This window comes from Hemiscyllium ocellatum, chromosome 21 (assembly GCF_020745735.1).
Source record: "Hemiscyllium ocellatum isolate sHemOce1 chromosome 21, sHemOce1.pat.X.cur, whole genome shotgun sequence".
Taxonomy (NCBI): domain Eukaryota; kingdom Metazoa; phylum Chordata; class Chondrichthyes; order Orectolobiformes; family Hemiscylliidae; genus Hemiscyllium; species Hemiscyllium ocellatum.
The window spans coordinates 48,202,186-48,274,274 of NC_083421.1; positions in this window are offsets into that span (position 1 = coordinate 48,202,186).

Genomic DNA, 72,089 nt, shown 5'->3' on the forward strand with positions numbered 1-72,089 from the left:
GTTGAATTTGGGAGTATTGAAACACCACATTTCTGCCCAGGAGTGGTGTAATGTGTAAGTGTGGGGTTTTCAGGTGTGTTAAAAAGTTACTAAGGAATACCTTTTCTATGGTTGAGATGAGGAAACATTTCTTCAGCTAGAGGGTGGTTAATCTGTGGAACCCATTGCCACAGAAAGCTGTGGAGGCAGAGTCATAGAGTCATAGAGCTGTTCAGCACAGAAACAGACCCTTTTATCCAACTCGTCCATGCCGACCAGATGTGCTAGATTAATCTACTCCCAAATAGTCAGCACATGGCCCATATCTCTCCAAACCCTTCCTATTCATATCCCCATCCAGGTGCCTTTTAAATGTTGTAACTGTACCCAACACTACCACTTCCCCTGGCAGCTCATTCCATACATGTACCACCCTATGTGTGAAAACATTGTCCCTTAGGTCCCTTTTAAGATTTTCCCCTCTCATCCTAAACCTTTGCCCTCTAGTTCTGGACTCCCACACCTCAGGGAAAAAACCTTGGCTATTTAGCCTATTCATGCCCCTCATGATTTTATAAACCTTTATAAACCCCTTCAGCGTCCAATGCTCCAGAGAAAACAGACCCAGCCTTTTCAGCCTCTCCCTATAATTCAAATCCTCCAAACCTGTCAACATCCTGGTAAATCCTTTCTGAATCCTTTCAAGTTTCACAACATCATTCCTATAGGAGGGAGATCCGAATTATACACAATATTCCAGAAGTGGCCTAACCAATATCCTGTACAGCTGCAACATAACCTCCCAACTCCTACAGTCAATGTTCAAAGGAAAGCATACCAAATGCCTTCTTCACTATCCTGTCTACCTGCAACTCCACTTTCAAGGAGCTATGAACCTGCACTCCAAGGTCTCTTTGTTCAGCAACGCTCCCCAGGACCTTACCATTAATTGTATAAGTCTTGTCCTGATCTGCCTTTCCAAAATGCAGCACCTCACATTTATCTAAATTAAACTCTACCTGCCACTCTTCAGCCCATTGAGTATAAAGCAGACAGAGATGAATAGGTCCTTGATCAGTAAGGGGATCATGGGTTACGGGGAGAAGGCAGGAGAATGGGGCTGAGAAACATATTAGCCATGATCAAATGGTGGAGCAAACTCAATGGGCCAAATGGCCTCATTCTGCTTCTATATCTTATGATTTTTTTGGTTTAGCCTTTTAGTTGCCTACTAAGTAACGCTTGGTAAATGTGAGTTTTTAACAGTAAAAGTCTTAAAGCATGAAATCTTAATGTGATCCTTGAGAAACCCATATTTTTTAAAAAAGTTATCAGTCACTACAGGGACTGTGAAAAAGCAACTGGATGTTTTTGTGGTAGATTTTTGCACTAATTATCTTCCATATTTTTAAAATTTACATTTTAATATGGAATAAAAACAGTTGACCACCTCGTTAAAAGTAAAGATCTTACAGTGCAAGCAAAACAAGAAAACCCTGAGATGAACAACTTTAATAAAATAAAAGATATTCATTGCTGCATGACTGATTGTTCAGTGTAGTTATGCTCAGGTTGTAAAAACTGATATGACATTCTGTTACTTTTACCACTGATGAAAGATAAATATCTGACAGTTTTCAAATAAACCGTGCAATTTTAATTCCTCTTGTTTTATATAATGCCATCATCGTGCCGATCACAAAGTTATATGAAAATGTCAACTATGTCTCAGAGGTAGGAGTCTCTCACCTTGGACTCTGACGTTGTGGGTTCAAGCCCCAGTGCCCAGAAATCTATGTTGACACTGTCAGTGTAGTACCGAGGAAGTGCTGTGATGGTGGTAACTGCAGCCTTCTGAGTGAGTCATTAAACTGAGGTTCCATTTACCCCCTGAGACAAAGGCAAGATAATTTACAGCGTGATTTAGAAGAAGTAGGCAGTTCTCTCCAGTTCCCTTCAAACATCCTACTGGCACAGTTCCTATATATTGCCTGGTGGGAATGGCATTTAGAACAGCAGGAAGCCACATCCAGAATGCTGAAGGGTTGACCGACCCTTTTACTTCCTTTATCTCACTCTATGAATGTCTCTTGAGCTTATTCCAATCACACTTTGAGCTGTTGAGGCAAGTAGTTTGCTCAGACTAGATCCAAGCTGTGGGTCAGTGGGCTGCTGCTTGAGTAGCACTGACGTGATGAAGATAGACTACACACTCCCAATGAGGGGCTTTACTTGCTTCGACAATTGGTTTTATGCAAATACAAATTAATACTACTTTTACGAAAAAAATCAGCTCAGGTGTTTGAATGTAAGGCTGATTGCCATTGGAGCAGAATGGCAGTATGCACGCCAGGAATCTCTCCTGACTTGAGTGTTATGTAACATTTGACAATAACACCAAACAATTATCTCTACCACCACAGCTGCACCTTAAATGTTAAAGATTCAAGGATTAAATACAACTCATGAGCTTTTTTTTGTGGACAACTCCAGGCTTAATTTAATACAAAATTAAGTGTTCGGTCAAACGACTATATATGGATGTATAAACTAGGGCAATCTTTGTTTCAAAGCAAATGAGAATAATTCATTTTTCTACATTTTTTTGGTTTTCTAACACATTAATAATTCACAGGCATTAAAGGACAATATTGTAATTGGAAATGTGATGCACTGAAGAATATCAGAACATGGTAGACGACATAACGGGTTCTAACTGCTTTGATTGTACAGAAAATGAAAAGTGCAGCCTATGCTTGTATTTTACTTTCAGAAAGGAGTGTGCAGCCAGCTCACAAATCCTGGCATGTTCCCATACTTGATAAAACATTATAAGGTGGCATACATGGAAAATTTGACATGTTATTTTAATCCCCCATCATGAAGCATGTTTGTTAATGGGAGGAGGTTTGTTAGCTTTGGCTCCAGCCCTATGTGATTTACCCTCCCCCTTGCCGCACCACACACCTCCCTCAGCCCAGGCACAAACCCTGTCTCTGTTTCCACACAGTCTGAGTGATGGTCCTCTGATACGAGCAGTCACTGGAACAGTACACGAACACATGCAGACTTGCCTTTGCTAGGTTCCTGTCTTTATTTTAAACCATTGCTATCCAGTATGCTCAGCATCACTACTGCTATCTTCTTGCAAAGTTTTCAAATTGATTCTCAAGCAGGAATCCTTATCTGTCAGTCTGTCTTTGGGACAGTGTCCAAAGTCTTTATGAAACCCAGATAGAAAATCCAGATAGTCCAAAGATGTGGATTGGCCATGCTAAATTGCCCACAGTGTCCAGGGATGTACAGGTTAGGTGAATTAGCCATGGGAAATGCAAGGGTACAGGGATAGGCTAGGGGTGGGTCTGAGTGGGATGCTCTTTGAATGGTCGATGTGGATTCGATGGGCTGAATGGCCTGCCTCTATACTGTAGGGTTTCTATTATTATTCTGTGATTCGATGAAGCATCTAATGTCTTCTCTGTGGGTCTTTCCCAGATGGCCACACCTTGTGTTATTTGCCACCTCTACCAGTGTATGGTACTGGGTAAGTTGTGTTTAAGGTAATTTATTGTTGCCAATCTTCTTTCATTTGCTTAATCTTGGGTCTGTCCAATGCATACTCATAGAGTATCTGCAGAAAGGGGCACTATTTTTTGATAACAAGTGGGTTTGATGCACAGCACCAATGCATACAACTAGATACAATCAGGCAAAAGTATGAGGATGTTAGGGAGCAGGACTGGATACAACTGCTCCCTTCACTAACAAATGTACTGCCCCCCCAACCACAGATTGTGTGACACCGTATAATAGATGGAACAAATGTAACATGAACATTATCCCTTTCAGAGCCACCACCTTACACAGCATCTCTTCCCTAGCTGTTTTTCTGTGTATGCAATTGCATCAATAACCAGATGATATCTAACACTGCCCATCTTCCCCCACGTCTCTGATTTAATAAGTGCAGGAAGTTGGGGTGTTTCATCCATCCGCACTAGTTGGTCAGAATGATTTGTTCTTGCTCCAGTCTTTGGACATCTATTTGTTTATCGACCTGTGATTCTCTGGAAGGTTCTTGATCTTCTTCAAATATTCTGCTGTAGTTGAGATTGAGACGTGTTTGTCGGCTGAAAAGTGCAGTTGGTTATTTGCAAACAACATACATGTTTTCATCTCACGTACATGGATTGTGTTTTAGTACAATGTGCAACAATCCCATCTTTCTGAAAGTTATTCCAATTGTGCCATGTCCTTGTACCTTGGTGGACTGTAACTTCTGATTCTTCAGCCATGGTAACTGGTCTGGTAGGACAGTAAAACTTGCTTCTAAATCAAGCACAAAGTCAATAGGATGACTGTTGATGTGGATAAGTTCTGTCTCTTCTGGCTTCTCCAGACCAGTTAGATCCCCTTGGAATTCCACAGATATCTTTTCCAATGGACATATCAAGTGCAGGTATCTTTCCAAGAGGTGGTGTGTGTTCTGTTGTGACCAATAGTATTTCTGCTTTCTCAAACAATGCCTTCGTTCTTCACATATTCTGGACGTGACCTCCACTTTTACAAATGTAACATTCCTTACTGATAGTTGGATGTTCTCTTTGCCTGTGAGCCCGTGTTTTGCAGCACTGACTGGTTTAACACCAGGTGTTTGATTTGTTCTCTATGTAGGAGAAAGTGAGGACTGCAGATGCTGGAGATCAGAGCTGAAAATGTGTTGTTGAAAAAACGCAGCAGGTCAGGCAGCATCCAAGGAGCAGGAGAATTGACGTTTCGGGCATGAGCCTTCCTGAAGAAGGGCTCATGTCCGAAACATCGATTCTCCTGCTCCTTGGATGCTGCCTGACCTGCTGCGTTTTTCCAGCAACACATTTTCAGCTCTTATTCTTTATATAGGCTTGTCATATGTTCTCCAGTCAGTCTATTGGGATAAAATGGATAAACTTTGTTGCCTTCTTGAGATTATGTGGGTCTCCTCCTCTCAGGGTCTGTCTGTAAATCTTTCTGGTTTCTGCTTTCAATTTAATTTGAATAACTTTCTATCAGATTAAATCTACCTGGGACTGCAAGAAGGCTAATAGTGCCATGAAGAATTCCAACAATAATTCTGTCTGTAATACATTCCAATTGCAAAACTTCATATTTGGTTTCCACTAATCCGCAGAGGTTATTGATGAAATTACCTGCAGATTCACATTCAAAAATTCTATTTGTTCTTTATTTTGAGCAAACATCAAAAATTTTCCATCTTCAAAAGTGTCTGTGTTTTGATATTTTGTGTGTTAGTAACATTCTGCAATTGGACACATTGACTATAATAATGTAATCATTTGCTCAGCTTCAGCCTCAATGATTAATTATGAGGTATCTTAAAACTGTCACCTCCGTAAAGTTTAACCTTGTGTTCTGAATGGTTCTTCACTGACTTTGAACTTGCTAGGAAGTGTTATAGTTTTTTAAATATTCCTTCTCAATATGCTGACTGAACTCAGTGTCATACAGTCATAGAGATGTACAGTACAGAAACAGACCCTTCGGTCCAACCCGTCCATGCCAACCAGATATCCCACCCAATCTAGTCCCACCTGCCAGTACCCGGCTCATATCCCTCCAAACCCTTCCTATTCATATACCCATCCAAATGCCACTTAAATGTTGCAATTGTAACAGCTTCCACCACTTCCTCTGGCAGTTCATTCCATACACGTACTACCCTCTGCATGAAAAAGTTTCCTCTTAGGTCTCTTTTGTATCTTTCCCCTCTCACCCTAAACTATGCCCTCTACTTCTGGACTCCCCCACCCTAGGGAAAAGACTTTGTCTATTTATCCTATCCATTCTCCTCATAATTTTGTAAATATCTATAAGGTCACCTCTCAGCCTCCGATGCTCCAGGGAAAACAGCCCCAGCCTGTTCAGCATCGCCCTATAGCTCAAATCCTCCAACCTTGGCAATATCCTTGTAAATCTTTTCTGAACCCTTTCAAGTTTCACAACATCTGTCCAATAGGAAGGAGACCAGAATTGCAAGCAATATTCCAACAGTGGCACAACCAATATCCTGTACAGCAGTAACATGACCTCCCAACTCCTGTACTCAATACTCTGACCAATAAAGGAAAGCATACCAAACACCTTCTTCACTATCCTAACTACCTGCGACTCTACTTTCAAGGAGCTATGAACCTGCATTCCAAGGCCTCTTTGTTCAGCAACATTCCCTAGAAACTTATCATTAAGTGTATAAGACCTGCTAAGATTTGCTTTCCCAAAATGCAGCACCTCGCATTTATCTGTATTAAACTCCACCTGCCACTTCTCAGCCCATTGGCCCATCTAATCAAGATCTAATCTGAGGTAATCTTCTTCACTGTCCACTACACCTCCAATTTTGGTGTCATCTGCAAACTTACTAACTATATCTCTATGCTCACATCCAAATCATTTATATAAATGATGAAAAGTAGAGGACCCAGCACCGATCCTTGTGGCACTCCACTGGTCACAGGCCTCCAGACTGAAAAACAACCCTCCTTTACCACCACCCTCTGTCTTCAACCTTTGAGCCAGTTCTGTATCCAAATGTCTAGTTCTCCCTGTACTCCGTGAGATCTAACCTTGCTGACCAGTCTACCATGGGGAGCCTTGTCAAACGCCTTACTGCAGTCCATATAGGTCACATCTACCACTTTGCCCTCATCAATCCTCTTTGTTACTTCTTCAAAAAACTCAATCAATCAATCTGTACATTTCAATGTTGCTTTAAACTTTTTGTTCTTTAAGCTTTAACTCCAATTTTCACCAATACTATTAACATTGAATGACTGTAGATCTTGAAGGTCTCTGTATCACAGCCATATTCCAGTATTTTCTTTATTTGCCAGTTTTCTTTAATCTCCGTATGTCTGTACTACTGTATTGATTCTTTGATAAAGCTTTAAATCATACTACTGACTAGTTCGTAGTTGCTTGATGCTTTCAAACATTTTAATTTTTTTTGGAATTCCGTATGTCTGAATTGCTTTCTGGATGTTCCTGCTGTTGTCAGGGCTTTCCTATCTTTAACAGTGATGAGAATGGTGGCTACTTGTTTCTTCCAGGGTTTCCCACCTTCTGTCACCAAGATGGAGTTTCCCCCTTCGCCCTGGGTAAAAGTCAATGTGTTTCCATCTTTCATGGTTTAAAACACCTGAAGTCTCCCTGCACCTCTCTCTGAACTCAAGATTCTCCTTCTCACCTATCTTTTCGGATGGAGAATACTCACAAAATAATTATTTTCTAATTCCAATGTTCCATTGCGTTTTTCTCTCACTACAGATGTATATTTTTGTGTCCTTTCTACTGTTTATTTCAGACCCTACGTGAATGCTCGAGCAATTTTAAGTTAAAGATCCCGTAACACTTTTTCAAGGAGGAGGGCTATCTCCATGTTTTACCCAAAGTTCATCCCAAAGTCAAGGCACTATATAAATGCAAATGGTTCTTTCCCATCATGTAATGCTGATTGTGTGATTCGTAATGCACCATTCAAATTGATGATTGAAATACCTTCTTTCAAACTGGTGCTTGATCAACCGTCCCTCCCTACAGCTTTCTACCAAACCCGACCTGTGCTTTCTTCAATATTTGTACATGGAAGAAAAGCTAAGCTATAGCATCCTGCTGCCACAAGATGGCACCTTTTAAACTAAATGGAACAGCTTGTCTTAACCAGCCAGTTGTTTGATGTGTATGAGAATGTGAAGGGTGTGAGGAGTTACTGGAAATATATCTGTGCAGCATTACGAAGTGTCGTATGCCTGCTAAAATACTAGTGCTCTAAAATGATTAATTCTGTACTTACACTTGATTGTGATGATGGTTTAATGGATTTGAGAAGGATTTACACTTGTGCATTAAAAGCCACAGTCGAAACATTGGACTATTTAGCTACAATTTTCAGCATATTTTTAGCCGACAATATTTCTATGACATCAATAATATAGTGTCCCTGAAGCAGAGTTCAATCAAGAGAATCTCAGAATAATGCTTGCAATATAATCTCTGTGTCATGAATTTGGAAATGTGTGACAAGTGCACTTAGTTTCTATTTTAAGATTTGCCTCTGTCCTAGCAGAATCACCTCTGGTCAGAAAGTTCACATCCCTGGACTGAGACTTGATGCATTACCTAGACTGGCACTCAAGTGCAACATTACCATAGATACCATCGTTTAGAAGGGATGTCAAATCAAGGCTGCGTTTGTGTGTGTCTGTGTGACGGAGGGTAGATGGTGGTTTTGAAGGGGTTTTCAGAATGTGCTTTAGTGCCAGGGTTAGATTGGGGTAGGATAATAGGTGTCACTTTATAATGTATTCTGAAGCATACGGACCAACTGCCGTTCTCTCACTTGTCTTTTTCATAAGCTCCTCTAAGAGCAGGTGCCACAAAATTGAAATTAAGATTGGAGTCCACACTCTCAGCCTGCACTCAGAATACAGCAGTACAGTTACGGGACATTGCTAGACAGGCAAGGGTGACAAAACTACACCACGTACATGCACACCAAGAACAAGAAACTGGAGAAGCTTGGCATCACCACCAGCAGTAACCAAGGCAACACAGTGAAAAACATTATCACCATGGGGAAGTCAATCGTCAACTTATTGGACCACACCCTTCAACTGGAAGAGATTGAAGGTCTTAGCAGGGGTTTCAATTTCTGTCCCACTCCCCCACCACAAACACACACCCACCCACATGCACACACACACACATACATTTGTGGGGTAAATTTGTACTTGCAGAATTACACTTTATTTTGCTCAAAAATTGCATGAATCCATGTAAGATTCTGTAAATCTGTTTTTTAGATTAGAATCAGTCTGAACATTGTGGCATAGACAGTCTCACACAGGGTACCTCACACCTTCAATGCATTATCTGGGCCAACGTGGCACCAATTGTTAAAGTTCACTTGAGAATTTAACTTTAAAAAAGTTCTGTGATTTACATATAAAAAAACTAAAACCAACATGTTCATTCTAAAAGATGGGAGATTTAACAAATAATCCAGGTCTTTTTCAATATATAATTTCAGTTACATCGCACTGGAAACTTTTGCTATAAATTCTGTGTCTTTTGATCTTATACACGGCAGCGTTCCAAAAGCTAGTGCTTCCAATTAAACCTGTTGGACTATAACCTGGTGTTGTGTGATTTTTAACTAAAAAAAATACAAGCTTGATCCAAAATCAGATGAGCAGAAATTTCCTCCAATTGTCTTGTTGCCTGTTGCAGAACTATGTTTCCAGCTACTGACTTCGCCCCTCACACTGGCAGCTGTCTTAAAGCCGAGAGGTTGATACCTGATATGGGTCAGTTGGCTTATCAGGAGAGGCTGGATGGGCTGGGTTTGTTTTCACTGGAGTTTACACAAATGAAGGACAATGTGATGATGAGATCCTGAAAAGTCTTCACAAGCTGAGTATGGAAAAGATGCTTCTTCTTGTGGGACAGTCCCAGACCTGGTGCTCACTGTTTAAGAACTAGGGGTCACCCTTTATGGACAGAGGTAAAGAGAAATTTTCTCTATTGGGGAATTATGTGACTTTGAATGCAGTCTGAGAAGACAGTAAAGATAGGGTCAGTGAATATCTTAAGATAGAGATAAATACATTCTTGTTGCTAAGGGAATTGGGGGCTATTGGTGACCAACAGGGACAAGGAACTCACAATGCAAACATATCAGCCATAATTTTATTGAATGGCTGATCAAACTTGAGGGGCTGAATGGCCTTTTTCTGCTTTTATGTTAATGTGTATGTTTGTGTTTGTATTCATAACCTTTGTGTTATAAAAGACCCCACATTGAGCTTCCAGCCCCATATCAGGAATCTGACCAAGACTGCAATTTTTGACCCCCATAACATACTCCAAGTTGCTTCTGGCCAAACCCATCGCTGCTGAAACCCTTATCCCTTCCTGTGCTACCTCTGAACTTCTGCTATACTCCTGGCTGTTCAGAGGATCCAAGCTTGTAGGTAAATTGGAAACAAAGACATGAGAATTTCTCCTTGACAGAAGCCTTTGTTGAATTCTGTCTCTCAGTACCAGCTGTTTCCCCTTTGTCGAGATCCAGATGATTCATTAATCAATTAATACCCATCCTGCCTTTCCTTCTTAACCTTAAACCTGTGATGTATTAAGTCTGGCTGGCCTCCTACATAAACCTGAATTCATCCACAATTCTGCTGCTCATGCTCTAATTATATCATTTCCTGTTCCCCGGGCTCACTGACCTACACCCCTCAGTTATACAACTCTCTCTTCAAACTTCTCCATGATCTTGTTGCTCACTACATCTGCAATCTTGTCCAATGCACAACTTTTGCAGGTTTCTGCACTTGCCTAATTCTGCTCTCTGATCTTATTGCCTCATCATTAATGAATGTGCCTTTACCTGCAAGGGCTCAGTGATCTTGACAACCCTCATTCACCAAATATCTCCACTTCTCTTCCTCCATTTTCTCATTCAAGGATATTACTTGAAATATACCATTTGATGGAGCTTCAGGTCATGATTGAGTGCTAAATTTTGCATTTTAATATTTTTGTGAAATACCTTGAGACCTTTTACAGCATTAAAGATGCTTTGTAAATGCTATTTATTTTAAAGAGAAAACCTGACGTAAATGCTTCCAAATCAAGGAGTAAAGGATTATTGGATTCAGCATCATCACAAAATGTTTACATTAGCGGGACTTATTATTAGAAGTGTAAGCTTATACATAACATTATTTTGCTATTTGCCAACACTCTGCCAATGCAATACATTAATAAAAAACAATTGAATCACAGTTCCGAGATATGAGGTGTACTATTTGCCACATTTAAATTTTAAATCTCCAGTATGATTGCTGAGTCCCTTGCTGAGTTATCTGTATCATAGATAGCTATGGGAGAGAAGACAGGAGATTGGCTGACGTGGTGCCATTATTTAAGAACTGTGGTAAGGAAAAGCCAGGAAACTATAGACCAGTGAGCCTGACATCAGTGGTGGGCAAGTTGTTGGAGGGGGTTCAGAGGGGCAGGATTTGGAAAGGCCAGGACTGATTAGTAATAATCAACATGGCTTTGTGTGTGGGTAATTATGTCTCACAAACTTGATTGTGTTTTTTGAAGAAATGAGGAGGAGGATTGATGAGAGCAGTGTGATGGACGTGATCTATATGGACTTCAGTAAGGTGTTTGACAGCTTTCGCATGGTGGATTGGTTAACAAGGTTAGATCACATGGAATACAGGAAGAACCAGCCATTTGGTTACAAAAATAGCTCAAAAATAGGAGACAAGGAGTGGTGGAGGGTTGCTTTTCAGACTGGAGGCCTGTGACCAGTGGTGTGCCACAAGGATTGGTGCTTGATCCACTGTTTTTCATCATTTATATAAATGATTTGGATGTGAACACAGAAGGTATGGTTAGGAAGTTTGCAAATGATACCGAAATTGGAGATATAATGGACAATGAAGAAGGTTCCCTCAAAGTATAAAAGGATGTCAGTCAGATGGGCCAATGGCCTGAGGAGTGGCAGATGGAGTTTAATTTAGATAAATGTGAGAAGCTGTATTTTGGAAAGGCAAATCAGGGCAGGACTTATACACTGAACGGTAAGGTCCTAGTGTGTGTTGCTGAACAAAGAGACCTTGGAATGCAGGTTCAGTTCATAGCTCTTTGAAAGTGGAGTTGTAAGTAAACAGAATAGTGAAGAAGGTGTTTAGTACACTTTCCTTTATTAGTCAATGCATTGAGTATAGGTGTTAGAAGGTCATGCTGCAGCTGTACAAGACATTGGTTAGGCCACTTTTGGAATACTGTATTCTATTCCTGTCTCCCTGCTATTGGAAAGACGTTGTTAAAATTGAAAGGGTTCAGAAAAGATTTACAAGGATGTTGCCAGGGTTGGAGGATTTGAGCTAAAGGGAGAGGCTGAATAGATTGGAGCTCTTCTCCTTGGAGCATGGGAGGCTGAGGCATGACCTTACAGAGGTTTATAAAATCATGAGCAGCAAGGAGAGGGTAAATAGTCCAGGTCTTTTCCCCAGGGTAAGAGAGTCCAAAACTAGAGGGCATAGGCTTAAGACAAGAGGGGGAAAGAAATTGGTGTGGGGTTCATCTGTCTGCATATGAGAGGAAGGGGGGTCAGTTAGCTCAGTTGGTTCGATGCTGGTCGGCAATACAGAGGCTGATGTTACCATGAAGGATTCTCCTTCTTAACCTATCTCCTTACCTGAGGCATGGTGACCCTTAGATGAAACCATCACCAGGCAGCTCTCCCTCTGTCTAATGAGAGGGCAGTGCTGGGGTCTGGTAAGATTATTATGACTTCACCTTATATGAAGGGAGTAATATCCTAAGACACAAACAATGGCAATTGGGAGGAAGAGGATTAGCACATTCTAATTAAAGCATTGTCTAGTTTATAGCATTGCAGACGAGAAATTTCTTCTATTTTCTGCTGAAAGACACAGTGCTATTCATCCCTACAATCGGTGGTACAAAGCTTGCATGTTTTTATTTCTTTTAATTTTGCGCTGAGGGCTAAACAAGATGATACTATTATGAACTATTGGGGCTGTGCAAAGAGATGACTGTGGTTTTATAATCATGCTTACTGCAGCACATTGTGAATTGTATCCAACACTGCATTTTCCAAGAACAGTCGAAGTAGAAGCAGACCCTCACACAGCTGATAGTTCCTGAACTGAGGGAAAACTGTTTGACAACAGCATTCTGGTTGGCTCCTGTCCAAGTGATCTTGACTTGTGCACAGCCAATGTTGAAGGAGGAATAAAATACCTTTAAAAGCAGTAAAAGGACAAATTCTCAGCCAGTAAATGAAAGAGGGCATCAGTGTACAAACAGCTTTGTATTGACAGCAAAAAACCAGAACATTACTGATGGGAAGAGAAAGATAGCACCCCATCCAATGCTATGGCCAAGAATGGTGCTATTGAACTGCATTGCCCTGATTTTTTTATTTTCCTTTTCTACCCTTAACATCTATGTCTTGCCTGTTTTGATGTTTGTTTGTGAAGGGAAGATCTTAAGAAGGGATGGTGCTTAAGTTGTAGAATTATAAATTAGCAATTCACATTTTGTAATCGCTATTAATTAAAGTCAATTTGTTCATAACAAACTGCTATTTTCTTGTTAGGTACAGAAACTGATGAGTGTTTTGTTTCAATCTAAGTTCATCATTCAGATAAACTAGGGACAGTGGATAGTTTTACACATGTATGATAATTCTGAGAATAGTGGGGCTTGGTTTCCAGTGCACTACCCCAGTGAGTAGTTTGCGGACTCTTCATTTGTGATTTAGGACAGAGACAATGTAAGATTGGGTGAGGAACTGATCAAAGATTAAAGGCAAAGCCAAGTTTGCTACTGTCAAAAATCAGATGGCACTAGAAACTGGTAAAACCTTCCTACATGTGGAGGAGACATGCCTGACAAACTTACTAGAGACCTAAAAAGTCAGATTGAATGAATTGGCAAGTAAACTAGAAGTAGAACTGCATATCAGGATAAGAAGGGAAAAAATAACCGGAAGACTGATACAGGACTTGAACTTTGTAGAAATATAAGAGAGATCAGGTACTCAAAAGTAATGAGTCATCAGAATCAGTTCATACTGAGTTACAATTAAAGCAGTTTAAGATGAGGAAAGAATGAAGAAGCTGGAGAGGGTATTCAAAAGAATGAAAAAGGAAAGCTAAAACTTAAAAGACTTGAGCTTGAAGAGAAAGAGAAGGAGAGAGAAAGACAGAAAGAAATAAAATGTAGAATGGTGCAGTTTACAAAAGAATTGTTAGCTGTTGATGCAGGCTCTGTTGAGGAAATTGTATTCAGAATCTAAAATCCGATAAGGAAATGTTTAAAATTGTAAACATTTTATCGCAATTTTAGGAAAAGGATGTGGATGCATTCTTCATGTCATTTGAGAAAGTAGTGAGACAAATTAATTGGCCAAAGGAAAACTTGACATTGCCTATTATTGATGGATAAAGCATAAGAAATTTATGTTTCACTGAGAGAGGAGGTTTCCAGATGTATGACACCAGTAAAAAAAACCTAGCATGTATGCATTAGTTCTGAACGCATCGAGGCAAAAGCTTTGATATTTAAGGAAACAGCATAGACAAACCTACACTGAATTTGAAAGCGCTAAGCAAAATAATTTTGAGAGGTGCATGCAAACATTGTAAGTTGAAATTACCTATGAAGTTCTCAAAGAGCTCACTTTCTTAAAATAATTTAAAAACTCACTACCCTTTGTTATAAGAACTCATGTTGAAAACCAAGACATTGCAACTGCTAGATGGACTGCAATAGTAGCTGAAAATTATGAGCTCATTTTGACAAAATAAACATTTAGCCCTCACCCCCATAAACTCAGGAAGGATAGAGGATGGGAGCTTGAAAGGATGGCAACTAGCCAATGTGAAAACAGGGCAGCTGGGAATGCCCCGATACCTCCTGTTCAGATCATAAGTATGGAGGGTGGAGGTGAAAATGAAAGGCCTAAGTGTTTCCATTGCAATAAAGTAGGACATTGTTTATCAGAATACTGTAAAGAACTTGTGGAGTTTGTGAGGTTATGAAGCTTTCTAGATGCGAGTCTTTTTTTTGTCCTTCATTCACATGATTTAGTGGTCTTTCTATTTGCTTTATACATTATAATGTTTGATTTGCTAAATAATATTTCAAAAATAAGAAGTATGAACTTTCTGGATTCAGAAGGATTAAATCTGAGGCAAAGCAGCTTTCACACTGTTGGTTAAGTCCCTGCATCACTTATTCATTCAGAGCAGTGCTTCAAATATAGAATGATGATTCCCTTCATTTCATTTCTCCAAATATATCCACAAAACTTGACATGAAAAGTCTACTTATCATCGATACATGCTCCAAACTTCACATAGGCTGAAGAGACTGAGTTCAGGTTTCCTTCATTATTTCATAAACAGGGCGGCACGGTGGCACAGTGGCACAGTGGTTAGCACTGCTGCCTCACAGCGCCAGAAACCCTGGTTCAATTCCCGCCTCAGGCGACTGACTGTGTGGAGTTTGCATGTTCTCCCCGTGTCTACGTGGGTTTCCTCCTGGTGCTCTGGTTTCCTCCCATAGTCCAAAAATGTGCGGGTCAGGTGAATTGGCTGTGCTAGTAGTTTTCAGTAAGGGGTAAATGTATGGGGGGTATGGGTGAGTTGCGCTTCGGCGGGTCGGTGTGGACTTGTTGGGCCGAAGGGCCTGTTTCCACACTGTAAGTAATCTAATCTAATCTAAGGACCAGTTCCAAAAAAAAACCGTAATGCTCAGCTCCTGTGAGCTCTGTGATGGCTCTCAAACTCTCACCGCATTCTTAACCATTTCAAGGTTAAAGACTCTGCCATCTTTCTCTCACTGAAGTGCTTAAGCAACACAAAAAATGACTTGTTAAAAGGTAGACACTTGTGTAAACAATTTGGACAAGACTGGAGGATGTTCTCTGTACCTTTTCTCTCTTTGACAAAGACTCAAACACAGTGAGATGGATCAGCACAAGATGACAAGCAAATTGGACCTACAAATATTGTCTCTTTCAACTACCTGAGGTTGTAACTTGTCTGTCCTTCATTTGGCAGAGGTATCCCCTTCTCCTGACAATCATGAGAAAGAGAAGGCCATTTGGCCCCTCGGCTAAATTGCCACTTGTTAAGATTAAAAGACTGGGCTGAAAAGTGCAAGTGAAAGATATCACTGGCCCAGAGGACCATTGGCTGCCTCCTCGTTAGAAAGGGGCAGCACAGTGGCTCAGTGGTTAGCACTGCTGCCTCACAGCACCAGTTCGATTCCAGCCTCAGGTGATTGTCTGTGTGGAGTTTGTACATTCTCCCTGCGTCTGTGTGGGTTTCCTCCAGATGCTCCGGTTTCCTCCCACAGTCTAAAGATGTGCAGATAAGGTGAATTGGCCATGCTAAATTGCCCCATAGTGTTAGCTCATTTAGTCAGACGGAATTGGGTCTGGGTGGGTTACTCTTCGGAGGGTCGGTGTGGACTGGTTGGGCCAAAGGGCCTGTTTCCACACTGTAGGGAATCTAATCTAATCTAATCTACTTTAACAACAATAACTTTTCATTATATTGTGATTTTAACCCAATAACATATCCGAAGGCATTTCTTGGTTCCAGAATCAGAGATTAATAAGAAGAAAGATCAACCTCAGGACATAGGCCGATATGTTGCAGATGTGCACAGCATGTTGGTACATTCACAGTCTTAACGAATATTAAGGATAATGAGAAGTGGGTAATGGTTCATTCTGAGAACCATAAACCAATTTATGTTGGGAATAGGAGGTAGGCAAGCTGCCAGCAGCCAGAGTTGTTCACCTCTGAAATTCTGATGCTGTAATTTATATTTGTCAAAAATTTGCTCTTGCAGCATTCATGTTTATCCCCAGCTGACGTATCTTGCACTGTGTAGTTACAAATAAAAGCCAAACAGACTTCACACAGATCTAAGTTGACACTCCAGTGCTGTGCTGCACTGTTGGAAGTGCCATCTTTCAGACGAGATGTTAAAGGGATTCCTGCCTGCCCCCTCGAGGGAATCTGAAATGTTCCACATAGCTAGTTCAGAGAAAATCAGGGATGGCCTTCTCGCTGTCCTGCCCAATATTTATTCTACTATCAACACTACAAAAAAGAGACAGTTTATCTGATTGTCACCGCATTGGTGTTTGTGGGATCTTGCTGTGCCCAGATTTGCTGTCACGTGCCCGACAGCATTTACTGCATTTCAAAAAAGACTTTTCATTGGTTTTGAGATCTTGAAAGGCGCTACATAAATGCAAGTCTTCTTTTTCTTCTTCCCACAATGCAACCACAGGAACCAACTAATCAAAGCACCACCCAGCCGGGCAGTCATGGACTTACAGATGGGCTGAGAACAAAGCATACGTCGGTGCTTTTAAAATTTTACTTCATTTGAAATCTTCGATTAGTTTGCATTTTTGCAATTGTTTTTATATTGAGGCCCTAACGCCTTGTGTTAATGAACTTTTGAATCTAACAGATGTCACCTGGTTACCTACAAGGAACTCCTTGCTGAAACTGGCTATTCTGAAAGCAGTGTAGGGTACTGCAGAGTGTTCAGTGTATAACCTTCAGTCATTAGTCAAATAGCCACTGCCTCAATGATATCAAAACGGGCTATATCTTTGGTGCATTGTTGCCATGGACACAGCTCCAAGATTGATCCTGTGGGTATGTAACGGAATGGAAGTCAAATGATTTATTGATTCTCTCACCAGGCCTGTGTCCCATGTGCCTCATTGCATTCCTGATGATGATTTTCTTTTAGGTTAGTTCAAGGTCCTGTCAGTATATGATTCATGCTTTGGGACATGAGCCACGAAGAGTGTTGTCAGTGAAATGGCAATGTAATGTATATATTATTTTCCTTCCTATTTATATGAGGTGTCAGCTTACAGAAATGCCAAAGAGCATATTGTCAATGCAAACTATATTTATTAGGAGTGTACTTACAAAATGAATAATTGACAGTCGTTAATTATCAATTTAAACTTGCCTACTTTTGCTGTTTCTCCACTTTTCCAATTCGCAGTGGGAATGATGTAATCCTGCAAAGCAATATCCCTTGTGCTCAAGGTCCACAATGTACAGAATGTGCACTGCATCATGTCAACACAACTCCACTGGGGAGTTCAGTTAAACTGTAGCCAGCATAACACATGAGAGGCAGCAGGTAACTGTGTGCTTGGATCAAAGAAAGAGCATTTATGGAACTTTGATAAGGCCAATCTATCAATGAGAATCATTCAGGAATTTCAGCGGTTTTACCTCTGAGGTGACATTTTACTGACCTTTGATTTCTAATCCATGACCTCTTTCAGCAACATATCCACCTGATGTCTCTGCACACCTCTATTAAGCATCCATCATTTTCACCACACCTTCAGTTTCTTAGGCCACAAAAAGTAGATTTCCTTCCCTAAATCTCTCCACCTCTTTCTTCTCCTTTAAGGCAACACAGTGGCTCAGTGGTTAACACTGCTGCCTCACAGCGCCAGGGACTTGGGTTTGATTTCACCTTTCGGTGACTGTCTGTGTGGAGTTTGCATGTTATCCCTGTGCCTGGATGGGTTTCCTCCAGCAGTGCAAAGATGTGCATGGTTAGATGGATTGGCCATAGGAAATGCAAGGTTACAGGGATAGGGGGCAGTGGGACTGGGTGGGGTGCTCTTTGGAGGGTTGGTGTGGACTTGATGGGCCAAATGTGGTAAAAACAATGACTGCAGATGCTGGAAACCAGATTCTGGATTAATGGTGCTGGAAAAGCACAGCAGTTCAGGCAGCATCCGAGGAGCAGTAAAATCAACGCTTTGGGCAAGAGCCCTTCATCAGACGTACAGGCAGAGTGCCTGAAGGGTGGAGAGATAAATGAGAGGAGGGTAGGGGTGGGGAGAAAGTAGCATAGAGTACAATAGGTGAATGGGGGTGGGGAAGAGGCTGAACAGGCTGGGGCTGTTTTCCCTGGAGCTTCGGAGGCTGAGGGGTGACCTTATAGAGGTTTATAAAATTATGAGGAACATGGATAAGATAAATAGACAAAGTCTTTTCCCTGGAGCCGGGGAGTCCAGAAGTAGAGAGCATAGGTTTAGGGTGAGAGGGGAAAGATATAAAAGGGACCTAACTTTTTCATGCAGAGGGTGGTATGTGTATGGAATGAGCTGCCACAGGATGTAGTGGAGGCTGGTACAGTTGCAATATTTAAGAAGCATTTGGATGGGTATATGAATAGGAAGGGTTTGGAGGGATTTGGGTCAGGTGCTGGCAGGTGGGACTGGATTGGGTTGGGATATCTGGTCGGCATGGACGGGTTGGACCGAAGGGTCTGTTTCCATGCTGTACATCTCTATGACTCTATGACTGTATCTGTAAAGTCTAACTTAATTAATGCTTTGTTTTCATCTTTAGGATGTTATAGCCTCTCTCTTGAGTATTCATACAATTGAGTTTAGATTTTCTCAGCTACAAATAACCCCTTCAGGGTTTTAAACAAGCACTTTTAGTCCTGAACTTACAAACGAAATTACTTACACTGAGGTATGTGATGATGCTGCTCCATTAACACAGTTATGTTGTTCTTGGTTTAATTTTCAGGAGGTTGTAAAGCATAGGTTGGGTTGAAGGGTTTTTGGGTCAATTGATGAGAGCTAATGGATATTGTCTCAGGAAAAAGGCTTTCAAGTTTTAAAAAAAACTCATCCAATGAAAGGGCAGTGGCCAGTTCTACCAGCTCAGCTTTTCTCTGGTTTGATTTTTCTTTGGCAGTTTTGCTATTCACTGAAAGCAGTCAGGCAGTTTGAGGGTTTTAGAACATAGAACAATCCTGTGCAGAACAGGCCCTTCAGACCTCACTGTTGCACCGACCTGTGAACTAATCTAAGCCCATCCCCCTACACTATCCCATCATCATCCATGTGTTTATCCAAGGATTGTTTAAATCTCCCTAATGTGGCTGAGTTAACTACATTGGCAGGTGGGGCATTCCACACTCTTACCACTCTCTGAGTAAAGAACCTGCCTCTGACATCTGTCTTAAAACTATCACCCCTCAATTTGTAGCCATGCCCCCCATACAAGCTGACGTCATCATCCTAGGAAAAAGACTTTCACTGTCTACCCTATCTAATCCTCTGACCATCTTGTATGTCTCTATCAAATCCCCTCTTAACCTTCTTCTTACCAATGAGAACAGACCCAAGTCTCTCAGCCTTTCCTCATAAGACCTTCCCTCCAGACCAGGTAAATCTCCTCTGCACCTTTTCCAATACTTCCACATCCTTTCCGAAATATGGGGACCAGAACTGTACACAATATTCCAAGTGCGGCCGCACTAGCATTTTGTATAGTTGCAGCATGATATTGCAGCTCCGGAACTCAATCCCTCTACAAGTGAAACCTAACACACCATATGCCTTCTTAACAGCACTATCAACCTGGGTGGCAACTTTCAGGGATCTATGTACATGGACTCCAAGATCCCTCTGCACATCCACACTACCAAGAATCTTTCCATTTACCCAGTATTCTGCCTTCCTGTTATTCTTCCCAAAGTGCATCACCTCACATTTATCTGCATTGAACTCAATCTGCCATCTCTCAGCCCAATTCTGCAGTTATCCAAGTCCCCATGCAACCTGTAACATTCTTCCACACTGTCTACTACTCCACTGACTTTAGTGTTATCTGCAAATTTACTAACCCAATCACCCATGCTTGCATCTAAGTCATTTATAAAAATGACAAACAGCAGTGGTCCCAAAACATATCCTTGTGGCACATCACCAGTAATCGGACTCCAGGCTGAATATTTTCCATTAACCACCTTCTTATAGAAAGCTAGCTTCTAATCCAAACTGCTAAATCACCCTCAATCCCATGCCTCTACATTTTCTCCAACAGCCAACTATGTGGAACCTTATCAAGGCCATACTAAAGTCCATGTGCATCTCGTCAACTGCCCTACCCTCATCCACATACTTGGTCACCTTCTCAAAAAACTCAATGAGGTTTTTGAGACATGACCTGCCCTTGACAAAACCATGTTGACTATCTGAAATCAAATTTTTGCTTGTTAGATGTTTATAAATCCTACCTCTTATAATCCTTTCCAAAACTTTTCCGACAACAGACGTAAGGTTCACTGGTCTGTAATTACCTGGGTCGTCTCTACTGCCCTCCTTGAACAAGGGCACAACAGTTGCAATCCTCCAGTGCTCTGGTACTAAACCTGTAGTCAATGACAGCTCAAAGATCAAAGCCAATGGCTCCAATACCTCCCCCCTAGCTTCCCAGAGAATCCTCGGATAAATCCCACTCGCCCCAGAGGATTTGTCTACTTTCACTCCTTCTAGAATTGATAACATCTCCTCCTTACTAACCTCAATCCTTTCTAGACTAATATCTCGTATCTCATTCTTCTCCTCGACAATATTCTCCTTTTCCTGAGTGAGAACCGATGAGAAATGTTCATTTAGCACCGCTCCAATCTCCACAGGGTGCACACTCAACTTCCCACTTCTGTCTTTGACTGACTTTATTCTTACCTTAGTCATCCTTTTATTCCTCACATACCTATAGAAAGCTTTAGGGTTCTCCTTTATTCTACTTGTTAAAGACTGCTCATGTCCTCTCTTTGCTCTTCTTCACTCTCTCTTTAAATCGTTCCTAGCTAATCTGGAACTCTCCATTGCCTTATCTGAACCATCTCATCTCATCGTCACATAAGCCTCCAAAGTGTTCTTCTCCCACTAGATCAAACATTTGGCCTGGTTCACTACCAAGCACCAGTATGTAGACAGACCAACCAGGAATTGGATTTGATGGTAGGGAGTGAACCCAGTCAGGTGTTAGATTTGGAGGTAGGTGAGCATAACTTGGTTATGTTTATAATAGCATTGGGCAGGGCTAGGTATATACCACAGGGTAAGAGATATAACTGGGGGAAAGGCAATTATGATGTGATTAGACAAGATTGAGGATGCATAGGTTTGGGAAGGAAAATGCAGGGGATGGACATACTTGACATGTAGAGCTTATTCAAGGAACAGCTACTGCAGGTCCTTGATAAGTATATACCTATCAGGCAGGGAAGACATTGTCAAGAGAGAGAGAGCCATGATTTACTAAAGAGGTTGAAGCTCTTGTCAAGAAGAAGAAAGCTTATGTGAGGATGAGGAGTGAAGGCTCAGGGTGCTTGAGAGTTATAAGTTAGCCAGAAAAGATTGAAAGAGAGGGCTAAGAAGACCCAGGAGGGGACATGAGAAGTTATTGGTGGATAGATCAAGGAAAACCCTAAGGCCTTCTATATGTATATCTGGAATAAAAGCATGACCAGAGTAAGATTAGGGTCGATCAAAGGTAGTAGTGGAAAGCTGGGTATGGAATCTGAGGACATAGGGGAAGTGCTCAATGAATACTTTTTGTCAGTATTCACATTGGAAAAGGGCAACGTTAGAGAGAATAGGGAGATACAGGCTATTAAATTAGATGGGATTATAGTTGACAATGAGGAGGATTTAGCAATTTTGGAAGATCTGAAAATAGATAAGACCCCTGGGCCAAATGGGATTTATCCTCGGTTTGTCTAGGAAGCCAGGGAGGAGATTGCAAAGCTTTTAGTTTTGATCTTTATGTCATCATTATTGACAGGAATAGTGCCAGAAGACTGGAGGATATCAAATGTTGTTCCCTTGTTCGAGAAGGGGAGTCGCGAAAACCCTGGTAATTATAAACTAGTGAGCCTTACTTCGGTTGTGGGTAAGGTGTTGGAAAAGGTTATACAAGATAGGAATTAAAATCATTTGGAAAGGAATAATTCGAATAGAGATAGTCAACACAGTTTTGTGAAGAGTAGGTCATGCCACACTGACCTTATTGAGTTCTTCGAGAAGGTGACAAACCAGGTGGATGAAGGTAAAGCGGTTGATGTAGTGTATGTGGACTTCAGTAAGGCATTTGATAAGGTTCCACACAGAAGGATATTGCACAAAATATGGAGTTTCGGGATTGAAGGTAATTTAGCGGTTTGGATCAGAAATTGGCTAGCTGAAAGAAGACAGAAGGTGGTGGTTGATGGGAAATGTTCATCCTGGAGCTCAGTTACCACTGGTGTACCACAATGATCTGTTTTGGGGCCACTGTTGTTTGTCATTGTTATAAATTATCTGGATGTGGGCATAGAAGGATGGGTTAGTAAATTTGCAGTGACACTAAGGTAGGCAGAGTTGCGGATAGTGCAGAAGGATGTTGTGGGTTACAGAGGGACATAGATAAGGTGCAGAGTTGGGCTAAGTGACAAATTGAGTTTAATGTGGAAAAGTGTGAAGTTAGCTCACTTTGGAAGAAATAACAGGAATGCAGAGTACTGGGCTAATGGTAAAATTCTTGGTAATGTCAATGAACAGAGAGATCTTGGTGTCCAGATACATAAATCCCTGAAAGTTACCACCAAGATTGATAGGATTGTTAAGAAGGCATATGGTGTGTTGGTGTTTATTGGTAGCGGGATTGAGTTTCAGAGCTACGAGGTCATGCTTCAGTTGTACAGGACACTGGTAAGGCCATACCTGGAGTATTGCATACAGTTCTGGTCACTGCATTATAGGAAGGATGTGCAAGCTTTGGAAAGAGTTCAGAGGAGATTTACTAAGATGTTGCCTGGTATGGGAAGAAATCTTAAGAGGAAAGGCTGAGGGAGCTGAGGCTGCTTTCATTGGAGAGAAGAAGGTTGAGAGGTAACTTAATCAAGACATATAAGATAATCAGAGAGTTAGATAGGGTGGGCAGTGAGAGCTTTTTTCGTCGGATGGTGAAGGCTAACACAAGGTGACATAGATTTAAATTGAGGGGTGATAGATTTAGGACAGATATTAGGGGTAGTTTCTTTACTCAGAGAGTAGTAGGAATGTAGAATGACCTGCCTGCAACAGTAGTAGACTCACCGACATTAAGGGCATTTAAATGGTCATTGGACACACATATGGATAATCATAGAATTGTGTCGGTTAGATGGACATCAGAATAATTTCACAGGTCAGCTCAACAATGAGGGCTGAAGGGCCTGTACTGCGCTGTAACATTCTATGCTCTATGTTCTACGAAATCACAGTGTTGGTAGGTTAGGAAAAGTACTGGGAAGCCAAATGTAGGAAAACAAGATAAGCCAATGAATTTTGTTGGTGTAGTAATGGAAAGCAGAGTGGAGGCTAGAAAGCTGCACCAGAATGTACAACCTGGTCAGAGATTGGTTAAGGTGGAAGTGCCAGATCTTCTTAAACCATATACCTGCGAAAGTAAAGTTTATTCACATAGGCCAAGAGCAGTAGGTAATGGGATTACAATATTGAGAGATACAGGATCCTCTCAATCTGTGATGTTGAAAGATGGGGAGGCGTACTTTACCGGACTTTTGCAAAAAAAAAGTGAACGGGAGCTCACGTTGAGACAAGAAGCACTCAATTATGTAAAGTGAGGTTAGAGTTTCCAGTAAACTCCAGGAACACTTCAACCCCAGGGCATCAATGTGGACTTCAACAGTTTCCTCATTTCCCCTTCCCCCATCTCGCCCTAGTTCCAAACTTCCAGCTCAGCACTGTCTCCATGACTTGTCCGGACTTGTCCTACCTGCCTATCTTCTTTTCCATCTATCCACTCCACCCTCCTCCCTGACCTATCACCTTCATCCCCTCCCCCACTCACCTATTGTACTCTATGCTACTTTCTCCCCACCCCCACTCTCCTCTCGCTTATCTCTCCACGCTTCAGGCTCTCTGCCTTTATTCTTGATGAAGGGCTTTTGCCCAAAACGTCGATTTCGCTGCTCCTTGGATGCTGCCTGAACAGCTGTGCTCTTCCTGCACCACTAATCCAGAATTAGAGTTTCCAGTGAAGAGTGTAGAAGTTGTGGTTGGAGTACTGGACAAACCCTCAGCTCTAGGAATACAATTTTTCCTTGCTAATGATCTAGCTGGTTCATAGATAGGAGTGCTGCCTACTGTGTTGAAAGGCCAGTGGGAACTCAGGCAACTGAACTATTGCAGGACACATATTCTGGGATCTTTCCTGACTATGTGATAATGAGGTCACAAAGTCACCAGTTGAAATAGGAGACATCAAAGAGTACAGATCAGAGAGTTGAAGTGGCATTAGCAGAGACCCTGTTTGATCAGATGGTTCATACAAACCAGGAGCAGATAGATGACACAGCAGATACCTTTAAATAAATCAACTGATTTACAGCAGAAAGATGAAAATTTAAAGCAATTGTATCAAAAGGCATACACAGGAAGAGAAACCAAATTTATCCCTGAGTGTTATTATCTTAAAAATTATGTCTTAATGAGGAAATGGAGACCAGCACATCTTCAGGCAGATGAGAAATGGGCAGAAGGTCATCAAGTCGCATTGTCAGTGGATTATAGAAAGGAAGTGCTGCGGGTAGCGCATGAGTTACCACTAGGGGGGTCATTTAGGAGTGAGAAAAACCCAATACAAAACCCAAAATACAAAAACATTCTTACAGGCCTGGACTGCACAAGGATGTAGTTGAATGTTGCCAGACATGTTATGCATGTCAGGTAATTGGAAAACCACAGGCAGTAATAAAACCCACACCATTAATACCAATTCCTGCATTTGAGGAACCTTTTGCAAGAGACTTAATTGATTGCATAGGATACAGTGAGGTCTGCAGATGCTGGCGATCAGAGTTGAGAGTGTGTAGATGGAAAAGCACAGCAAGTCAGGCAGCATCCGAGGAGCAGGAAAATTGACGTTTCGGGCAAAAGCCTGATGAAACGTTGATTTTCCTGCTCCTTGGATGCTGCCTAACCTGCTGTGCTTTTCCAGCAACACATTCTCAACTCTGATTGCGTAGGACCCCTACCTAATACAAAAAGTGGGAATCAGTATAATGGATTTCCAGAGGCCGTTCCATTATGCAATATCACGGTTAAAAGGATTGTAGAGGAATTACTCCAGTGTTTCACGAGATATCGACTACCCACAGAGATACAACCAGATCAAGGGTCAAAGTTAAGATTGAAATTGTTCAAGGAAGTTACAAACTGCTTAGAAATAAAACAATTCAAATCTACTACCTGCCATCCAGAGTCACAGGGGACGCTAGAAAGGTGGCATCAGACATTAGAGACCCATGTTGAGGGATTATAGTCAAAATTATCCAGATGTTTGGGATTTGTAATTTTTGCGATCAGAGATGCACCAAATGAATCAACCAAAATCATTTGAATTAGTTTTTGGGCATGAAGTGAGAGGACGACTAAAATTAATTAAGGAGAAATTGGTGACTCCAAATTCAGAGACCACACATTTGGACTATGTGTCAAATTTTAGGGAATGATTAAATAGAACGGGGGAGTTGGCTAGACAATATTTAAAGGTATCACAGCTTACAATGAAACGGGAAGCAGACGAGAAATCAAAAACTCACAATTTTGCTATTGGGGATAAGATATTAGTGTTACTTCCAGTGATAGATGAACCTTTAAAAGCAACGTTTATTGGGCATTATCAAGTCAAAATGAAGTTGAGTGAGGTGAACTATTTGATAAGGACTCTAGACAGAAAGAAATCCCATAGTGTGTATCATGTGAATATGTCCAAAGGTATTTTGACAGGGAAGGAAAGCAAAAGGAGACTGTGTTACTGTTACAACACAGAGGGAGGAACCTAGTTCAGAGGATTCTGAACTTAAGTTGAACAATGAGGAAGTTGTCAAAAATTATTAAGTTACCTTCCAGAGGTAACTGGAGAGTTTCCCATACCATCAACAAAAAGAGCAGTACTGTGGTGCCTAGTATTGAATAATTTTTTAATCGAAAATTCTTACCAAATTTCAGCAGTGTGGCTGCTTCACTCACTGAATTGCTAAAGAAAGGCAAGAAGTTTCAGTGGACAACAAACTGTCAGAAAGCATCTGACAGCCTGGAAGCTATGTTAACCACTGTCCCGGTATTAGCCACACCGGATTACTCAAAGCCATTCAAGGTGGCTATCGATGCAAGTGATGTGGATGTCAGTGCTGTGTTCTTGCAGGAAGATGACAAGAAGACAGAAAGACCAATTGGGTATTTCTCCAGGAAACTGAACATTCATCAGCATAAGTATCTGACAGTGGAGAAAGAGCCTTTGAGCTTGGTGTTGGCATTAAAACATTTCAATGTTTATGTTCCTAGTAATGTATCTGAGACAATCATATACACTGCCCGTTGAAGTTTGTGGAAGAATTTAAGGACACAAATGCTGGACTGTTTAAATGGAGCTTGTTGTTACAGCCATTCAATTTGGTAATTGTGCATGTGGCAGGACGAGAAAACATGATTGCCAACGCGTTGCCAAGCCTTGAAGGAGAAAAGGAGGTGTTGGTGGCAGAGTAAAACAGACTGAAACAGAATGTAGTAGTTCATATGTTTGCATGATTATTGTCAATGTAATGTATATGTGTGGTGTGGTGTATTAACAATTTAAGATTAAGCGGTTTTAAAATGAAGCAGTCTTTGATATTAGAGTCATAGAGATGTACTGCATGGAAACAGATCCTTCGGTCTAACCCGTCCATGCCAACAAAATATCCCAACCCAATCTAGTCCCACCTGCCAGCACCCGGCCCATATTCTTCCAAATCATTCCTTTCATATACCCATCCAAATGGCTCTTAAATGTTGCAATTGTACCAGCCTCCACCACATCCTCTGGCAGCTCATTCCATACACGTACCACCCTCTGCATGAAAAAGTTGCTCCTTAGGTCTCTTTTATATCTTTCTCCTTTCAACTTAAACCTATGACCTTTAGTTCTGGACTCCCCGACCCCAGGGAAAATACTTTGTCTATTTATCCTATCCATGCCCCTCATAATTTTGTAAATCTCTATATTGATGGTTTACTTTTTAAAGAGGGGAGGTGTGATGATGCTGTTCCTTTAATAAAGCTATGTTTTCTTCGTCTTTGTCAGATGGTCGGAAAGCACAGGTTCTAAAAAGTCTAGGTTTGAGGGCCTTTAGGGCCAATTTGATTATAGTTAAGAGATACTGCCTCAGGCAAAAGGCTTTCAAGTCAAAAGAAAACACTTCTACAATGAAAGGAGAGTGGCCAATGCTTCCAGCTCAGCTTTTCTCTGATTTGATTTGGCTTTTGGCAGTCTGGCTATTCACTGAAAGCAGTCAGGCAGATTTAAGGCTGCTGATCCAAGAAACAGCTATATGAAAGAAGGTGTTCCATGCTGCCATCTCTCTTTCTCTCTCCTGTAAGACCTTGTGTTTGTTTTTGTGTCAATGGGTATTCATGGGGATAATTGCAAGTATTGGGAACAGCATCACTAAATTGGGATAGTCTGTTGGGTTCTCAGATAAGTTATTCTATATTCTGTTCTCTTTTGTTTGTGTTTCATTCCATAATCTTGTAAATAAATTCTGTTTTGTTTAAAACTAAGTGGTTTGACCAGCCATGCCACTTCTGAAATACTCCTGCTTAAAACAACTAGCAAATTTAGGGTCTGGGGCATTTTCTTGAAATGTTTTGTAGGTGTCTGGCCTGGTCCATGACACTAAGCAGTTCTACATTATTTCCATTCTTCAGGAGAAGCTATTTTATACGTTCGGTTTCATACATGGCTTCTGCAAATTGAACCTAAAAGGACTTTGCAAGCTATGTATGTTTTCCCTAAGCCAAACAAAAACACCCTTCTGGATCCTCCTAGTTGAAGCCGAATACACTACATTGTTTCCTCAGTTTTGTTGCGAAAGTTCTCCCAATGTAAATAAGTTTCCCATTAGCCTCCAAGCACTATCTCTTGCGAGGAGTTTTTAAAAAATAAATTACCATTGCTCCAGAATTATTTCAAGCTAATCACTCAATGCTTCATAAGCACAAACCAAAGCTCAAATGCTGATAGTTCCAATTCCAAACGCTCAGATAAATAATTTTGCACTTAGATCACAACATGCATCCTACTCCTGCTCTCTAACCTGTTATATGCAATCAATCTCCTGCCTTTACATAAAGAATCTCTTATATCTGTTCCTTTACAATATGTAGAATGCAACAGGAATCCTGTAAAGAACACTATCTCAATGCCATTCCGGTGATTATTTTTATTCATCTTGGGGTGTAGATATCTCTGACAAGGCCAGGATTTGTTGTCCATGCATAAGTTCCCTTGAGAAGATGGTGGTGAGCTGTCTTTGAACCGTTATAGTCTTTGGTATAGAGACAACCACAGTGCTGTTTAAAGAGGGAGTTCCAGAATATTAACTCAAGTGAGGGTGAAAGAACAGTCATACAGTTCCAAGACAGGATGGTTTGACTTAGACAGGAACTTTCTGTCGATAGGATCTAGAGCTCAAGACGTTGAAAGCAGCTATGGTGAGTTGCTGCAATGCTTCTTGTGGGTACACAGTGTTGCCCGTGTGCACTGGTGTTAGAGGAGATGAATGTTGAAAGTGGTAGACTGAGTGCCAATCAAGCGGATTGCCTTCTTCTGAATAGAATGTGTGTTTTTGCAGCTGCATTCCCCCAGACAAGTCAAGAGAATTCCATCACATACCTGACTTGTCCCTGTGTTATGACCAAGGCTGGAGAAATGCTCTGTCATTTTCTAAGTCCCACTACTCCACAGGTCACATTGTAAAATCAGAATATTCCAATATGGCCAATCGTGTGTTGCAAACTATATTGTACATTGCTTGTCACATATCAACCCAAACTAGAATGTTGTTGTTCAGTGTCTAGCTGCATATGAAGATGGAATACTTCAGTATCTTAGGAGTTTTGAAGGTGCTCAACATTGTGCAATTATCAGCAAACATTTCCACTTCTGATGTTGCATTGGGAAGAAGCTCGTTGATGAAGCCTCTGAAAATGGTTGGGCCTAGGATACTACCCTGAAAAACTCTACTGTGATGCCCTGGGACTGAAAGGATTGACCCCAATAACCACAATCAGCTTCTTTATGCTAGGTATGACTCTAATCAGTGGAGAGTTCTCCCCCTGATTCCCATCAACTTCAATTTGCTGGGGCTCATTCAGTCAAATGTTGCCTTGATGTCCAGGGCAATCACTCTTATCAAACTTTCTGAGGTCAGGTCTTTTAACGCTGTCTTGAAGTGAGGATCTGAGTGGTCCTAGAGGAATTCAAACTGAGCTTCCATTGAGCAGGTAACTGGTGAATAAATGCTGCTTGATAGAACTCATGTTGATGCCTTCCATCACTTTATTGATTGTTGAGTCAGCCAATGGGATGATGATTGGCTGATTTGGACTTGTCCGTGCCTTTTGTGGGAAGCACAATGCTGGGCAAGTTTCCACAATGTGGGGTAGATTCCAGGGTTGAAATTATACTGAAGCAACTTAGTTAGTGACCTAGCTAATGCTGGCGCTCAAACCTTAACTATGATAGTCTGAATGTTGTCAAGATCTACAGGTGTTTTGTATCCATCTCCATCTGCAATGTCATGATATTAAGTAGTTAGCAATATTTCTAATGGCATTTACATAGCATACCTTATGAAATACAGTGTTGAACTGTCATTAAATTTAGCTTCTGAACATCGATCAGAATATGTGAAAAAAATGAGGATTTTTGTTTCTAAGTCTATTTTAGCGATTCCCCTAGTTAACCAATCAGTATGCAGGATTCCACTCAGGAAAATAGTCTACTTCATAATGATCAGATTTGTGCATTTTTCATGCTTTCAATTCTATTGCCTTGCAATTTATTTTCTGTAAAAGAGGATACAAATAGTTGGAGTGAAAAGGGTTAAGCTGTTCCGATAGTTGGACCCTAAACATTAAATGTTTGAAATGAAATGTTTCAAATTTATAGTCTATTCTGACCCAGAGTGCTTCAATAGATTCCTCAGGAGAACCCTGCTCTATGCTCCAGACAAAAAAAAAGCTTTAAAATTTAAAGAGGTGATGAAGAAACTTCCCAGAAAATAAAATGCTCCCTGCAATTTTTAATAAGTTTTCTTCTCCTAGGAACTTCTGTCTCATTTTCTGTGATGATGGTTTAGTGAATTAAAAACGCATTTCCTTCAGAAGTCCAGCATTTATTTATTTACTTATCGATAATGCGTGATTTGGACAGAATGGAAGCCAGTATAGCAGCATAATGAGTGAGGGGCTCAGTGAAGCCTGGGGCTCATGGTTTTCTTCAGAGTGCTTTTGATCAAATGCATAGTAACATTTTAATGAGCATTTAACACTACAGTTATACTTTCACATGTTCTTGCACAGTTAGCCCGATGTTGTTAACATGTTTCTCAAGATGATGAGTCCAAACCAGTCATTAACCTTGATATTCTGTTAATAAGAGTGCCTATTTGCTACCTCATGTTAATATATCAAGTAATGGATACCTGGCAATCATTCCACTGCACCAATCTAAATAAGGGCTTTAAATTACATTACAAACTTACAAGTCAAACTTTATGCTTTGTAATCATCTTCTCAAAATAGAAGTAACATTTTGATAGCTGAATCTCTATCTGCTGCTAATTGTTTGCAGCATTTACCTGAACTCTGCTTGCTGGATCCCTCTGTATGGATATGCTTACACCCCAACAATCTGCATCTAAACCTCACTAATGGGGCGGCACGGTGGCTCAGCAGTTAGCCCTGCTGCCTTAAGGCGCTAGGGACGCGGATTCAATTCTAGGCTCGGTGACTGTGTGGAGTTTGCACATTCTCCCCATGTCTGCGTGGGTTTCCTCCAAGTGCTCCGGTTTCCTCTCACAGTCCAAAGATGTGCAGGTCAGGTGAATTGGCTATGCTAAATTGCCCGTAGTGCTCGGTGCATTACTCAGGGGTAAATATAGGGTAGGGGAATGGGTCTGGGTGGGTTACTCTTCGGAGGGTCAGTGTGGAGCTGTTGGGCCAAAGGGCCTGTTTCCATACTGTAGGGTATCTATCTAATTTAAACTAACAGGCAGAAGCATATGACAGAACCCTGCACTGTCTGGAGAGCAGGCAGCTGATGTGATTTTTCCTAGGATGGCCAATTAATGACCAGGGCCTGACATCCAATTAAGACAGAGACCTTTCAGTTCACAGCAGGCAGCAATGAAGGTAATTGAGGGATTGGGTGTTTCAAAAGGGAGCCTCTATCCCTCTCTTAATTTAAAAGAAACAAATGGCTTTTGCAGCAAGGTTGCTGGTTTGTGTGTGTCTTTCCAGAGTGCTGTAGTTCCTCAGGGCAGACAGTAAGGGCCTCTGGGAGTGCAGCGAACCACCTAGGTTTGCCAACATCTGCAGGAACAAGAGGGCAGTGGAAAATCCCAGTTGGCATTAACTTCATACACTGACAGCTCTTTCCCCAAATATTAGTGACTACTTTTGAAATGCTGTCTCTAGGGCACACCTGGGCCTTGATACTAAGCGAAAAGATTTCTGTCAGTTTGTCAGCAAATCCTTGATTTGCATCAGAAAGATGCATTTCCAACTAGGCCAGGCTTCTCATTTTCAAAAAGCTTCCAATCTAAATAAATCCTCAAAATAATGGAAGATCATTATTCAAGACAGAAATGCTTTGGGATAATCTACTAAAGAGTGATGAAGTTTTTTTGTGAACTTCTCTCTGGGCATGAGAAGTTTGTCTTTTGGCACAGCCCAGAATGGTAATAAACAGATCCCTGAGTCCCTCTGCCTGGACGTACAGAAGCATCATTTTTGTGCTAGGAAATCAAAAAACACATAATGGAAATGTATTTAACTCTTATCTTGTGGTGCAGCTAGAGACTTTTTACAGAGTCTGTCAAGATAAGGAAACACTCATTTATTAAAAAAATCTTACTGTGTTTTCACAACGCCACAGGGTTGGAAGAGAGAGCAACATTATGTGACATTGAATCACTTGTCCAGGATGGTGAGTGGCTGGGAGAGAAACTTGCTGATTGTGGTGATCACTCTACCTGCTGCCCTTGTCCTTCAAGATGGTAGTGGTCGCAAGTTTGGAATGTGCCATTGAAGGTACCTTGGTAAATTTCTGTAGCACATCTTGCAGATAGTGCACATTGCAGCCATTGTGTGTGATGGTGGAAGGAGTGAATGTTGAAAGTGGTAGATGGCGAGCCAATCAAGTGGGCTACTTTGTCTTCTGATAACATCTTGTGATAACACATACTGTGTCTCATTAGCATATCACTTTGACGATACTATTGGCTTTAAGAGCTGTATTTTGTCCTGCTTTTCTTTATAAACAGAGGTTGAAGCATTGCCCATTGATGTGAAGGGCACTGCTTGTCACTGGCCACTCGGGTGTTTCCTTTCTTCCTGGTGGTGGAAATTAAATAAAGATTTGTGCACCTTGTGTCTCTCACTGTGTCTCACAACTGCACACACACACTATGGGTGCTGGGGAAAACATAAGCACTACCGCAGTTAGATGGTAGTGTGGGGGTTAAAAAAACTGGGGAAAGAAAGAAGAAAAAAAGAAAAGAAAAAAAAACTGGAAATTAAGGGCACTGCTTGTCACTGGCCACTTGGGTGTTTTCCTATCTTCCTGGTGGTGGAAATTGAATAAAGATTTGTACACTTTGTGTCTCTCACTGCGTCTCACACCTGCTCACACACACAACATGGGTGCTGGGGAAAAAGTAAGCACTACCACAGTTAGGCGGTAGTGTGGGGGTTAAAAAAAAAATGAAAACAAAAAAAATATAACCGGAAAAAAGAAATAAACAGAGGTTGAGACAGAGGTATGGTTATATAGATTACAGTTGTGAACATCCTCATTAACTGTTCCTTTGTGAACTGGTTAAATCCAAAATTGGACCTTGAGGTCTCTAGAGTTTAGGACTTCTTAGTTTCTCTTTTACAGTGTTTTTCAGCAGACGGGAGTTACAATTTCATTTGTTTAGGTTAAATTTGAGGTGTTTGATGGTCAAATTTAATCCATCATCCAATTGCATTTTGGCTTGCTTGAGGGCAAAAAGAAATCAAATGATTGCAGCTCCTTGTTTGAGTTGGAAATCTTACAACAGAATCATATTTAAGAGGAACATCTAATGAGGATGTTCACAACTGTTATCTGTATAAGCACACCTCTGTCTCAATCTCTGTTTATAAAGAAAAGCAGGACAAAATACAGCTCTTAAAGCCAATAGTACCGTCAAAGTGATATTTAAGATTCTGTGACACTGTCCTTTCCCACTGCCTACAGTGATTGAGATGCCCCCTTTTTTAAAAATAAAATTCATTGCCATCTGTACCAGTGTCAGGAAAGTACATTCTGTAAGTTTGTACCTGTCTCTGATTATTGGAAACCTCTGTATGAATGGCAGCCATTAGCTGAACCCTACTGAAATAGAGTTCTCTTTGGGCAGTTTGCTTTCTTTAGGTCCTACATCGTACACTTGTGAGACTGAACTGGTTAAGAATGTACAGGCATCTAACTGCGGTTTTTGATTTCCCCTGTGGACTGTTAAAGGAAGTGACTGAAACTTTTTTCCACACTTGCTTGGAGTATTGGACATTGCCTGGCAGCTAATGACAGATGTAGATGGGCCCATCGCCATTCATTGTAACTCAAACATACTATTTAGGTAATTTCATTTCTAAATATAGCATTCCAAAAGAAAATGAGTTCCAAATGTAAAGTGAGGAATTACATGCTCAGGTGTGCAGGTTAGGTGAATTGGCCATGCTAAATTGCCCATAGTGTTAGGTGCATTAGTCAGAGGGAAATGGCGTTTGGGTGGGTTGCTCTTCGGAGGGTCGGTGTGGACTTATTGGGCTGAAGGGCCTGTTTCCACACTGTAGGGAATCTAATCTAATCTAATCAAATAGTCATATTCCCGTGGCTGGGAGTACTCAGCCTGCCTGGCAGCATGTGTGGAGAGAGAAACAGAGTTCCTATGAACAGGGTCCCTCCCACTAGAGGGACCCACATGTTACTTCTGTGTAGAAGACCTGATGCAGTTAACGTGCACTCAAGCACTTTGTTAGCCAGCTTCTGGCTTCTTACATGATTAAGACCCTGATTCTGTAGAAACCCTATTCCCAAAATCTAGCAGCCAATCAGAAGCCAGCAGCTCATCCATGGCTGGCAACTTCTGTCTTAAAGCCATGGCATCATCATAATAGTCAGCAGTAAGCTCCACACGTTTCACAAGGACATCCAACAGATTAGTTTGTTGCCTTATAAAAAAAACAAAGATTGAAGCAGATGTGATGAGTAGTCTCTTCCGAAGCCGATAAAGTAAACAGTGTGTGAGTCCTTGGGATTTTATTTTAAAGTTGGAACAATAGAAGCAGCGTGAATTGGTGGGGTCAAGTTCCCACAGAACTAGGATTTTCAATTTTAGTTTTTCAGTAGAAGTAGCTGTTGAGGTCTTGAAGCTGGATGTGGAAACTTTTATTCCTCTCTCTGTCACAGCTAAAAGCTGGGGTTCTCTTCCTGCTGCTAGAATTGTATGTGAGACAATCTAGTTTACTGAATTTGCCTTTGCCAAGGGTGTGTTTATGGGATGTTACTCAATTGGAACAGTTACTGTTTAGTAGTTAAACAATCTATTATTCTGTTACATTTTCCAATAGAGTTAAGTTATTCCAATGTCTTCTTTCTTTAGTTGTGTTTTAACTGTAGTGTATGATTAAAGTGAGTTTTGCTTGAAGACTGGTGGTTTGACAAATGGAATTGCATCTGGAATGCAATGCCTGTCACTTGCCTTAAAATAAGAAAAATTTAAAAAATACAAATAAGCTCAGCGAGCAAACCTACATGCAATAAGAAAACATTAGGATCCAGGCTATCTCTAGGGGGGTTGATCTAGTCCATAACAGTATAATCATCCTCCTTCTCAATAATAAACCCTGAACCACCAAGTCCAAAATGTGTTGAATAGTTTTTATGGTATTATCAAAATGAATAGCCTGAAGGAATAAGATGCATTAATCTCACCACTATTCCTGTATCTGGAAATTTAAAATTTAATTCTATTGCATTGAAAGCTTTGGAGGATTTTAAAAGACCAACAGTCCACAATTAATGGGATCATAGTCCTAATTTTGCCAGGCCCACTCAGCAGTGCCACCCCCATTAGCAACAAGCCCAAGTTGTAAAATGTAGGACCAATCTGGCACAGCTCATTCTTCAGGCAACTCACAAATCTCATCGAATCTGGGATTCACCTTCCACCCTTCATTAAAATGATCTGTTCTGAAATTCCACTGATCATATCCTAACTTGGGTTGAAAAGTGGCAAGTAATGTTCATGCTGCACAAGTGACAGGCAATGATCATCTCCAACAAGAAAGGATCTAATATCAGTCCCTGAGGTTATAAGGTTGAACCATTTCAGCAGCCCCCACTGTCAACATCCCAAAGTTTACTGTTAATCAGAAACTGAACTGGACCAGCCATATAAGTATTATGGCTACAAGAAGTGGTCTGAGGCTAAGAATTCTGTAGTAAGGAATTCAACTCATAGAGTCATAGAGATGTACAGCTTTGAAACAGACCTTTCAGTCCGATTCGTCCATGCCGACCAGATATCCCAACCTAATCTAGTCCCATTTGCCAGCACTTTGCCCATACCCCTCTAAACCCTTCCTATTCAGATACCCATCCAGATGCCTTTTAAATGTTCTAATTAAACCTATGCCCCCTAGTTCTGGACTCCCCCATGCCAGGGAAAAGACTTTGCCTATTTATCCCATCCATGCCTCTCATAATATTGTAAACCTCTATAAGGTCACCCCTCAGCCTCTGACACTCCAGGGAAAACAGCCCCAGCCTGTTCAGCCTCTCCCTATATCTCAAATCCTCCAGCCCTGGCAACATCCTTGTAAATCTTATCTGAACCCTTTCAAGTTTCACAACATCTTTCCGATAGGAAGGAGAACAGAATTGCACGCAATATTCCAACAGTGGCCTAACCAATATCCTGTATAGCCGCAACATCACCTCCTAACTCCTGTACTCAATACCCTGACCAATAAGGAAAAGCATACCAAACTTCTCTCTCTCCAAAGCCTGCCCATCCACGATCCATAAAGCCCAGGTCAGGAGTGGGTCCAGCTTCAACAACATTCAAGAAGCTTAACACCATCCCATTGACTGTCACATTCTTCACCGCCTTCAACATTCATTGAGTATGGGAGGTGGGTGGTCATGTTGCGGCTGTACAGGACATTGGTTACGTCACTTTTGGAATACTGCAATCAATTCTGGCCTCCCTGCTATGGAAGAATGTTGTGAAACCTGAAAGAGTTCAGAAAAGACTTACAGTATATTGCCAAGGTTGCAGGGTTCCAGCTATAGGGGGAGGCTGAATGAGCTGGGGCTATTTTCCCTGGAGCTTTGGAGGCGAAGCATGAGCTTATAGAAGTTTATAAAATCATGAGGGGCATGGATAGCATGAATAGTCCAAGTCTTTTCCCCAGGGTAATGGAGTCCAAAACTAGAGGGCATAGGTTTAAGGTGAAAGGGGAAAGATTTAAAAGGGTCCTGAGGAGCAATGTTTACACACAGAGGGTGCTGCATGTATTGTACGAGTTGCCAGAGAAAGTGGTGGAAGGTGATACAATTACAACACTTAAAAGGTGTCTGGATACATACATAAATAGAAAGGGTTTAAAGGGATATAAGCCAAATACTGGTAAATGGAACTAGATTAATTTAGGATGTCTGGTTGGCACGGACGAGTTGGACTGAAGAGTCTGTTTCTATACTCTACAGCTCAATGACTCATGACACATGGAGTGGTTTTATTTTTGGGGTGGGGGTTTTGCAGAGACTGGCTTACAGGAATTAGTCACCCAAGACATATGGAAACCAAATAGCTCTGAACAATGGGGGATGGGCTGACGGAGAGATGGTGAGGGGATGGGGAGGTGGGGATTGGGACAGGGATTAGGTTCTTTCCTTCCTCCTTGTGATCTGGATTCAGATCCTGCCTGGGCTGATGAGGTGATGATCTTTGCCAGCTGTTTGGCCTCTTTTGCAGAATAAATTTCAAACACTTCAGTCAAGTTCATAGTAAATGTGACACCACAGGAACTAAGACTGCCTGCAATTAGGTGTAACTAAGCATTTAATTGTCTGACACAGAGAGGGCTCTGCGTTGCTTTCTGACTGGATAAACTGGTGCTATCCACATGTGTGCAGCGAGCTCTGTTCACCACATGGGGACATGGAACAGTCCCTTTCAGGCCAGTTCAGCAAATCTAATCAAGTCACATCAGCAAGCTGGCAGTTGTCTGACCATGAGCAGTGAGACTTATTAAACAGGTGTTGTTCTTCATGAGATAAATGGTAGCCTGTTCCCATTGTTTCAAACAGAAATCAAATAGCTGAATTTTTCAAAACATTAGCTGGAGATTTTGTGTTGCAGACGTTTCGTCCCCTGTCTAGGTGACATCCTCAGTGCTTGGGAGCCTCCTGTGAAGCGCTTCTGTGATCTTTCCTCCGGCATTTGTAGTGGTTTGAATCTGCTGCTTCCGGTTGTCAGTTCCAGCTGTCCATTGCAGTGGTCGGTATATTGGGTCCGGGTCGATGTGCTTATTCATTGAATCTGTGGATGAGTGCCATGCCTCTAGCAATTCCCTGGCTGTTCTCTGTTTGGCTTGTCCTATAATAGTAGTGTTGCCCCAGTCGAATTCATGTTGCTTGTCATCTGCATGTGTGGCTACTAAGGATAGCTGGTCGTGTCGTTTCGTGGCTAATTGGTGTTCATGGATGCGGATCATTAGCTGTCTTCCTGTTTGTCCTATGTAGTGTTTTGTGCAGTCCTTGCATGGGATTTTGTACACTACATTGGTTTTGCTCATGCTGAGTATCGGATCCTTCATTCTGGTGAGTTGTTGTCTGAAAGTGCTGTTGGTTTGTGTGCTGTTATGAGTCCTAGTGGTCACAGTAGTCTAGCTATCAGTTCGGAAATGGTCTTGATGTATGGTAGTGTGGCTAGTCCTTTGGGTTGCGGCATGTCCTTGTTCCGTTGTCCCAACTGACCCAATATACCGACCACTGCAACGGACAGCTGGAACTGTCAACCAGAAGCGGCAGATTCAAACCACTACAAATGCCGGACGAAAGATCACAGAAGCGCTTCACAGGAGGCTCCCAAGCACTGAGGATGCCACCTAGACAGGGGACGAAACGTCTGCAACACAAATTCCCAGCTCGGCGAACAGAACCACAACAACGAGCACTCGAGCTACAAATCTTCTCCCAAACTTTGAATTGGTGGAGAAACTTTCCTTTGAGCATTAACAAGCAATACTGGCTAAGCTGTCTGACTATCCCCATTTTGATATCATTTCCATATTGGTAATCTTATTACAGCTATTGAATAAAAAAAGATACAATTGAACGTTTAGCAAGAATTTCAAAGTGCTTCATTTTGACAGTGTAGGATATTGCATCTCTGGTGTGTGCTGGGCTTTACACACGTGAGCTACTACATCAGTGAGTAACCATCTGGAGAGATCTATAAACTTTACTTTATCACTGGGAAAGATTTCAAGCAGAGGTCATGCACATCCTCAGGGAGAATGATGGGAATATTCCAGTGATGCCTACCTCACGTGATATTATTTCAGCAACTCACATTCAATGATAGAATGGTTTTCATAAAATCCTGAACAAAATTAGCTTGTATTATTCAAATCTAAACACACATGAAGGAAGGGGTTCAGAATGCTAAAAACGGCAGTATGTTTAGAAAGCTCCAAAAAATTTGGAAGCATTCGTTTTCGGAGCTCTGCTCCTTCATCAGATGGTTGTCACAACCACCTGATGAAGGAGCAGCACTCTGAACGCTAGTGCTTCCAACTAAATCTGTTGGACTATAACCTGGTGTTGTGTGATTTTTAACTTTGTACACTTCAGTCCAACAGCGGCAATCTTAGTTTGTCATTTTATTCAATGTTGTGATGACATCTAAATTTCTCAATAATGGCAGGTGAAACCATACAACTGTAACTGCAGCACATCATCTGATGAATGTCTTCAGGTTACAACTCTGCCAGTACGTCTGGTGTAGTGTCAAGCATCAGTCAGGTTTATACATAGACCTGGTTTGAAATCATTTGATTCCTGTTCCTGACACGGAGTTGCAGCTCAGCATGACGTAACCCACTGGTCGCAAAGTTATCATTGGTATTATGAAAGGTTGCATCTTCTCATGGAAGTTTATAACACAGAAGGAGGACATTGGCCCATAGTGTTCATCCTGGCTGAACAGGCACCCAGTCTAATCCCAGCATCCAGTTTTTGCTGAAGAGGCTTATAGCTTATCTACTCCAATGCCATATCCAATAGGTTTTTAAATGTACATTGACTTTCTGCCTCTATCACCCAATTAGACAGTGAGTTCCATTCCTTCATCACCTTGAAAATTACTTTTTAAATTCCCTTTCATCCTTTTACAAAAAATATACATCCATGCCCCTTGATACTGATCTCTATACTAACTACAATAGCCTCTTCCCACCTCATCCTTTTATGATTTTATCCAATTCTGTTAAATTTCCCCTCAACCTGACAAATTGAAATTTGCACTATATTGGTTTTACTATGCATAATAATTTTCCAGCATTTTGCAGGAGGTTAATGGTCCTTTCTCCAATGACAGAGTACATGTAGAGATACCTGTTTGGCACACAATAAGAGGAACTGAAAGCAAATTACATTCACGTTTCCCTCCCAAAGTGTCCAATACCTTCTGCAGATGGACAAGGTAGCAGTACAGGGCATGAGGTTGGAAATTATATCATTAAATTCCCAGTGTTCCAGCAGTGTAGCAAGAGATTTCCCCAATGAAATCTTCTTTGAAGAAAAAATGCTGGTAATATCCTTCAGAATTTGTTCGCAGTATTCAAAGACTTTTTTTTTCTTTCCTTGCACTACAGCATTGTAAAACATACCTAAGCTGTTGTCATTTTAGAGTTGATTGCTCACATCCATGTTCAGCATAGTCTAGACTAACACATCTATATCATTCACTCCCTCAACCACTGACAATGGTGGTAGTATTTACCATTTACAATATACACTGGAGTAATTCACCAAGGCTCCTTCAACAGCACCTACCGTATCCACAGCCTCTATCACCTAGAAGGACTATGGCAACAGATGCATTGGAGCACTGACATTTGCAAGATCCCATTGGAACCACACAAAACCTTGACTTGAAACTATATTACTGTTCCTCTGCAGCTGCTGGGTCAAAATCCTGGAACTCGCTGCCTGATAGCAATGTGGGCATAACTCCATCATATGGACTTGAGCAGTTCGAAAAGGCAAATCAGCAACTTTGCTGAGTTATTAGAGATGGACAACAAATGCTGCCTTGCAAACAAAGCCATGTTTCATGAAGAAAATAATAATAAAAGGCTGGTTAGCAAAGTTAGATCTCATAGAATACAGGGAGAACTAGCCATTTGGATACAGAACTGGCTCAAAGGTAGAAGACAGAGGTTGGTGGTGTAGGGTCGTTTTTCAGACTGGAAGCCTGTGATCAGTGGAGTACCACAAGGATTGGTGCTGTGTCCTCTACTTTTCATCATTTACATAAATGATTTGGATGCGAGCATAAGGGGTACAGTTAGTAAGTTTGCAGATGACACCAAAATTGGAGGTGAAGTGGACAGCGAAGAGGGTTTCCTCAGATTACAACAGGATCTGGACCAGATGGGCCAATGGGCTGAGAAGTGGCAGATGGAGTTTAATTCAGATAAATGCGAGGTGCTGCATTTTGGGAAAGCAAATCTTAGCAGGACTTATACACTTAACGGTAAGGTCCTAGGGAGTGTTGCTGAACAAAGAGACTTTGGAGTGCAGTTTCATAGCTTCTTGAAATTGGAGTCGCAGGTAGATAGGATAGTGAAGAAGGCATTTGGTATGCTTTCTTTTCTTGGTCAGAGTATTGAGTACAGGAGTTGGGAGGTCATGTTGCGGCTATACAGGACATTGGTTAAGCCACTGCTGGAATATTGCATGCAATTCTGGTCTCCTTCCTATCGGAAAGATGTTGTGAAACTTGAAAGGGCTCAGAAAAGATTTACAAGGATGTTGCCAGGGTTGGAGGATTTGAACTATAGGGAGAGGCTGAAGAGGTTGGGGCTGTTTTCCCTGAAGCTTTAGAGGCTGAGGGGTGACCTTATAGAGGTTTATAAAGTCATGAGGGACATGGATAGGATAAATAGACAAAGTCTTTTCCGTGGGGTCAGGGAGTCCAGAACTAGAGGGCATAGGTTTAGGGTGAGAGGGGAAAGATATAAAAGTGACCTAAGGGGCAGCTTTTTCACGCAGAGGGTGGTATGTGTATGGAATAAGCTGCCAGAGGAAGTGGTGGAGGCTGGTACAATTGCAACATTTAAAAGGCATTTGGAGGGATATGGGCAGGGTCCTGGCAGATGGGACTAGATTGGATTGGGTTAACTGGTTGGCATGGACGGGTTGGACTGAAGGGTCTGTTTCCATTCTGTACATCTCTATGACTCTATGATTCTAACTGCATAAAGCACAGACATCCTGCTCCCATTTCTTGTATGCTAGGAGTTCAAAAACAAACCAAACAAGGCTAATTTTGCAATACAAATGTAATATGCAACTTCAAATTTAACTGAGCAAGTAATCTCTTCTTCAATTCTTTTTATTCCATAGCTTATCTGAAATGGAATATTTAAAAGTGAAGTGTCACAACACAGTCGATCAAAATAAGGTTTTCTCCAGTCATTCATAAACTTTAATTAGCAGCTTCATTGCAGTACGTAGAATTTACAGAGTGTGTTGCTTCCAGCTAACATCCTACCCTGCACCTGTGATTGTACTCGTTTTATAGGTGACCTTTGGATGTTGGATATCAGAGCCTGGGGTGGAATGTTTTGTACATCTGAGACAGAAAATTCCAGAAAATCCATTCGAAACAAACCAGATAAAGTTGCCAGCAAGCGCACACGGTCCTGTCTGAATCACATACTGGAGGCATTCATAACAGATCATGGGTTACTTATTTATATAATGACAAGTTTAGGTATAATTTCATGTTACCACATTACAACCTCTAATCAGGGAAATTGTATCTGTTCTCTCAGTTCAGGCCTCAATGAAAGGTCTTAACGATACTTTCATTTATAAGGCTACAGATTATATATAACAAAGAATATTTTCTCTCTGAAAGAAAAGGTCACTATGTTCCATTCCAGCCAGAAGAGATTCCCTTTCTGTATTTTGTTTTATATTTTCTATATCGAAGTTAGTAGATTTGTTAATTGTATATTGATAGGAATCAGTTGATCTTTCTTAAAGAAATACATAAGACTTGTCCTTAAAAGCTGACCTGTTAGTATGTTTGAGTTGGATTGCTGCTACTGATACTTGTATTACTCCTGCCAGGAGCTCTGCTGTCATGATTTGTCATGTTTATCTATCTTGTGCCCTCCTTACACATCCACTGTAGTCCACAGCCACACCAGCATCTGCCATTACACCCACATTGACCCTCTTTCCACTGCCCTCCAAAATTATGTTGTAGAAGAGAACTCTCTAGCTTTTCAGCTACTGATTTTTTTTTTACAGCTTTCACTTGGATCTAGATGGTGTATCAAGCATTCCCAAATCAATCAGGATGACTCAGTTGACCTACAAAGATGAGTGAGATTGCAAACCAATCACAAACAACGTCAGATAACAATCAGATTGCTCCCATTAATAAGAAGTGAAATTTGATGACTTTAAAATTTTTATATATTTGTATTTGAGGCCTAATTTTGAATCATAATTGCATAATGAACAGGCTGCATGAACAAGATCAGAACATGTATTTTGTTTCTCTTTCCATCTTCACATTGCTGGCTACTCTGGTTCACTGCAGCACTTTGAGTTCAGAGTTCTGTCTTTAATTAAAAACATTGTGCAGTGCTGAAAGAGGTCACAATCTTAATTTTTGGGCTGTGCACATGTGTGACTGGGTCTAAGGCTGACGGTATTGGTGGCTGGGAGCGAATCACTCCATTGTCATTCTCCTCTCGTGCTGCATCTTTAACTTCTACTTTCAAGCACTGTCTGGACCGTCGAGTAATAGCGTTCCCTACTGCAGACAGATAACGTTCTGTAGCAAACATTGGAGTTCAGTAGTGATGAAATTTCTTCAAAAGCCTCAAGCACTGCCTAAATTTGGACATTTGGTGAGGTCATCTGTAGGGCAGAAACAGAGGGGCTGTTGGAAATTTGCTCATTGCTGACTCCGTCCAATATTCTCCATTATCTATTCTCTGTGACACCTCTTGTGCAAGAATGAATCTGGCAAGAACTTCAGTTCAACACAGATCAAATGGTGCAGTTTGCAAATCTCTCACCACTGTAAGGAATGGTTTCCAGAGGCAAGTTCAAAGGCCAACATCACTTGGATACTCCACAATATAAATTTGATTTAAAAAATGCTTTTATCAATCTATTTATGGAGTCGTACAGCACGGAAACAGATCCTTCGTTCCAATCAATCCACAGCAAACATATTCCCAAACTAAACTAGGCCCGCCTGTCTGCTCCTGGTCCAAATCCCTCCAAATATTTCCTCATCATGTACTTATCTCAGTGTCTTTTAAATGTTGTAACTGTGCCTGTATCCACCACTTCCTCTGGAAGTTCATTCTGCACACAAACCACACTACATATAAAAAAAAATGCCCCTCATGTCTTTTTAAATCTCTCTCTTCGCACCTGAAAAAATACACCACCAGCCTTGAAATCAACCTGCCATTGACCCTATCCAAACCCCTCATGATTTTATGAACCTCTATAAAGTCACCTCCCAGCCTCCTATGCTCCAGTGAAAAACATTCCAGCCTATCCAGCTTTTCTTTACAAATCATCCATACCCAGCAACATCCTGGTAAACCTCGTCTGAACCCTCTCCAGTTAATAATAGTCTTCCTTTTTTTCTGACAGAGGATGAACACTGCTGTGTTATATTTCCTATTCAGTCTTCACCGTATGTTATACTCTAATACAGTTGTATCAGGTTCTGAGCTGTAAATTCCAATATCAAGCTTGTACTTTAAGAGTGAAATTTAATGCCCTTCCCCCTCACCTGATAGCAGGTTTGGAAGAAAGGGGGTCATTTAGCCTGGTGAGAGGTTGTGGGGTGAGGACCCATATGAAGCGAAGGTCCCATATGAGGACCCATATGAAGCAGCTAAAGATGGCTGAGCCTGGGACACGACTCTGAGAAACTCCCGCAGCAATGTTCTGTGAGAGTGATGATTGACCTCCAACAACCTTTTGAGCTCAGCATGACTCCAACCACTGAAAAGTGGACATTTGGACAGATACTGTTGAATAATTTTTGCCTCACCCAAATTGCCAATGTTTTACTTGTGTCTGCCTGTATGTTTAACTGTAAGTGTGTGTGTGGAGAGTTTTATAAGGAGCTCAGAGTGTGGACTAGGAGAGGTTATATGTCTACAGTTCATAATTCTGTACCTGTAGTTATAATCCATAAATTGTAAGTCAGAAACTTGGTCCATGCTTTCTGTGAACCTATCTCGAAAGGACAGGTAAATTAGGGAAATGTGCATACTCTAAAAAAACTTTAGTAATGACTCTGGAAATGGTGGGGCTTGTTTTCCAGGGTGGTCCTCTTGTGTGAGGTGTAAGAAAAATGCAATCAGTTGTTGTTCTCTGTTTTTCAAGGGCTAAATATTATACTCAGGATTAGGCATTTCTTCAAAAATGTTTTGCAAAAAAAAGTGGTTTTGCACTAACTTTTTTTTTGCTTTCAGGTGTACCTATAAATATGAATAAAGAAGAAATTTCTTAGGTAATGTTTATATATAACCATCTTACTGGAATGCTCTGCTTCAATATATTACTTTCCAATTTATGTTTACCTGATGAAGGAGCAGCACTCTGAAAGTTAGTGCTTCCAAATAAGCCTGTTGGACTATAACTTAATGTTGTGTGATTTTTTAACTAATTCTTATTTCTATAACCTACATTTAACTGTGCTAAAAGACTAGCTACCCTGGCTGATAAGAAAGATACAAATACAAGGATTCCCATTTGGTGCACACAATCACCAAATTTGTACCAGTCTGCTTTGAAGTCACACAGTGGGACTGAATCAAAGGCCTTGACCTCACTCTTTGATGTGGCACACTTGTATCCTGCTGATACGTACCTCTGTTATCAGTCACTGACCGTGTGCTCCTCAGTAATTTTCTGTTGGCCTTTTGTAAGTAATCTGATAGTATTTGTAACATGCTTATAACAACAAGTACTGAATCATACCATGATACTGGGATTAATTGGTCTAGTAGATGGTGCAGTGATAGGTATATATAAAAAAAGCATAGCTCACTGCTTCAGCAACTTTCAGAACAAAATCTCTCTTTATGGAAGAAATGTGTTTTCTCTCAGAATACCATTGGATTCAAATTGAACAGTCACTACAGTGATTGTCACCATTAGTCAGCACAACATTGGTTTGCATATAATATCCAGCTGTCCGTTTTCTCATATGGAATGCAGTGCTGCATCCTAATCTAGTTCATACAGAACTGTAAAGCACACAGTACAAAAGCTGCAGCTCATTATATAATTGTTGGTCATTATGCACAAAAATCAAGAAGATATTTTCAATAAATATCTACAGATTTACTTTAGTGGATACCATTTCTGGATATTTTCTTGCTCATGTTTGTTATTTTTGTGGGGAAGCAACGTCCTTGTGTGTCGGGTGCAAGAAGATCTATTTGAGTTTGTGAGAATTAAGAGGGCCTGAACCCAACCAGCTTCCATGTCTCTCATCACTTAGAGTCATAGAGTCACAGTGATGTACAGCATGGAAACAGACCCTTCGGTCCAACCCGTCCATGCCGACCAGATATCCCAACCCAATCTAGTCACATCTGCCATAACCCGGCCCATATCCCTCCAAACCCTTCCTATTCATATACACATCCAGATGCCTTTTAAATGTTGCTTTTGTACCAGCCTTTACCACTTCCTCTGGCAGCTCATTCCATACGTGTACCACCCTCTGTGTGAAAAAGTTGCCCCTTAAGTCTCTTTTATATCTTTCCCCTCTCACCCTAAACCTATGCCCTCTAGTTCTGAACTCCCTCACCTCAAGGGAAAGATTTTGACTATTCACCATATCCATGCCCTTCATGATTTTATAAACCTCTATAAGGTCACCCCTCAGCCTCCGAAGCCCCTCGAGGGAAAAGAGCTCCAGCCGATTGAACCTCTCCCTATAGCTCAAACCCTCCGACCCTGGCAACATCCTTGTAAATCTTTTCTGAACACGTTCAAGTTTCACAACATCCTTCTGATAGGAAGGAGACAAGAATTGCACGCAATATTCCAAAAGCGGCTCAACCAATGTCCTGTACAGCTGCAACATGACCTCCCAACTCCTGTACTCAATACTCTGACCAATAAAGGAAAGCATACCAAACGCTTTCTTCACTATCCTAGTTATCTGCAACTCCACTTTCAAGGAGCTCTGAACTTGTATTCCAAATTCTCTTTGTTCAGCAACATTCCCTAGGACCTTACCATTAAGGGTATAAATCCTGCTAAGATTTGCTTTCCCAAAATGCAACACCTCACATTTATCAAAATTAAACTCTGTCTGCCACTTCTCAGCCCATTGGCTCATCTGATCAAAATCCCATTGTAATCTGAGGTAACCTTCTTCACTCTCCACTCCACCACTAATTTTGATGTCATCTACAAACTTACTAACTATACCTCTTATGCTCACATCCAAATCATTTATATAAATGACGAAAAGTAGTGGACCCAGCACCAAACCTTGTGGCACTCCACTGGTCACAGGCCTCCAGTCTGAAAAACAACCCTCGACCACCACCCTCTGTCTTCTACCTTTGAAACAGTTCTGTATCCAAATGGCTAGTTCTTCCTGTATTCCATGAGATCTAACCTTGCTAACTAGTCCCCCATGACAAACTTGTCGAAACCTTACTGAAGTCTATGTAGATCACGTCCACTGCTCTGCCTTCTTCAATCCTCTTTGTTACTTCTTCAAAAACTCAAACAAGTTTGTGAGACATGATTTCCCACGCACAAAGCCATGTTGACTATCCCTAATCAGTTCTTGCCTTTCCAAATACATGTACATCCTGTCCCTCAGGATTGCCTCCAACAACCACCGGCATCAGACTCACCAATCTATAGTTCCCTGGCTTGTCCTTACCACCTTTCTTAAACAGTGGCACCACATCAGCCAACCTGCAGTCTTCCGGCACCTCACCTGGGACTATCGATGATACAAATATCTCATCAAAGGGTCCAGCAATCACTTCCCTAGCTTCCCACAGAGTTCTAGGTACACCTGATCGGATCCTGGGGATTTATCCACTTTTATGCATTTCAAGATGTCCTCCCTGTAATATGGACATTTTTCAAGATGTCACCATCTATTGCCCTATGTTCTATATCTTCCATGTCCTTTCCCACAGTAAACATTGATGCAAAATACTCGTTTAGTATCTCCACACAAAGGCTGTTTTGCTGATCTTTGAGGGGCCCTATTATCTCCCTAGTTACCCTTTTGTCCTTAATGTTTTTGTGAAAACTTTTTGGATTCTCCTTAACTCTATTTGCCAAAGCTATCCCATGTCCCCTTTTTGCCCTCCTGATTTCCCTCTTGAGTATATTCTTACTGCCTTTATACTCTTCTATGGATTCTTTCGATCTATTTTGTCTATACCTGACATGTGCTTCCTTCTTTGTCTTAATCAAACATTCAATTGCTTTAGTCATCCAGCATTCCCTATACCTACCAGCCTTTCCTTTCACCTGAACAGGAATATACTTTCCCTGGACTCTCGTTATCTCATTTCTGAAGGCTTCCCATTTTCCAACTGTCCTTTTACTTGTGAACATCTGCGCCCAACCAGCTTTTGAAAGTTCTTACCTAATACTATCAAAATTAGTCTTCCTCCAATTTCGAACTTCAACTTTTAGATCTGGTCTATCTTTTCCACCTCTATTTAAAAACTAATAGAATGATGGTCCCAAAGTGCTCCTCCACTGACACCTCAGTACCTGCCCAGCCTTATTTCCCAAGAGTAGGTCAAGTTTTGCACCATCTAGTACATCACTTATCCCAGCACTGATTGTGACACTCATGTTAATAGCTTGATCTTTTTTAAAATACAGTTATATTTTCTTCTTGCCATTTTATATTAACATATTTATATTGTTTCGAGTTACCAAATCCGTTAAATGTAATGCTTCACTTCAAAACCTGGCAACCTACAAATTTTAAAAATTTCCTTTTGATACCTGTGCAGCAGTCATATTCATTTGAGTTTACCTCAATGACTAATGTTTGCCCAAATGGTGACATGAGTAGAGATATAGGTTTAATTATTTGTGATCTTTCCGTGGGATTCAGTAGCATCTTGGGCATTCTGCATATACTTTTTTTATAGTAAGATACATAATCAAAACTTAGGCTGGCATGGTGGTTCAGTGATTAGCACTGCTGCCTCTCAGTGCCAGGCAGCTGAGTTTGATTCCAACCTTACGCAACTGCTAGAGTTTGTACATTCTCCCTGAGTCTGCAGGGGTTTCTTTCCACAGTCCAAAGATGTGCAGGTTAGGTGGATTGGCCATGCTAATTTGCGCCATGGTACCCAGGGATGTGCAGACTAGGTTGGTTAGCCATGGGGAATGCAATGTTCCACAGATAGGGTAGTGGATCCGGCTAGGATGCAGTTTGGTGTGGACTTGATGGGCCGAACGGCCTCCTTCCACACAATAAAGAATCTATGACGTGGTGGGTGTAATGAAGCATTTACATTTGAATGAAAAGAAATAAAACAAATGTCTTCCTTGCCATGATGGGGCCAGATCCTGTGAGATAATATTTACCAATGTTGAGAGCCCAGAACCATGGATTATTCTAACGTTCATGAGATTCTGGAATCCTATGATCACATGAATAAGAATGAGATTGCACTGAGTTGCATTGGGCAAGAGGAAGCAAAGGCCAAGTGAGACTGTTGGAGATTACACACGAGAATTATAGAAACTTGCTCATCATTGTGTGGATGGAACAAACTGAGAAATCAACCAGAGAAGTGTTTGTAGGAGACTTGAAGAGCATTGAAATCCAGGTACAGCTTTTAAGCACAGGTAATAAGTTCACCTGAAAGGAGGACCACAATGGTCATGGCAGTAAAGATAGTTTCAAATCACAAGAAAGTTAACAGAGAGACCTACCAGATATTTGCAAGATCCCCGGCCCCAGAAGGTAAGGAAAAAGTCTGAGTCAGAAATTTAGATGATACTGTTGTCATGGTAACCATCGACCATGTGACTGCCCCTTGCCTGGTTTTAGAGGTTGGACTCATAAAAGCTGATGGCTGTGGTTGTTGGAAGTTTGTCAGTACAGTCCAAGGACATATTTGCAGAAGATCTGCAGAAAGGTCACTGGACCCGAGATGTTAACACTGCTTCTCTCTGCACCCATGCTGCCAAATACGCTGAGTTTCTCCAGCAATTTCTGTTTCCGTTTGTTTCACACCTCTGCATCTTTACCTTGAGGTGGTGTCCTATGTTCAGCCATCTGTAGCTGCTTCATCAGCGACCTTGTCTCCATCATAAGGTTGCAAATGAAGATGTTTCTGATGCTTACACAATGTTTAACACCATTTGAGACCAGCAGATACTCAATAAATGAACTAGGAGCAAGGGTAAACAATTCAGTCCTTCACGTTTGCTCCTCCATTTAGTACGATCATGGCTGATCTCATCTCGACGCCACCTCCATGTACCAGCCCACTCTCCATCACCCTTTAACCCATTTCCAATTAAAATGTCCAACTGGACTCCACCTGCCATGACCTCCTTTTTCCTCATGATTTGGAGATGCCGGTGTTGGGCTGGGATGTACAAAATTAAAAATCATACAGCACCATGTTATAGACCAGCAGCTTTTCTTTGGAAGCACTAGCTTTCAGAACTGCTCCTTGGAAACTAGTGCTTCCGATTAAACCTGTTGGACTATAACCTGGTGTTGTTTCATCCTTTTTCCTCAACTGCAGATTCCCCTCCATTGTGGTTGATGGGGCTTTCAGCTGTGTCGAACCCATCTCCTGCACCTCTTCCCTCTTTCTTTCCCGTCCTTCCCAGACCAACAATAGGTTCCCCTTGTCCTCTCTTTCCACTCCACTGGTCGCCAAATTCAAAGGGTCAATCTCTGCTATTTCCGCTACCTCCAGCAAGTTGCTGTCATCAAACACACCTTGCCCTCCCCGCCACTGTCAGCATTCTACAAGACGAAGAGGCACTCTGGCCCGTCACTCCTAATGCTTCCTCACTTCCCGATGGCACCTTCCCAAGCTATCGCAGAAGGTGGAACAATTGCTCATTTAGCTTCTCATTGACCAAGGCCCAAACGCATCTATCAGGTGAATCAGCATTTCACTTGTACTTCTCTCAATGTAGTCTGCTCCATTCGCTGCCCACAATGCGGTCTCTTATACATTGGCAAGGGCAAATGCAGACTGGATGGTTTTACAGAACACCTCCTCTCAGTCTGTAGGAGTGCCCCTGAGGTTCTGTAAATATTTGCCAGTTGTCTAATATGTACTACAGCAGGTGCTATATAGTTCCACTTAATCACTGAATCAGAAAGAATGTTGATTTCACTCACTAAAAAAATGCAACTTTTCTGCCTTTCTCCAAACTGTCAGGACTATTTCTGTTATATTCTGTTATAGTGTATTGGATGTGTAACATTGGAATGTACCTTCAATGGACTTTATGAAATCTGAAAAAATGAACTACAAAACTCATGGACACAGTGCTGAGAAGCCTCAGCACAGACAGAAGGGATTAAGTTCAGAACAGTGGTGAAGCATGAGAGAACTATGGAATAGCAGTCATTGTGAGATTGATCACCTCATATATTAGTATTGGAACCTGGCTATTGTTACTGTGAAATGCTCTCATGAAGGAGAAAAATGGATAATTCAAACCCTCATCAATCTAAGGGCTGGTTCAGAAGTCACACAACATCAGCATATAATCCAACAGGTTTGTTTGAAATCACAAGCTTTCTCACCTGACGAAGGGGCATCACTCCGAAAGCTTGTGCTTCTAAATAAATCCATTGGACTATAACTTGGTGTCATGTGACTCCTAACCTTGTCCACCCCAGTCCAACAGCGGTACCTCCACATCATGACTACACTCTAAGGACTAGGTGTTGTTGTCATGTCATCTCCAAGCACCAGGAGAGATATTCAGAACCATTGAGAACTGACCACGTTATCTGAACTTTACCCCCATGTGTTCAAAAGAAGGATCACTGGACCCAAAATATTAACTCTGTTTCTCTCCACAGCTGCTGCCAGACCAGTTGAGTTTTCCCAGCAGTTTCAGTCTTTGTTTCTGATTTCTAGCATCTGCAGTTTTTTTGAGGTGTCTCTTATTGTTTGGTGGTCATCTCATTCTGATCGTTCTTCACTGATCACTACTTCCATGCCTGATGTTTAGCTGAATGAACCCAACAGCTACATGTGAATGTCCAGCTCCAGTAGAAAAGGGGACATGAGGCTGAGAGACTGCAGAACAGACCACTCATCTCGAGTTAGTGGACAGACATGTAACTACCATTCGCACCATTAGTCATATCCTGCAGCAGTGAACAATTTTGACTCCCTTCCCAAAGCCTAACATTCTCATTTCACAATCCTGCCCACCTCCAGACCTGTCTCCAGAGGGCTAGTGGAATCCAGCTCAGCGTTTTAGATGTTAAAAACAGAAAATGCTAGAGAAACCCAGCAGCAGTGGCAGCATCTGAAGAGAGAGAATCAGAGGAAACGTTTCAAGAGTTCAATGTGACTCTTCTTCAGTTCTTTACAGACCTGCTGCATTTCTCCAGCATTTTATGTTTTCTTTTCCACTTCCAGCATCAGCCGTATTTTGCTTTTATTTCAGTATTTGATGTCAGGGGTACTTTTTAATCAGCGCTCAGATCTTCCCTCAAATTCTGGGCACAGCTGTTTAGCCTATCCACTTGGTCAAAATCCAACAAGCTGTGGGAGAAAACAGAAAGAGTCAAGGCAGCAACCAGAACCTCTCGATAACGATGCACAAAACCCTATCTTTCCAATTTCAAGTGGCACTGATTTCTGAGCATTCTTTCAATTGTCTAAAAGGCCAACATAACTCATCCATGACAGCTGTGATTATGAATTCCAGGTTCCTAAAACCCAGCCATCAACTACCGTGTCTCACAATCATTTGTGACTTTTATTCTCTGTATCAATCACATGCCCACACAATAAGATTCTCGCTCTGTGAGAATTACTGGTATATTTGACAAGCACAGGAAGAATCCTTTATCCTCATGCTCTTATCCATGATCATAACTGTAATTTCTCTTCCAATAATTAGACATGGTAAAATGTCCATAGGGTCCAGAAATGTTTTCGTGCATTTTTGGTGTCATTTGTATTAAAAATATTCAAAGTGTTGTGCTAATAATGGTGCATGACTGGGTCAGTTTTATTTTAATTCATTCATGAGACATGGACATTGCTGGCTGGGCTAGCATTTATTTCCCTTGAGAACATGAGCTGTCTTCTTGAACTGCTGGAGCCTACATCATTTAAGTAGGACCGCAATGCCATTATGGAGGGAGTTCCAGGATTTTGACCCAATGACACTGAAGGAATGGCATTAGATTTCAGTCTGGATGGTGACTGGTTTGGAGCAGTGGTATTCCCATGTGTCTGGTGTCCTTGTCTTCCTAGATGGCAGAGTAGTAGTAGCCATGACAATGCGGCCAATCTAGCATGTGCTAGAAGCAACATTTAATAATAGAGGGTGCTGGTTTATGTAGGCAAATGGAATTTGTACATATATTGGACATTTTCATAACAAGCGGGTCATGGAAACAGAGAATCACTGCTGCATCCCCATGGCAATACCCTGAAGTGCCTGGTCTGAGAACTATGATTGACAGTTAACTGATCTCACTGCCTCTCCATGGCAATGATGGCCCAACTAAATCGGCAGCCTCTTCCCACGCTGTATAATATGGTGTATTTTTAAAAAGAAATTAAGTCTGGTTCTTGTATCCTAGTTCAAATGAGTGAAAAACGTTGGAAAAATGGTATATGCCCTTACAATGCAATGACACAGGAGGTCGATGCCATTGACACCATCATTTTGTGACATTTTCTGTTCACTCATGGGCGTCACTGGCTGGTAACCATTTTAGATTAGATTAGATTAGGTTAGATTCCCTACAGTTTGGAAACAGGCCCTTTGGGCCAACAAGTCCACACCGACCCTCTGAAGAGTAACCCACCCAGACCCATTTCCCTCTGACTAATGCACCTAACACGATGGGCAATTTAGCATGGCCAATACACCTGACCAGCACATCTTTGGACTGTGGGAGGAAACTGGAGCACCCGGAGGAAACCCACGCAGACACGAGGCGAACCTTCCAAATCCACACAGTTGGTTGCCCAAGACTGGAATTGAACCCGGGTCCCTGGCACTCTGAGTGCTGCAGTGCTAACCACTGAGCCACTCCCCCCTTTTTAGTTGGCCTTCAAAAGGTAATAGTGGAGAGCTGCCTTCTTGAACCGCTCGTTCATTTGCTGTAGATTGATCCACAATGCCATGAGGAATTCCAGGTTTTGACCCAGCATGTTTTTTTAAACATTGTAACATGGAGCAGCAATAGACCATTCAGCCCTTTGACCCTCCTCATTCTGACCATTGATGATCCTTTACCTCAATCCCATATTCTCGATTTCTCCCCATACCCCGTGATGCCTTTAAAATCTAAAGTTGCGCCTATCCCTTTCTCATATATATTCAGTTACTTGGCCTCCCCAGCCTTCTGTGGTTGTGAATTCCACAGGTTCACTGCCTTTTGAGTCACTTGGACAGTTGTGCTGTTCGACAAGTTGTTTTATAAGGGTTCTGGTAAAATGCAGTGTCGTCACAGACATAGCAACTGCAAGTGTACTGTGTACCCCATTGGCTGCAACACAGCCTAGAAACAAATAAAGACCTTTTCATTGGAAGGGCATGCAGAAATAGCAGGAGGGCAGGATGCCAACATTGCAGAGGAGATCACACAGAAAGAAAAGAAAGCATGTTCAATATGGGGAAAGCAGTGGTCTCATGCAAGTGTTTAGCTAGAAGAAAGCCTATGAAGGTGGTTAATAGAGAGGTCTTGAGCAATAACTCTGACAAATCGGTCTACACCAACAGGTTGACGTCTTCAAACCTAAAGAAACGGATTGTGATTGTTCGAATGATGACTGCAGTATCAAATGAATTTGCAATGCCAGAGAGACACCCGTGCATCATGCAACATCGTGTGCTTTGCAGACCTGTGTGAAGCAGCTCAAAATGGTAACCCAAAAAGGAAGCCCCAAAGGTAACCTGGAAGCTATGTGATGGAACAGTGAACAGCCCAAGATCGCAGGTGGAACTGACAGCCATGGCAATGAGAAGAATGAAGATCTACAGTTCAAGGTAGCAGACGTGAAGCAAAATTCATTTATCTCAGTTGAAGCCAGTCTAAAATTTGACTGGCGTCAGGAGAGATTGGCAACGTTTTCCAGGTCATTAAGCTAGTGATGGCTGAACAGGTTCCAGAAGATTACAACGATGTTCACACAGGTCTTGAATATCTTCCTGGTGAACATCATCACAAAGAAAATGAGAGTGTGAGGCCAACACAGAATCTCCTGAAATGAGTTTGAGCTACAGCTTGACAGACAAGATGGAGCACCACTAGCTCAGGATTTAACTCAGTATGGACGCGCACAGCAAAAAGCAGCTTCCACTTGAACCAACAAACTAGCAACAACAGCTCAACACACTTTGGCAGTCATTTACCTGGCAGTTGTATTGCATCTTCTAGGTGCACCAAAGGCAATTGTCCTGCTCTGACCAAACACTCACCACAGAAAAAGCACTCACCCCAAGAATAAACAATACCAGGCAAGCTGACAACAATGACAGGCAGGCATGTCAATATTGGGGATCACCTTTCTCACATTTGTTGACATCCCCACCCCAGGGAAGTTCCCATAAGCTTCTTCCTTGCAGCTGATGGCTCTCCCTAGTGGGCAGTGCACTGTTATATTTACAGGCACATTCCAACAGCCCCTCAAAGTGGCTGCTTAAATGGTTATTAGTTATCGTTCCACACCCAGCTGGCTAGTGGGTAACCCACTTCATTCGCTGTCTTGTTGTTTGGAGGATGGCCCAGCAATAAGTTTGGCTTGGGTGTTGTCCCATCATTGTTCCCTGGAATTTTACTGCATCTACTCCACTTACCCTTACCATCTCCCAGCCTGAAACCTGGGGCCTGGTAAAACTCTGGCCAACACTTCAATTAGCATTCCAAATTGACCTCAAATCTATATTTTCATCAATGTAATCTTGAAAAAAAAACACCAAAGCTAAAATATAAATAGTGTTACTTTAAATTCAGGATTGGATCTCTCTGTCAGAGAGACATCTTGTAGCTCCCATGTCAAGATGCCATTATATGCTCAAAGAGAAACCATGAAGAGGGAAGGTATTTTCATATGTGAGACGTCAGCTTTTAGAAAGATCCAACATAGGCTTGATGTGTCAAGTGGCCTACCTCTAGGCTTTATCATTCTATGATCAAATGAGTCACACTTTTCTATTTCCAGGTAGTCATTCTCACTTCCCTCAGCTGAGGCATCCATGAATGGAAAGCTACCTCGTTTCTGGGATTATGGTGTGCATTGACCATCCACACCACACAATCTGGAATGTCAGCCAAAAGTTGCTTTTGATGGGCAAGAGTGGTTTCTAAACCAGCCAGCAACTAAGATTTGGGAACAAATGAAGGAAAGTATTGTTTGGGGAATAAATCAGAAGAAGGAATTGTAGCAGACAATCCAATATTAAGCATAAGTTCATTGGTTTAAATTATCTTCCTTCCACTAAAAGTTCTGTTCTGTCAAACTGCACTGATCATATTCCAGGGATATATCGTGTCACGATGGCTGTCCAGACACTTAACAATCATTGAAAGAAATGATATAAAATATCACTCTTAACATTGAAGAATAAGAGCTTTCTTGTCAGTCAATTCTGCCTGACTGAAACATTTCACTGTCTGCCACTGAAGTCATTTCTGTAAATCTGCTGATGAAATGTTGACAAAATACCCAATTTTGTGTAATTTCACTGCATACTTCTGTCATCACCACCGTCAGTCATAGCTCATTCATTTCAGATAACACCACAGAGTGACCTTTGACATCTATCTCCACATCGACTTTAGAGAATCCTGAAAGCGTAACAGTTGTGTCTTTCAGGTCGAAAAACTCAGACCACCATTTTTGGCATAGATACACTGAAGGCAGGCTTTGTTTCCACTTGATTAAGAAGCTTCTTGTGTGAGGACAAGAAATGTGCTTAATAGCTCAGGAGTGGCCTAATCATCAGCTGTCATTACTTCTCCAATATTAGAAGGGATGACAGACTTATCAATAACACTGCCCCAGGTGAAGCTCTCAAACTAACAGTGCTCAGTTTGTTTTGATCTCTGCATCGCTGAGCATAGGATTCATTTAAAATAAGCGACAGCATAGGTTTTTTTTAAATCTCTTTGTTTCACTTTACCTGTGCCAAAAATTGTCCTAACGCTGCTCTTCTATTTTTCAATCACTGTGTCTTTCGGCATCAAGACAGGTGCAGTTCTAACAATTTTAGCTGGCTGGATCTGAAAGCCCTGATAAAAAGGTCACAGAAAAATTCTTGAATTCGAAAGCCGTGAAATATTTTCTTACATTCAAACATCAATGCCACCTTAGAAATGCCTCTTTCTTTCCCTCCCCCTCCCCCCATGTGACATCTAAACTGCATTATGTTCATAAATCCAGACTTATGGTAACCATATCCAATAAAATACTTTTCCTAAAATTACACGGCGGGGTTAACAGGACTCCAAACTCTTTGGAGAGGGTTAGATATAGTTTTAGGAAGTACAATGCTGCATTCCCCAAAGCACTGCTTGCTCACAGAAATCTGAAATGCAATAAAAGGACAATGACTGACAGCTTTAAAATTCAGCATCAAGGATGGAGGCGATGTTACTCCCTGCACAATTTATATTTAGTTTATGCTGCTTTACATTTTAACCTTAAGTTGGAATCATTTTTAAACTTTGCCACAAAGCGCCTCCTGTTCTTGATCACTGTAACTTTTCATCACTGTTTTCCCGGAGCACATGAGTTACATATTCCAGTTCCGTTCCTCATTCCATTGGCCTTACAGATATTTCTTTAATATTTCATGTGATATGGGCATTACTGACAAAGCCAGTGTTGGTCACCTGTTCCTAAATGACCTTGAACTAAGTGGCTTGCTGGGCCATTTTAGTAGCTATTAAGAATCAGCTATGTTATTGTGGATCTAGAATCATATGTCAGCCAGCCTAGGTGTGAACCACAAATTTCTTTCCCTAAGGGATATTAGCAATTTATGAAAGTTTCATGGTTGCCGTTACTGAGATGAGCTTTATTGTCCAGATTTATTAATTAGGTTTAAATTCATGGTAGGATTTGAACCCATGAACCTATTTGAACCGATGTTCCTAGAGCATTACTAATTCAATGACACTATCACTATGTCACAATCTCTGATACTTGTGACAATTTAACTTGCTAATGCTCTCTTCCAAAAGAGTGATGTGTTAGGATCACAAAATACTAGTTTACAGAAGGAGGTTATTTGATCCATCGTATTTATGCTAGCCCCTAAGAGGTCTCTCAATGTTCTGCTCCTCTGATTTTACTGTTTTGCCCTGCATCCTAATTAGCAACGAGAAAGACAAGGACAATAGATGTATGGGAATGTCACCACCTGAAAGTTCCCCTCCAAGCCACACACCATCCTGACTTGGAACTATATCATCATTCCTGCAGTGGCGTTGGGTCAAAATCCTGGAACTCCTTCCTTAACAACACTGTGGGTTTACCCACAGGACATGGATTGCAGTGGTTCAAGAACACAGTTAGTATACCATCAACTTTGCTGGGGCATTTAGGGATAGACATTAAATGCCAGGACAACGATACCCACATCTCATAAAATTTGTGGAAAAGCTGTTTGAAAAAATTCTTGGAAAAACGTTCCAATGATGGCAGAAACATCACGCAAAACCTTATTGAGAAAACCATGCCTAAAAGCTGCATGTGTGAATTGCTTTTCCTTCTAATATATTCATATTTCCCATAGCACGAGAGTCATTGGAATGATCATTTAATGTGCTATGTTGTTTTTATGTTCCTACTGAGACCTCCAGGGTCACAAGCATGTACTGGCCATGTGACTGATGTATGGCACACTATTTACAGGATACACAGATGACATAACCAGGCAAAAGGAGGCCAATGGGTTGATTTATTCCTATTTCAAAAGCCCAACGTTTATCTCTGTGTACTGGAGGTTAAATAATAGAAATTAATAACACCAGAAAGACCTCCCGTACTCATCATTTTTCACTTTACTGAGCATAGTCAACTGGGATCAAAATGTGGATCATAAGTACAGCATATGCATTACATTTTAAACTTATACGTGACAAAAATGTGGTCCTCGATCACAGATTTCAAAGTAGATTTTATTGTTTAGCACAACAGTGAAGTCTTCTTTTTTTACATTTAATTGTCTGGCAGGAGATTTCCATATTTCTGGATGGCTTCTGCCAGCATGACACAGCAACAATTTCAAGCCTTTTTCAATTATATAAACTCCAGCCTTAATAGACACCCCTCCGGGCAATCAACCCAGAGGCTCCATTATTTGTAATCAGAGCCATTTTTTTGGAGTGATCGTGATCTTGGTTTTTAGTGAAAATTTCTTTTATCTTTCTTTTGAGAGAAACCTGGTGGAAACTGGCAACAAGTTGAGGTTGTCAAAAATTAGGTCTAAAAGTTCAGAAGCTACTACTTAAAGCAAGGGACAGAGATACAGCATCACTGATCGAAAAAATGGCTAGGGACTTTCTGGAAACATTTTAGAGTCATAGAGATGTACAGCATGGAAACAGACCCTTCAGTCCAACTTGTCCATGCTGACCAGATATCCTAAATTAATCTAGTCCCATTTGCCAGTGGTTGACCCATATCCCTCCAAACCTTTCCTATTCATACATCCATCCAGATGCCTGTTAAATATTGTAGTCGTACCAGACTCCATCACTTTTTCAGAATTTGGACTCGCTGGTAACATCCCCTGATATTATTCTTCCCAAATTGCCCTGAGAAAGTGGCAATGAGTTTTCTCCCGGAACCATCAGAGTTTGACTTGTGAAGATGATCTCACAATGCTCTTAGGTAAAGAATTTCAGAATTTTGATGCAGTGATCTTAATGTTGGTGTGACTATAATGTAATTACTGCATTACACTGTGTTTATGTCCAAATGTTGCTGCACAAATTTCTTCAGTGATTTACAATACTTCCAAGATTCATTTACTGAAAAGCTCAGTGACGTAGCTGTGCCTCATGCAAAGTACCAGTTCCTGCAAGTTTCCGGGATTTGCACAGATCTTCTCCAAGGTATTATCTGATCCTAAGTGACCAAATATTGGATGCTTTTAAATCTCAAGTGCACAAATGTGATTCTTTCTATATTGCATCTGTATGACAGAAGACAACAGTCCACTCGCTTTTAAATGGCATCACATTTGGATTGACTTTAACCTTTCTGTAAAAAATGAAAATGAGCTCCACTGGAAATGTTGCTAAACTTTCTTGTCAGCAAGAGCCGCACAGGAACCATCTCAGTGTAATTTCTGCTGAAGTGCAATCTAGGGTTCATGAAAGTGTTGAATAGTTTTACACAAAAAGAAAAAGCAAACAGATGTTTGAAGTAACAATTCCAGCAAGGCTTTGACCTCAATCATGTCTGCCAGGTAATCAGTATGGAAAATGATGAGTGCTGATAATGTACTAAACACTTTGTCACTGTGCTAATGTCCATCAGTTAATGAGAAAAGCCTTTCTTTCTGTACCTTATCCAAATACGCTATAAACTTGAACATCTCCATCTCCTTTGCTCCAAGCAAAAATAACCCCATCTTTTCCAAACTAACTCGGTAGCTAAAAACATACTTTCTCTGCGAGTACTCTAGTAAATCTCCTCTGCACCTTTTCAAGAAATTGCAGAATTCCATGCTACGTTAGACTGTCAAAAGCCTGTCATAAATCCCCGGTATAGTTATCAATCTGACTTTGCATTCCGGCAAATACATCCAGCAGCAGGTCTTCCTTCTCCATCTGCTACATTCATGATTTGCCTGATACACTTTAGATACATTCACCATCTGCAACATTGTTTCAACCCCCCTCAACCTTCTATATGCAATTTTCCTGATTGTTGATTAGCAAGTTGGAATCATGCACCTCAACTTGTCACTATGGATCTATTGATATGTCTAGTATTCCACCTTTTGCCCACTTAAACCATCATCTGAGGAACTGTTGAGTAAGCTCTTCTGACATTCCTTTCTATTTTGTGATTTCAGCCACAACCTCAATCTGTAAATAGTCATACAGCGTTGGAGTTAACACATAAAAAGGTCTCTTCACTTGCACACTATGGTTTTTAGCATGTTATCTAAGAAGGTGAGATGGCAGATCACGCAGGGACATAATCACAAATATTTAGTGTTAATCATTGCCTACTTAGTGAAATCATTAATGGAACTTTTAAGAAAATGTGACTAAATATGAATAATGTTGATGGAAATTTTAGAATAATAATGCTGAAGTACTGTTTAAGTGATTACTTACAGATTATAGTTGAGTGGAATTTTATTCCCAATATTCTTCTGAAGTCTTCATAGTGCAAGTTATGTCAGAAATGGCATTGTATTATTTATATATCATGAAAATTACTACCCACTTCTTCAGTTAATGTACATGTAGCCCTTATCAAAGAACATTACCCGGAACAGTGACTGTCTGGAGTGCAGGCAAGTCTGTTTTCCTCACTATTTTAATATCTTTTAAAAATTAGTCACAATAGACACACATTCTTTGAAGAGTTCTGGCCTATTTGCGTATGCTTTCTAAGGTCATTCTCTGAGTGGACAAAACATGGGAATTATCCTCAGTGCCCAATTCTGAATTGTCAGTATGTTATTGGAGAAATCATTCATTTGTATTTAGAACACGATTGCCTCTTATGTCTGTGCTTCGGTTTTCACTTTCCCCAGAGAAATTAAGTCAAAATATGGCTCCTCTCATGTAGGCACAGTGCTGTACTCGATATTAATGATGTTATTTATTGGCTTTACCCTCAGTTATTGGTGCAATGGTGTAGATTCTCTGAGAAGTTAAGCCCAAAAAGATATAAAGTAGAACCCCTGTAATCCTATGGAATATGAATGTGACACATTCTTAATAGCTGGATCCTCTGATAGCCAACCCATTTCTAACTGCTCTGGTCCTGTGTGTGCTTTCTGGTCGATCCAACATGGACATGAAAATCAGATGGTAGGGCCATAGTGCAGAGATAAATTGTGAGACCAATTTACTACTCCCGAAAAATAGTTACACTCAAAATCCCTCTCATAAAAGCATAAAACACCATTTTAAAATGTTTTTTTCTCACTGAGAACATTTTCTTTTAACATTCTACTCTTATCACTGTGACTTCAGGTTGGCTAAGGTTACTGTGCAGGGGACACTTTCACCACAGCAAGTCTTTAAGTTACCACACACCTGCTGCAAGTCTTTTAATAATATCAAACTTACAAACTGCAGTCTCATTCCAGCAAACATTTGACAAAATTATGACCTTTTAAAAAATCGGGACTGCCTCCATCTTGTTTCGAATCCTCTTGTGTTGGATGAGAGCTGTTAGGACAGGTTATAGGCATGATTACTTAACAATATCAGGCAGTAAATACAAATGGCGAATCTGATCTGATTCAGGCTTTCAGCTGAGGAGATATTCATCAGAGTGTGCGTATGTTTGTGTAGGTGTTTGCTTCGATTATTATTTTGATGGGTGCGTGGTGATGTGGGGGAATATAAAGCTTTCTATGTCTGAGGACAGTGGTGGGGCAGAGGCACTGAAATACTCAGCTATAACATGAAAGCTGAATAGTCTGACACAGTTTCAATGCGTCCAGTACAGCAAGGTTAGGTGAAAATTGCTCTAGTCCAAGCAATTATATTTTATTGCAATTTGAAAATAAACCTCTTCTGGAACCTGCAAAGCGGCCCATTGTGAGAAATAAATAACTGAAGAAAATTTATGGTAGCCTTCAATGTTAGTTGGAAATGTGATGTTGCATAATGCAATTAACATTTTCAAAGTGCTCCGTGCTATCATTCACAGTCTCTCAAGGATTAGCTTTAAATACCAATATAACTATGGTAAGTGATTATCATTATAATCTAACTGGATTGTTCCATGAAATTAGAAATGATTTGTGCTGTACCTTTTATTATTATACAAATTGTTCATATTGAATCAATCAAAAAGTAAGATGTTTATTTCCAGTTCAGGCTAGATGTTGATATTTTCTAGTTTATGGGTCCCTTGCAGTTGCAGCTGCAATTGCACAGAGATGGTAACAAAGGGATGCTGCTGTCCTGGTAAAATGACTGATGTCTCGATATAAATGAGGATGATGCACTGATACAGTTTCTTCAGAGATGGGATAGTCATATCACTAATCAAACCTGTGCTTCTACATCTGCAAAGCTCTTGTCAAAGTCAGTTTGCTTAAAGTTTGCATTGCGTTGCAGACTTCATCAACTCAGAAGTCATCGCCGGCCGTCCCTTGATTCAGCAGCGATAATATCCACTCAGGTTTACAGATTTCCATCATGTTATTTTCTGTATGACTCCACAAGCCAATGAATGCTTGTGACACTTGCTATTGGCATTTAATGGACATTGAATCTGAGGAATGCACTTCTAGAAGAATTTCTATAGTGCTCTTTTACGTCACTGATGCACATCCAGGTCTCACTGCAGTACAGGATGATGGTGGCAACTGCTTTCTGATACGAATAGAAATGCATTAAGTAGTGATTTATCACATCAAGGTGTATCAGAACACATTGATTCCCAAGGCCGGTGGTGATTATTATGCCATCAAACTAGCCACCCTTCTGCACTGGTGACACGCCACATATATTCAATATAAACTCAATAATTTGTTACTTTGAGGCTCTAATGGTCAAAGATGGAATCATAAGGAGGACTCAGAGAGAAATATTTACTCTTCTTTAAATTATGTTACAAACACCTGAACCACCAGAGCCCGCCAATGGAGTTCTTTCCAAAAGGAGGCTGTTCCAAATTTGACCGAATGCCTCTCTAGATTATAAAATCTAAACTCAGCTAGGGTTTGAACCTTTGCAATAGCAGAGGGCCTCAAATTAGCTCAAAATGTATTCAGTGGAATTCTTTCCTGCAAATCAGTTCAGAAAAAATATTGGACATGATTGAAAATAATCAGCTCAGTTGGTTAAGATACAACTGAATCCAATGTTATGCAGTTGCTCCTCTGCATGTTTAGTGCTGGAACAAAGCTTAACTTAACATTGAGCTTATAATACTGTGACAGATATTTCCCATATGTTTTCTAGTTGTGGGGTGGTTGTGTCAGTTGGCTACTAAAGCACCACTGAAGAAGATGGTGCTGAGTTGAAGGGTTGGGACTGAGACAAGGTGGCGGGGGGGAGGGGAAATGAGGAAACTGGAGAAAACTGAGTTCAGGGAGGAAGAGAGCTTCTTCAAGGAAGGCATCCTTCTCCAGTTTCCTCATTTCCCCTCTCCCCACCTTGTCTCAGTCCCAACCCTCGAACTCAGCACCACCTTCCTAACCTACAATCCTCTTCCTGACCTCTCCGCCCCACCCCCTCTCCGGCCTATCACCCTCACCTTAACCTCCTTCCACCTATTGCATTTCCAACGCCCCTCCCCCAAGTCCCTCCTCCCTACCTTTTATCTTAGCCTGCTTGGCACACCTTCCTCATTCCTGAAGAAGGGCTCATGTCCGAAATGTCGATTCTCCTGCTCCTTGGATGCTGCCTGACCTGCTGCGCTTTTCCAGTAACACATTTTCAGCCAGTATATGTAGCCTACTTTCTCACATCCTTTTCCTTGCACATGAGAGAAAGCAAACAAGGGTGTAAATTAAGTTCCAAATGCCTAATTTGTTGCTGCATTTCATCAAATGGAGAGCCAAGCCCTTTAACACTCTGTCGTTGAAGGTAGAAGTAAAACAACCACAGAAGGAGTAAACAGAAGTTTTATAAGGCAGGAATAGAGAGGTGATGAATTGCTGCAGAGATTTTCTTGTTCTATTTCAGTAACTTTAGCATTAAAAATCCTGAAAAACTGTACAATTGGTTTCCACAGTTGTTGCACTGGGGCATTCAGACAAATGTTTGCAAAAATTCACCATCACAATTTTCAAGAAAAAGGCTCAGTGTTTGAGAAAACGAATCTCAACATTGGGAGCCATTGTGAAAAAAGAATTTGCGAAACATTTCATAATTAGTCTGACAATGAGAGGAGGGGAATGTTGCAGGAATTTGGCAGTGAATCTCACAAGGGAGACATAACCATGGGAAATGGAAGAGAAATTGTGGATGAGAAGGAGATGGCTGATGTGATTTTGATCTTTAAGACTAAGGAGTGCCACTGTTTTCATTATTTGAATTTAGAGATGGATGTAGAGTTGGAGGTGGGTGTGCAGTTGCAGGTAAGTGCGGAGTTGCAGCTGAGTATGGAGCTACACTTGAGGAGTGTGGAGTAGATAAGGTATGAAGCTGGAGATGGGTATGGACTTGGAGAAAGCTATGGGTTTGGGTGCAGACTTTGATTGGATATTATTTTGGCCATCTCACATTCAGAATAAAATATTAATTGTGCTGTGAGGAAGGGTCACCCGGACCCGAAACGTTAACTCTGATTTCTCTTCACAGATGATGCCAGGCCTGCTGAGCTTTTCCAGCAATTTCTATTTTTGTTTCTCATTAACAGCATCTACCGTTCTTTTGGTTTTTATTAATTGTACTCTGTTGGTCCCTCAAACACTTCCCTCACGTACAAGCCAAAAATAATAAGAACATGGCACCAAAATTGGTGGTATCGTGGAGTGAAGAAGGTTATCTAAGATTACAAAGAGATCACGATCATTTGGGTGAATGGGCTGAGGAATGGCTGATGGAGTTTAATTCGGCATTGTACTTTGGTTAAAAAAAACAAGGGCAGGTCTTTTACAATAAGCAGTAGGGTTCCGAGCAGTGTTGTAAAACAGAGAGATCTAGGGATTCAGGTACATAGTTCTTTGAAATTTGTATCACAGGTAGACGGGATAGGTAAGAAGGTCATGCTTGCCTTCATAGGTCAGACCTTTGAATATAGGAATTGGGACGTCATGTTGAGGTTGTACAGGACATTAGTGAGGCCTCTCCTGGAGTATTGTGTCCAGTTCTGGTTGCCCTGTTATAGGAAGGGTAGTATTAAACTAGAGAGGGTTCAGAATAGATTTACCAGGATGTTGCTGAGAATGAAGTGTTCAAGTTCTACACATAGGCTAGACAGGCTGGGATTTTTTTCACTGGAATGTATGAGATTGAGGGTTGACTTTATAGACATTTATAAAATCATGAGGTACATAGATAGGGTGAATAAATAAGGTCTCTTCCCTAAAGTGAGGGAATTCAAAACTAGGGGGTATGTTTTTAAGGTGAGAGGAGAAAGTTTTAAAAAGGACATGTGTGAAGCAACATTTTTTTACACAGAGGGTGGTTAGTGTCTGGAATGAACTGATTGAGGAAATGGTGGATGTAGGTACAGTTACAACGTTAAAAGACATTTGAATATGTACATGTATAGGAAAGGTTTGGAGGGATAGGGACCAAACGCAGTTTGTGAATATGGTTGACATGGACTGTTTGAACTGAAAGGTCTGTTTTCACGCTGAATGACTCTATGACTGTACAGCATTTTCATTAATTAAAATCTCTTCCTCAGGTGAATCATCAGTTTTGTCTGATTACACCTCTGTTCTACATTAAAGCTGTTCCATAAATGTGTTTTATTGTAGTGTTAAAATCTAATCATACATAATATCTAATTAGCTGCCAAATATTTAAGATTTCCTTGTCGCTATTACATAGAATACATAGTACAGAAACAGGCCATTGATCCACTGACATGTGCTGCTGTTTATATTGCACAAGAATCTCCTCTCACTCTACTTGTCTCATTTTATCCCTTTAACATATCATTTGATTCCTATTGTTCTATTGCCTCTAGTTTCCATTTGGATGCATCAAGGCTGTGTGTTTCATGTGCTGTGATAGTGAGTGGATTCTAACCACTCTCTAGGTAATGAAAGTTCCCCCTAGTGCTAATGCATTAAAAATACATTAGAACCAAAGAGCAAGTTGACTTTGACGTGACAGTGAATGCAGTCCTCGTTTTTACCTAGCTTGTGCAGAAGTCAAAGTGGGACATTGCTGACTTCAGTCAAGGTCCAATTTCCCTTGAAGTAGACTGCAACACCTTTAGTTTGGAATTAAACCAGCATCTGTATAAATTTCAAACAATGGTACCACACACTGTAGATTGGAATACCATTGCAGCCACAATTCAGATTCCACAACACCTCACTATATTACTTGCTTGTTGGATTACTTGCCTGTGAATTATGGTTGGGCTATCAATGATTTTAAACACAAAGTGTATTCCGTAAGAAATCTCAATGATTGCTTGTATTTTGTTTTTCCAATTAGTGTTGACATTCTATCATCTCAAAGAAAAATGTGCAAAACTTAAAACACCTCACAAAACTAACATTTGCAAAGATAACTTTACAGATTTGTGCAAGTTCAGGAAATGATCTGATGCATACCCAACTGTGTTATTTAATCAACAGTCCATGAGTGGACATAAACTCAATCGAATTGAAGGTGATCTACAGACTGTCCAATTGGAAGTAAATCTAACATTCTCAATGTGCAACAAATGTCTCAAATTTATTCTGACACATTTAAGTCACACCTATATTATTGACTCTCCATATAGTATGTTGACAGACACTATATGGATGTATCTTAAACTAGTTTTGCAAGACCGGAATTTTGTACCACCTTCTTGGCATTGCCAGCACAGTTCCACCCCTGCCAGGAACAGTGATTGTCAGGGTAATCTGGTGACATTTCCTGGGGTCTGCATGGTTCAGGAGAATATCAAAGGCAGCCCTGAAAGTACTTCTAACTACAACCAACCACTGGATTAACACAACATGCTTTTAACATATCTCCATATTTATATGAGATGACTTCAGATCGGACCTCACAATCGATGCTATGTTCAGAAAAGCAGATCAAGTTCAACACAGCCAAATTGTAAAGCAACTCATTTGGTTCAGCCCTGGATTCACTGGCAACATAATGTGTTCGTTCAGCTAAAGAACATTGAAACGAAGAGTAACAGAAATAAAAGGAAGTATCAGTTTAATATTTCGGTTGGCCATTCGTTTTTAAGCCATTTACAGATTTGCAGTTTGATCGCGATGGCACCTTCTGCCATTAGGAGTATATCTCCAGGTTTCCATTCCTTTTATGAACATGTATACCCAAATTACAGACAATGTTGATGGGCAAAATCATTGCACATCATCTTAAGTAAAAAATAAATTTTCAATATTCCCTTCTAATCCTCAACAAATAAAATCTATTGCATTCATCAGTTGTGTGAAATGGATACATACTTTCTGAAATCATCACCATACCTTCAAATATAATTTTCATAGCAGCCATGTAATGCTGAATGACGTTACCATGCTGTGAATAGGCTCTATATTCAGTTATGTTAAATTCCAAACAAGTGGGATGTTTACTGCTGTCTCATACTATATTAAATGTAATTAGACTTTATTTCAATAACATCCATTTCCAATCTTTGACAGAGAAATCAGTTTCACAAATCAACTGTATCTAGTAATCTAATTTCATCAATTTTTTTATTAATCGTTTTCTGTCAAAGAAAAACCTGGAGCTAAGCATTTTCTTAAATTAGCTTTCTCATTGAAATCAATGGAAGAGGAGACATGGACATTAAACTCTACCATGCAGACTTGGTTATCAAATCAGTATTGAAAAATGTGAAATGAACAGACCTTTTGCCTTGACACTGGAAGGAAATAGTTGGTATAGTTTCAAATATATGAGATCCAATATTTTTTATTGAAATCTATAAAGACCAACTATTTCAATTTTCATACAATCAATTTTGGTTGATCTGGATTTGGAATAAAGATTATTTTTATGTACTCTATAGCTGAGCTTTCTTCTGCTCAATGTACACTTCTGAAAGTCTTTGTCCAATAATCTGTAATCTATATTGAATGTTAATATGGCTTGTCAAACTGCCTTATCTTAATTTTAATAGTATACACTATCAATAAATCTAGAATGAGAGAGAGCACATTGTACAATAACTACTCCTCAAATCCCAAATTGTAGTTACGGTATTTCATTATTATATTGAGACAGAAATAATTAAACACGTACAGTTTAGCAGTCGAGTATATATAGAATTAGGAGAAAGTGAGGACTGCAGATGCTGGAGATCAGAGCTGAAAATGTGTTGCTGGAAAAGTGCAGCAGGTCAGGCAGCATCCAAGGAGCAGGAGAATCGACGTTTCGGGCATCAGCCTGAAGAAGGGCTCATGCCCGAAACGTCAATTCTCCTTCTCCATGGATGCTACCTGACCTGCTGCGCTTTTCCAGCAACACACTTTCAGCTCTATGTATAGAATTAGGAAAGTAAAGATAATGGGAGGTGTGCAGAAATATTTATTCTGTAAAGATGCCAAAAGGGAATAAATGGAAGCATACTAACACCAGAGAACTCAAGTTCTATTTCTAAAGCAATACTCTAAGTCCTCAATCAATTTCTTGAGGGTTTCTGCTGTACAATATTTATTGAAACTTGTGGTTTAATATTTAGTGAATTGTTACATTCCTTTCACAAACCATGGGAGCAGAAAAGGAAATCGCCCAATTGATTAATTTGTATCCTTTAGGAAGAGTTCCCTATGTTATAACAAAATTAAACCACTGTCAGCATTACGCTGCTGGGCTGACTGTTCTTGAAGCAGAAAGAGGAAATACTGAAGTCCCACTCAGATTGCGCATTGACAGTATGCAGATTCTCAAGTAAATTGGACAAGTTTTGAGATTTACTTTTTATCCAGATGAACAGGCAACCTTGAAACGGAGGCACGAGTGCTGGTCCATGACAGCTTATTCTTTGAAGGAGCAGGCTTTTACATTGGAGCTAAATTCATTTGAATAATTCCTGTTGTTACAGTGCCTCTGGAGGTTTTGTGTGTTACACTTCAGCATTTGCAGTATTATAAATGTTCAGGGAGAGCGGAGGAGGAGATGACCTGCTAATACAAATGCTGCACAGATTTGATGGCTGTCATGGCAGTGCCTCAGGGTCTACAGCACACTGGGAGATAGAGCAGAGACTCTGAAGAGGGGAACCAGTCAGTGATATCCTCCATCAACTTCAAGTCAGACTCCTCAATGCTCCTTGGCTGTGACAGGAAACTGTCCACATGCCAGCAAATACACCCAACATTTCATTCCTGTATATACTCTGTGTGGGTCCTTGTCTGAATCTCTGATGGTAGCAAAAATAATCTCACCCCAGCAAGTAGCCTGATCTCTCTGCTATGGTAACATCCTACTTGTGCCTGGTGACTTATCCCAAGTTGATAATAACCTCCAAGATAAGTGCAATGTCATTGTCTGAGCTGGTAGTTGTCAATGTCAGAACAGTCAGCCCAGCAACGTAATGCTTAGTTTAATTAGCACTGCACTGATGGCCTCGCTCTCTCTCTCTCTCTCTCTCTCTATCTATCTATCTCTTTCTCTCTCTCTCCACCACCTTCGCCCACCCCAAGGGTGGCTGAGAAGCTGGGAGGTCTTAGTTGTCTGACAGTATGAAGTCACTAGGGGAGACTTGATGTGAGGAATGTGGCATAAAGTAGCAAGTAGGGGGTCCATGGCAGCTTGCTCATCATGCTCAGAGTTAAGAAGGAGCTCAAGGTAGGAATATCCATCCTCAATGTCCATAGCGATGCTGAACACCTTGGGGCAGCTACAATGCTGAGAGTTATCTCCTCTGAAGCAATCTTGTCCAGTGACAGTTCCCCTCTGCTACTCCCTATTGTGTGGAAGAGAGAAAGTGGAACGTCAGTCACAAAAACAGAAATTGATGGAGAAACTCAGTGGGTCTGGCAACATCAGTGGAGAGAAAGCAGAGTTACTGTTTCAGGTCCAGTGACCCTGCATCCAAACTCTTATCAGTCATTGGGTTACATTGTGTTTGAATGCTTTACCTGCTACACTGGTGGAAAAGTTAGAGGTATACGGATGCAATGTGATGTGGGTGTTGAGTTGGCAGAATTGGTCAGTGTGTAAGGGTGAGTTGAGGTTTGTGGGATGTTACATATCTGGAAGTGCTTCTGTGTAAGGTATGGGATTAGAGTTTTGTATGAGGTTAGAGCTGTGCTGGGAAAGAGATGTGATGTGAAGACGCATTCTCTGACCTGGATCATTGTTTGAGGTTATTACACTTTTAATGGTACCTCTAAAAGTTCCTTAGGCCCAGAATCTAGCAATTGGTCACGCTGCCCACTCCTTTATCAATGTAACTCATAGGGGTCTCTAGGCCCCTATCTGGAATCAGAGATCAAGATTTGTCAGCCCATTGGAGGTGGGTTGGGAGTTGGAAAGATTGATGAAATGATGGTGAACACCCAACACCTCCCACTACCACAGAGTATTTCCAAATGCAGGAATGGCGATAGCTGGCAGCCAATGAATCCAATCGAAAAGCCTGTTAATGGTCATTTCCACCAAAACTGGGATCATCCCAGGCTGCATTAGGAGATTGCCAGGTGCAATAAAACATCCTCCCAAGAGCTAGATATGGGACCATCCCTTCCACAGTTTCCATGTGCCAGGATGGTGTTTATCGATAGCAATGTGACCATAAACATTGTCAGTGAACACTCACCATTTCAATCACTGAAGTTTGTCTGCCCAACTCTGCCACTTTCAGAAGATTCTTCACTGGTCCATTCATGGACCCTCTCCTTCTCCCAACAGCCTCAGCATCGGCAGCCTTTGATGGTGGATTGGCCAAAGTTAGCAGTTCTGTAAAGATCAGGCTACTGTCCATTGTTGAATGGCTGTACCCAGCAGTGACTTCTTAACTAGGTGCTCAAGACATCCATTGGCTATGGCAGTTGGACTCATGGTGTGTCATCACATTTCAGCTCTGGTCTCCTTACTCCTACTAATCTCCAGTATTAAAGCCCCAAGCCACATCCCTCATCCAGACCCTTCTTTCTTCTTTGGTGCTCCATTTCAAGTGTTAGTGATTTTATTCTGTGCAGGTTCCT